Source organism: Bactrocera oleae, chromosome 3 (assembly GCF_042242935.1).
Source record: "Bactrocera oleae isolate idBacOlea1 chromosome 3, idBacOlea1, whole genome shotgun sequence".
NCBI classification, from domain to species: Eukaryota; Metazoa; Arthropoda; class Insecta; order Diptera; family Tephritidae; genus Bactrocera; species Bactrocera oleae.
In genome coordinates this window covers 65,419,215-65,491,303 of record NC_091537.1, presented here as the reverse complement: position 1 = coordinate 65,491,303, position 72,089 = coordinate 65,419,215, and the positions used below count along the sequence as shown (strand labels likewise).

The following is a 72,089-nucleotide window of genomic DNA, read 5'->3' as shown; positions in this document are numbered from 1 at the left end:
ACAAGTCACGAGTCGAAACTCTTGGATTTGCCGATGGAACAGCCGCGATTGTTTCTTGAACACGAACATATCGATCTTGATTGTACGGTCTTCTTGCAATACTTCCAGATTCTGCAAACATGTTTACTATCTTCATAATGGTCCATCTACACGGGGTGTACCGCCAAAATTCCGTCAGTTTTCCTTTTTGACGGAAACGACGGACTGCAAAGCATGGTACCGCTGCACTGTCCATACCCACTTTCCAGTATTATAAGCAAATAATTTTTAAAATCTAAATAACGACCTGCGAAATAAAAAAATGTAAGTCGATTACTTACACAGAAAAAAAATTATTACGGTTTGTTTTTGTATCGTGATTCGTGAGCCACCCTATATGAACCTTAGTTTAATCATCCTATCCGAAAAATTTAACGTCTCTGATTGCTCTATTTAATGAGTTATCAAATGTTTAGCAAGATTAATTAAAACCGTTATATGAGAGTGGGCGGGGTTATCACCCGATTTCACCAATTTTCACACTGCCGATAGGGGGCTAAAAATATTTGCCCTGAATGAATTTCGTTATTATAGATTTAGTTTAGGAGACAATAAACCTATTAGAGTGCGAGACTACGCCCACTTTTACAAGATTTTCAAACTGCAGAGGCTTCTATATAAAACCCTAAATCTAACTCGAATAACTTTAGGTGATACAAACAACCGATAGGTGTACAAAACTATGATACTCTGTACTCTCTGGGAGAGTATAAAAATTTTTCGAAACAATTCAACATTTATTATTCGACGAAATCGTCAATGGCTTACAATCAAATTTGGTATTTTATTAAGTTATACGTGTATTATAGGTCAGACTCGCTTAGTTTTATTACTATATTCTACCTTGCGTCAGCTAAATTTTACTAAAATTATTGTGGGCAGAGAAATGGAAACGGTTGTTGCATTAATATACTTGAGAACTTATTTTTAAATTAAATGAAATTTATAAATATAAAGTTCAAAAGTGTGTAATATAAGTTTCAAAAGTGTGAATATCAGTTATAAGGGGGTTAAGAGATAAGATCGGAATTTTAACACAAAGATACTCTGTTATTAGAAAAGCATGCTCTCAATTTTATTAAATGAACTCGAAAATTGGTCGGTATATGTGGTGTAATGTCAACTGGAAGTTTGAAAATTTATATACATTATTATGTATATGGGGGCTAAGAACAAAAATTGACCCGATTTGCGCATTTTTGGTACAAGAGCGTAATATTATCAAAATAACATTTTTCCCGAATTTCAATAATAATGGGTTATTCATTTCGAGGTTCCTACTTTAAAAACAAGAAAAATATTCAGAAAATTCAAATTTAATCGGGAATGTTCACTATCATTCAAAGGAACATTTTTGGTATTTATTTTTTAAAAATTATATCTTTCAAATGTTGGCCGCGGCTATATCTCTGATGGTTCATCTATTTGGTCCAATTTGGATGACTCTTTCAATAATTTCGACTGACGAGTGGTGAGTAACACGCGTGATGTGTTACTCCATGGCCTGGTGCCGTTTTGTTGCAATTAAATGTCACCGAGATCTCGATCTTCAACTTCAGGCATCAAATAATGGGTTATCATGGCGCGATAATGGTCACCATTGAAAGTTACGTTTCACAAACCACACCAAACCGTTTTTTTTTTTGCTGGATAAAATGTCTCCGCTATATTTTCTTCACTGCGTGCTGGACGTGGTCTATTCGGTCGAATATTATCTAATAATGAATGCTGGGTCTCAAGATGGGGGATGGTGTTGCGAATAGTACGCTCAGTAGGACGATTATGTTGACCATAAGTTGAGCGAGGCGCTCGAAACACATTCATTACAGAACGTGAATTTTTGTAAAATTTCACAATTTGTAAACATTGTTCAGGCATAAGTCTTTCCATCCAGATGTATTGATTGGTTCTTGATTTGCATATTTGAAAGGGAAAGAATCATATGAAATTTAAATTTGTGCTGTATGAGAAATAGACGTGGTTGATGTCCGGTTGCGCCCATTTTCAAATTGTAAAATGGGATCTGTACGTATGGACTTCCCCTAAATGTGGGCGGTGCCACGCTCATCTTCCAAATTTGAAACTGGCTCCTATATGTGTACCAAGTTTACAAACAACCGTTAGATCAACATAGCAATATGTTGCATGGGTATATTAATAATATAGCAACCAGCTCATTGTTTTTTAGCCAACACGAAAGGTTGGCCCAGTGGTCGTAATAAAATACAAGTTTTAGCTGTAATCAAAATTTTGCCTATTTATACTTCTAGTTGTAAAATTAAAAAGATAATAAATCGAAATTGACTCTCAATGCAAGCACATATATCCAGTAGCTGTCAGATAAAGTAGCTCTGCTGTATGTACCAGCGCTTAATTAAGTGACTATTAACACATTCTTATGATAAACAACATTTAAATTGCGATATCCTCACGCAGCACAATTTAGTATTTATCAATAAACCCTATACTTATAGTGTTACACACTCTTACAAAAAAAATTTAAATACATAGAAGTGACATAATTCATACATGTATGAGAGCGGCCAGCATTCTGCATTTTGGTATGTCGATAAAGCACATATATGTAGTGTGGGTCATATAGGTATTTTCATCATCGTAATTTGTGTACGCAAGATTTTTAGTAATATTCTCAGCAATAATATTGTATAATACATATATATATTATATGCACACTGACGTTCAAATTGCTTTTATGAACAGAAAAATTAAAATTTAATGTGTTGGCATAAACACTTATCATACCAGTAATAGGCAGTAACTAGTTATGAAAATTTAAATAAATTTATCGACTTTGTTAAATTTAGATTTTATGAATTCATTTACATCAACTACCAAAAAAATACTCGGGCGTATATGGGACCAAGGTGTGTATATTTTCCTGTATGCATTTTTCCCACGACATACAACCATAAGTAATTTATATTTGGACTATTTATTCTATATATTATTTTACACGCTCTTTTGCGCATATGAAAAAGTTTTTTTAATAAAATTACAGGATTCTTATTAAATATGAAATTTAAAATGGACGTGTTTATTCTACTTTCTCTACTCATATTCACAATATTTTGTTATTTGCCATTTTCAAGTCAACTCATCACTTATTTAGTAGCACAATAGCTTTTATTCTAAACATACGCGGACAAGGATATGGATACAGGTAAATAATTTAAATGCCAGTTTATTGGAATTACATTGTTCTAGAAATATTTTACAGAAATCTAAATTTCTCCTCTTCATTGCTTTTGCTTATTTCGTATTATATGTTTTGCATGGTATGGGCGGTGGTTCCTAAGTAGGTTAATATAACTATTTCCATTCTCTCACTTTCTTCCCCTGGGTAAAACTAAGGTCCGATTTCGAGTAAAATAGATCAATAATTGGAGACTTTACTGTACATTTTGTGGGCATCATCCAAATATAAGTACTTGTTTCAAATCAACTCGTAAGTTCTTCTAAAACTGTATTTTTTAATTATCGATCCATACAATTTAAATATTATCAACTAAGTACAAAACTGAATAATTTAATTCTCTACAAAAGAAATATTGCTTTGGGGCATTGCGGAATGAACAAAAATGTGTAAATACAACAAAACTCAAAAGAAAGTACATATTCATCATACGCCGCGTAGTACTCAACAGGCTGCCGTAATAACAGAAATAGAACAGGTATATCTACGTTGCTCAGATATCTTTATATATTACAAAGTTTCTTTCCAAAGTAAACAGTAAAAAAGTAACAAAGTAAACTCTAGTGGCGCCATCTATATGTCGACTAGTGCGTTAGAATCGGCTTTCCTTTATCGACTTTCAGTAAAAATTTCATGACATTTCATCTATTGGAAGTGAAGTTATTGCGTTTTAAGTGTCAGTACGTTTTTGTCATCGGTGCGAAAATCAGCTTCGAACACAGAGCCAACATTAAATTTTGTTTAAATATTGGAAAAACTTTTACCGAAACGTTTCAATTGATGAAACAAGTTTATGGCGATGATTGCCTATATGATATAGAATTGAACATCTCCAAAACATCGATTTATCGTATTTTGACCGAACATTTGCGCTTACAAAAGGTGTGTGCACGGTTTGTACCGCACAAATTGACTGACAACGAAAAATTGATCAGAATTCAACATTCGAAGGACATCATTAAAGAGGCAAAAAAAGACCGAACTTCCTTTACAAGATTGTGACTGGTGACGAAACGTGGTGTTTTCAATATGATCCCGAAACGAAACGCCAGAGTGCTGAATGGAAAGCTCCGGACGAGCCGAAACCCGTTGATGCGGTATTCTACCTTGGAGTTTGCGTTTGGTGCGCCGTATTCGACGTGTTCGGCCCGAATATCGCGAAGATGGAAGTTGGCGTTTGTTGCACGATTGTTTACTTTGGTACGTTCCTTGTACAAGACGATCTTTACCATATGGGAGCATATTCAACTTTGGAACGAAATTTTAAAACCGAACTAACCGGTTTTATCATCTTGTGTTTCGACTTATTGGGAATGTTTAATAAGGTTTAGTTTTATAGATCCATATGCGTATTGTATAAAAACTTTTTGAAAACAAATTCTGAAAACTTTTTCCCTAACTGACGCTGGACTGATTAAATACTAAAATTTCGCCGTTGCGAGTAAAACGCAAATTTCAACACAGATTGGTTCTCAAAGTAAGAAAAATGGGAAACGAAAGAAAATTAGTAGCTCAAATATATATATATCATTAATGACAGCGATGAGCTCTAACTCCATAGTCCTTAAAAAAATTTCAGAACAATGCAAAATTGTCTAAAAAGATAATTAATATAAATAACCAAATTCCAGAAGAGCAGACGTCTTCCCATTATGAAAAAAATAAGTTTTTCACAAACTAAGTGAAATCACTTCATCTCAATTTTTTTTTTTTTTGTTTTGTGGTGAGTCAAATAAAAATCTATATCAAAAATATCAATTGATTTCACAGTTAAAAAGGAAATTTTTGTGCTTCAGACTTTAAAGGCAGCACAGATAACCAATGAACCGAAAGTACACACAATAAATGCAAACAGCTATACAAACCGCACGGATTTATTGCGGCGACGAACGTCATCAAGATAAGTTACAATTGAGTGGAAAACTCACTACAGCTGCTTGCAGCAATAGGAAGAAAATCCAAGGGCTGTGTGGTAAAAAAGAGGTCAGAAGATTTATTTTATGTGTTAAATGGACGTTTTTCTTCTTTTGATTAGCCCTGACGTAGTAAATATTGCAAATACGAGGGCTGCTATATAGCTGGCTGGACTATTTACACTAAGTGTTGCCAGGTGCAATCTGACATTTCCATTGGAAAGTGTGACATTTTTTACCATAACATCACTCTTAACGTTTTGTCATTTAATCGTGAATTGTTTTATTTACAGGGAATTAAAAAATTCATCTCGGCCAAAAAATGGAATTAACTCGTGAACATTTTCGTGCGATAATTTTTCACAACTTTCGACGTAGATTATCACGACAAGGGTGCATCGATGAACTAAAATCTTTGTATGGTTATGCATCACCATCCTATAGCACTGTGAAAAACTGGTACAACGAATTCAACATTCGATATTGTATGAACACCTGGCCGTAAAAAAGGTTTGTTCTTGTTGGATCCCGCACAATTTGACAATCGCTCAAAAAAAGGCTCGTGTGGATTGGTGTAAAGAAATGCTGAAAAAATACGATCGCGGTGCTTCAAGAGACGTTTATAAGATCGTCACAGGTGACGAATCATGGATCTATGCGAATGAGCCCGAAACAAAACAGCAATCGACCGTGTGGGTCTTCCAAAACGAGCCAAATCCAATAAATATTTTCATTATTAGGCCAGAAATATATATAGCAGCCCTCGTACAGATTTGTCAATAAAAATGTGTGAAATGTATGAAGAAAAGTTGAAGGCGTGCAAGCTACTGGCAACTGCAATGCTTTCTTCCCACTTTATGGGGCCAAAGTAGCAGACCAAAGCAGATATTTTCATACTCACATATGCACAATCATAAACATGCCACCTGAATCAAACAGACAGACAGAAATTGTCGACTTCGTATGGTAATTGTATTTAGATGTATCTTTGTATGTATTTTTATGGGCGAAAGCATGAATAAGCGAATGAAGTGCACAAATTTGACAACCTTTACATATGTACGCGACTATTTTTGAATGGCAATGCCCAAGATTGCTATGTAGAAAAGTTTGCCCATCAATATTAATAGCCTTAAATATTTGCACTGATTTTTCTCTTTACTACGTTTTTTAAGTTTTTCACACAATGCATTGAAACTTCAATTTTTTTTCATGGATAATTTTTCCACAATCTTTTTATTATTAGTATATTAAATCGGTAGTTTCCACCATACGCTTCAAATTAAAAGTTCGTCGACGCATTATTTCCAGCACATGACCCCCTCCCCAGCGAAAGGTGTTACAGAGCCCCTCTATTAGTCATACGAGAAGACCTTTTGACTATCGCGAAAAAAATTAAAAATTCCAAAGTGCCTGGAATAGATGGTGTACAAAATAGAGCCCTAAAAGAAGCCATGACTTTGAGACCCAATTTGTTGTTAAAATGTAAAACGCGTGTATATTGGAAGACGTGTTTCCCGACCCCTGGAAGGTGCAACGTTTGGTTCTACTCCCAAAACCGAAAAAGCCACCTGAATAACCTGGATCATATAGACCTCTGTACATGCTCGACACGATTGGTAAAGTGTCCGAAAGCATAGTAAAAACAGTTTGGAGTTAGCAATCCAAAAAGCCGACGGATTATCAGAGAGACAGAAGAGGTCCACTATTGACGCACTAAGTGAAGTCGTTAATATTGCAAAATCTGCAATAAGTGGCAAAAGATGGAGAGGTGGCACTAAAGAATATTGCGCGTTAATTACCCTTTATTCAAGCATTCAATTCTGTGAAATGGGCAAATATCATCAAAGCTCTGTACGAAATACGCACTCCCAAATACCTCATAAATATTATTATGAGTTATTTTGAGAACAAGACTGCTATTCGACACAGATGAAGATACCAAGAGCTCCTCTATTTCGAGTGAAGTACCGCAAGGTTCGGTTTTAGACCCCCTTCTTTGGAACCTGATGTACGACGGTGTGCTAAGAATACATCAACAACAATCCGTAAAACTGATCGCCTATGCGGACGACCTCATAGTGGTAGCAGTAGCGAAAGATCTAGATGTGCTCCGGGTCAAATGCAATGATGGCATAAATTCTATACGACGGTGGTTCGCTACCATGAGTCTAGAGTTGGCTGAGCAGAAAACAGATATCTTGCTCATTAGCCCCAGGGTAATTGAAGAAAAAAGCTCGCCATAAGAGAATATGAGATAACTTCACAGCCACAACTGAAGTATCTTGGTGTAATATTGGACTCAAGGCTAAAATTTAAAGAGCACTTGGAAAACACGACGGGTAAAGCAAATAAAATTTATAATTTTTTGTCTAGAAGAAAGGCAAATAGAGGCTGTGTGCGTTCGAGCCGACGGTTTTTAATAGTTAAGGCAGTGAGATCAGTTATACTGTATGCGGCTACAATATGGATCCAAGCGCTAGACACAAAATCATATGATAGACTAATACTCACAGTGCATAGGCTTTCTGCAATATGCTTCATAAGTGCTTTCCGATTCGTATCAAACAACGCTGCTGAAGTATTAACCAGTATGGTGTCCATTGACATCCAGGGAAATGAATTTCGCGCTTATACCAGCTATCGGAACCCTCTACAGCATCATACCGTGGATAAATAGACAACATGGGGACCTGGATTTCCACCTGACCTAAATACTAAGTGGACATGGGTGCTTTAGAAGCTACCTTTACAAATTTCGTCATGACTATAGTCCGTACTGTCCGATGTACACAGAGTGTATAGAAGACCCTGAACATGTTTTTTACCATTGCCCTCGGTTCTCAAGTATAAGAGAAAATCTGAAAATTACACTTGGCGGTAGTTTCACAGTGGAAAATTTGAGAGCACTTCTCTGTGAGTCCTCTATTAAATGGAAAGCTGTCAGTGAAGCGTCAGTTCTGATTATGACAAGGCTGAGACACTTATAACAAATTAAGCATCAGTCAGTCCGTACCGTAGAGGAGACTTGAATGTCTTCTTCTCTCCCATGAAGTTATACTTTGTCCACTTTGTCCAGTGATTTCTTGGGAGAAAAATGAGTAGGGGGTAGGTTAGGTTTAGCGAATTCAAGTTCCGCACTTCGACTTTCGATGCTTCCCTCTACTATAAAAAAACCACCCTTACGTAGATTAATCGGTTGTTTCCACGCCTCAAAATAAATGTTCCAAAACTGCAAACAAACTATTCTGCAATTGTTTAAATTCTCTTCAGGGTTATTTGCACCACGCAGTTGTTTATTCTAGTATATACAACGTCGAAATAAGGCAACATTAACAACAAGTCATGTGCATTTTAACAACGAGAACAGCAGCGAAGCACATAGCAGCATACAGCAAATGCCCTTTCCTGGGTGTCACAGTACTAACTCAAATCAATGCGTTTACATGATTTATGTCAGCAATGATTTCTTCGTTGACAGCTACAAAGGAGTGTTGCATTACATGGCACGCATACTTTGATTCGCCAAACGTTACATTTCAGCGAATCGAACAAACTATTATATACTAGATCATCAAACAAACGAGCAGCATATGTAATGCAATCCTGCGCTAACATATTTTCTGACTCGCGTAAATGATTCTTTCTTAGTCAAGAAATTATTATTTTTTTTTTTTAAAACGTTGCCGTAACCCTTTATATTTGTTTTCTATAAATTACTATACTTGATTATAAGTCCTAAGTTTTAAAATGATAAGAAACCAAAAATTGTATTTGCATTTGTCATTTGATTCCTTAACAATAGTAAAGCCGATCCAAAATATTTTAAAACAGACTTGTTAGCACTGAAAATAGTGGTTATACCTCTTTATTGAGGCATACTCTCTTGCACGAATTCAACTAGATATCTTTGTTGTTGCTTTTACATGTAATTTTTTTATAAGAGACACAGCTAAAATAACTATTTTACGCAATTCCCAATCCGGAACTACACTATAGAAATTAATTACCAATTACAGCCAATATCAATATTTTTTCACAAATATTTTTGTTTATATCTATCAACGCTGAATGATAGAAAGAGAGGCACGGAACAGAGAATTTAAATAGTGTAACCCTAAGTGCGTACAAATGTGTTTGGCTGATTATGGAAAATTCGCATAACTAAAGTACTGGTGTGAGATGTAATTGAAAAAAAAAAAAACTAAGGAGCGGAAATCCCCATCATGACACCCAAATGATGGCAGCGACGGTAATTTGTCATATATTTCTCATAACATTCGTTACAACAAATGTAAAGTGACGCTCATACCACAAAGACAAGTGAGCACAATTAATAATAAACAATCAAGTAAAAAAAAAAACTGTTATATATATCTAATATTTACGTAAAACAAGTTGTTGTCTTCCTTTTCCACTCACAAAATACTAATTTTTAAACCTTTACTTGTAATTTTTGGTTTCATATGTGTTAGTGCTGTGCGTCCTCCTGTGATCTAGGAAGAATGACAAATGAATGTTTGATAGGCGGCGTGAAATTTGACACACTACATTGTAAGCATACCATAATAAATATATACATACGTTCGGGCATACACATGTTAGTTGATCATGTGACGTATGCAAACATATTTACATGTCTGTACCTAAACACAAACCGCAGAGTTTTAGCCCTGTAATCATTTGCTGTACTTTTGTAGTTTCTTGTATTTGTTCTATTTTGCTTTAGGTCTTATGCCGATTATAATTAATTTTTAACGATATCTCGTGGTCTTATTTATTTCTTTTAGTATTTTTTACTTGTCAAGGGATCATTTTTGTTCTTTTGATCGATAAAATTTCAACGAAAATCTGAAAATATTTAAATTTATATTAAATTTTGGATTAGAAGGTTTTTGAAAAATACTATTATTATATACAATATTATCTAGCATCAATAATCTTCATGAAAGCTTAAATCTAACGGTCAACGATGTTGGTTAAAGTTGCCGAATAACTTTGAAAAGTATTAATTTCAAAGAATTCGTTAGAAGTTAAAATTATGATTCCCTGTTCTGTTAAATATGTTATTTGGTAACGAGCTCTCTTAATATCAATATGCGGAGCTCCGTGTAATCTTGAGCTCGCAGTACCTACATATATACATATCTTGATGGAAGAAAATATTTTTTGGACTATTGCAAATATCTCTATCCAATATGAGGATATTATCTCAAATATCAAACGTGTAATTGTAAGTAAGTGCTTTTATACAGAACTGAGGGATTGTTCACTTTCAAATTTACTTTTAAATACGAGATTTAATATTTTAGTTCATTGAATGTATTGAAAAAGCGAATATATTTGGGTGCCAGTACCCCTATCTTTATGCAACCAATTTATTTAACAATTGCATAAGGCCCTTCTAACCACAGTTTTCCAACTTAGTATGAAAATTTGAAATCATTTTTGTAATTTATAAAAGTGAAGAAATATTTAGATTTTTTGTTGTTAATGTGGTGAATTGGTATAAAATACAGGCTGTCAATAATGTTAGAAGATACGCTGAGCAATTACGGAAACTTTAGCATAATAAACGAAACCTTTATATGAACTAATTTCATAGGCCTTTCAATACACTCAGAAATTTTACAATTACTATCACCCAAGCCATTTTTTATTTAGTGTGAAGTAGTATCGATACAATTAAGTTTTGAATATAAAATCATTAAAATGGCCTCCGCGACTTCTTTCAATTCCCAATTTTCGAATACTTTTTCCACATAATCAAGTCATGAATAGTTCAATATTGACTTCAAAAGCTTCAAGAGCGTCTGGTTTATTTCTAAGGACCAATGACTTCAAATAATTCAATTGCGGCCATAAAAGGTTAGTTATCATCGATCTAAGTCGCTTTCCGTTGACAGTAATGGTGTCGATATAGGTAAATGTAATGGTTGTTGATTAATAGCTTGGGGATTTTCTTCGCACCATAACCTTAACGACCATAAAATGGCAAAAGCGTACGAAAAGTTACAATCAGAGAAAGATTATTTTAATAATAAATTTGTATAATTTGTAAACGTTGTTCTTGGGTATATCTTTCCATGGTGAAATTCTAAACATTACTGAATACAATGAAAAAAAGTTACGTATTAAAAATGCCCGACATGACACTTAGAAAGCATACAATTCTTATTGGAAAACCCAATATAAAGATAAAGAGTTGTTTTTGATGGAATGAACGTTGAAATGATCGTGTTGGTTTTTCGGCTGCACCGAAGCTTTAACACCCTTCACAGGCGCTTTTTATAGCATCAACATTGTCAGCTCCACAACCAAGTGCGGGACATTGCTTACTGAAATTGAATTCTCAAATAATACTTGCATAAAAGGGTACACAAATATTTGAATCTTGATTTTGATCAGTCAGCCTTTATTGCAGCTATATGTTATAGACGTCCGGTCTCTTCGCACTAAATGAGCAGGTTCTTGATGAGACAAGCAGGTGTGCATACTTTCAGATCGGTATCTCATAAAATGAGGGACTAGTTCGAGTACATAGATAGATAGATAGATTAGTTTTGAGGTATGCACCGCGACCTATGGGCTATTGTACCCTCCCCTAAGTCATGTTGATAAACTCCAATATTCTGCTGGGTGCTAGTGAAGCGATACAATTCCTGCTTGGAACCATGCATCCCAGGGCCTAATTCTGCGTCTGCAGACTGCTGTGCAGTTCATTAGCAGATGTTCTGGGGTTTCCGTCTCCATGTCACAGAAGCAGCAGTTTGCAGAGGAGGCTAAGCCCATGTTGAAGAGATGCTTCTTGAGCCTGCAATGGTCGGTGTAAAACGCGACAAGCAGCCGGAATTTGTTCCTCAGGAGATTGATTACGACTTCAAACCGTTTGTGGTCGTAACCCCCCATTAGCAACCTGCATGGCGCATGCCTTGAAATTGTTGCCAATGTCTCTCCCTGCCTGCTCTTTCTTCCCTACGGAGCAGCTCTTTAAACGCTATGCATGGTTCCGGTTCTACCATTTTTGTGGAGACTGCAGAGCGGGCCAACTCGTCAGCCAGTTCGTTTCGGGCTATACCCCTGTGGCCAGGCACCCAAATAAGGTGCACTCGGTTGTGGTCTGATAGGCTGTTCAGCCGTTCTATACACTCCTGCACTAGAAGCGATCTGACCTCATAGGCAGAGATCGCTTTTAGTGCCGCCTGACTATCGCTGAGCATAGCAATACTTTTATTACCACAGTTGCGTTGGAGGTTTATCTCTACACACCGACTTATAGCATAGACCTCGGCTTAGAAAATGCTTGGAAAACTTCCAATGCGAATGGAGAGTTTGGTGCTTGGCTCAGAGACCCCTGCACCAATCCCCTCCGCCGTTTTCGAGCCATCGGTGTACCACTTGATAGTGATTTCCCTTAGCAGCAGGTCCAGTGATGAATCACTCCATTCCGCCTTGCTGCCAAGGGTAACTTTTAACTTCTTAGTGAAGCTTACTACTTTAGAATTGTTGTCCATTGGGAGAAGGGCCAGTGGCATTTCCTCACTTAGCGCCTTCATCTACTGGGACGATCTTCCCTCTGCCAACTCCCTCTGCTGTTGTTGTTTGGAGCAGAGTCTGTTTGGTTGTCTGTTTGATTACCATATGCAGCGGTGTAAGATTATTATTTAAGGCATATATTATTATTTAATGTAACAATGAAATTTCCAAAGGCAAAATAACAACTAAACGATCGGAGTAAAGTGCTTTTTCATTTGACGAGGGATCTTTAAAAAATTAAGCACGAGTTATTGCCTAAGGAAACAATGTAATCTCGGAAGAAATTGTTCAGATCAGATCACTATAGCATATAGCTGCCATACAAACTGAACTATCGCATTCAAGTGTTTTTATGGAAAGCTCTTTCCTTTTCGAGGTATCTTAATGAAATTTGGCATGAATTATTATTAGGAAATAATGTGACCTCCGAAGTATATAGAAATATTAAGTAGTGCTTAATCAGAAACGATAAAACAAGCAACAAATTCCATTTTGCGTGGAAGTAGCAGTTTCAGTAGGTATCTGTGAGCTGGAGGGTAGATTTTTGCTCATTTGCCATGGTGGCGTGTGAAAATTTTTACATACATGTTTTCTGAAATCAAAAAAACTAAGAAAAGTGCTTTCATATCTGTTGACACCGCAGGCATGGCGAGAGTGTGCTTGATGTTGCTGTTGCATTTGCAGCAACAATCTACGATGGTTTCAATTTCACCTAAAGGTCTGTGGTTACGTTGCAGCAAGGTTGTCGTACAACTATACATATTTGTGCGCGTATGTATGTATTTCAAGTATACACATGTGTATATTTGCATGTGAAAATGCTTCTGGCGAGTGTTTTAATGAGCGCAAAATTAGGTATTTCACGCTCCTTGGTAATTGATTTGCCAAAAGCGAGATGTGTAGATATGTTTCCACAATTGCGCTTGTTTCATTGATGATAACCAAACGCTAGTTCAGGAGTTTAACTCAGATGCTTTAATAAAATTGCGAGTTTCTTAGTTTTGATGGCAACTTTCTAATATGGAATCTATTAATGGGTCACTTTTAGATAAACTCAATGCAAAGTGGCAAGTTAAGCAGTGAAGAAATGTTTTTGAGTTCCAAGTATCTTTTGAAACTAGAAACAAAACCTAATCATATTATTTAATTAAGTGGTATAGTGGTACAATCGCGGTAAGTACTCCGGGAATACTTCAGATATTTAGAATATTTTCCTATCATTTCTAAAATATTTCTTCTGAACTTGTAACATATGGAGATAAATAGGCAACAAATTCAAACAAGTTGTAGCTTATTTTTTGTAAGATCACGTTGTATAAATTAATATAATCAATAAGCCTCATATAGAGTGGTAGACGAGATTATACGAGCTCAATTGTTATGTTCCTACCGAACCGAATCTAAACCTGGAAGAGAATACCATCCCTATTCACCCAACTATCTAAGCAAGTAACATTTATGTTGCATTCATATAGTTACATCAATCAACAGATTCCCTTGTTGCTGCAAACTGACATCTTAATTTTGTCTGTTAGTTTCTCACGACAAATTTTATGCTTCTACTTGATTTTTAATTTAATTTTGACTTTGCTTCTCCTTTTTATCTTTCCATTCGTTTTGCTGGAAAATTCTTTGAAAAGTGCTGCCAGTGGTTTACTTATTTTTTTTCAGTCACACAGAACCGCCAAGCGTAGAATTGTGCACACACGCATGTGTTTATTCTATCTCCCAAGTGTTTTCCACACGTCGTTACAATTTTTAAATTCCACAATTTCAATAATGCGGCTTCTTTGTTATTACTTTATCTTCTTTCTTTTTGCCTCTTGTTTTCACACTTTCCCATTGGATTAATTTCTCACGCAGCTGTGCTTAACTTCTTTAGCTGCCCACAATTCGTCAAGTGAAGTTATGCAACGACAGCGTAGCGTAAAAGCAACAGGTTCCAAAACTGATAAGAATTATCACCACATCTACAACAACAGCCACAGCCGCAACAAGTACAACCGAAAGGTTATATTTTATTCGGTGGTATGGGACCGGCGCTTAGCGGGAACAAATTATATAACCTTGCTTCATGTATGGTCCTTTTTTCCTTGGTTGCTTTTATCATTTTGCATTTGATTGTTGAATTTATATGAACAATGATGTTGGTTTGTTATACTCTCGCAACCTGTTGCTACAGAGTATAATAGTTTTGATCACCGAACGGTTGTTTGTATCACCTAAAACTAATCGAGTTAGAGATAGAGGGTTCGTCGGTCCGAGCAACTTGAGTAAAAATTGAGATATCTTTATGAAACAAAAAAAAAAAATTGCCATAACTAAGCTCCACAATAAGACACAAGACTGTTATTTGGTATCCAAGATCAGATAAGGGAGTGGCGTCAAATGCAAATCAAGCGAAATATATAAAGAAATCTCAAACGAGGATACCGTATGACTTAGCGAGAGTATAAAATGTTCGGTTACATCCAAACTTAGCCCTTTAATATTTACTTAATTAAATTTTTTACTTTAGTTATAAAATCAGTAGAAATGACCAACTTAGGCTATTTGTAGCGTATTCGTAATGGCACCTTATAAATAATTCGTAACAGGGGTATGCGTTTTTGTTTATTTTTGGCTGAAGGCCAACTGCAAAACATATAGATATCCAACTGTGCCGCATTAGAAATGCTTTATTAGCAACGGCCAATGCTCTTGCTCTCTCTCTTTGCTTGCTTTGCTTCTTTTTAAATGCAGAAAATATTAACATCGTAAATTATAAGACCGCAGTAAACATATTCATATATGCAGACATTGATACTAACTGATAAAAGCAATAAATCGAAGCTCTAAACGCTTTTTGAAATTTCGTTTACATGTACATACACATGCGCGTGCTTGTTGAGACTATCCTTCTCTCAAATATTCCTTCTAAATATATTACTTTAGCGAAATCTCGATTTTTTACTCAATTACTCATCTTCATGAAAGTGTTGAGTTGACGTGAACATGTGACTCACAAGAGCTCTCCCCAACTTAGCATTCTGGAAAAAATATCTGATTTTTTACAATCGCACTCTCATTGAGTGTAATTCTCTCACAACGGTAATGACTGGTAAACAAAACTGACCTACATTAAGCTTATTTATTTTTATATAGGTAATTTTATGAGTATATTATATATAAATTCATCAGAGCATTTGTATAAACGGCATATGTATATAAAACTTGTCTTGCTTGATATACTTTCTTATTATCTTTATATTATATATCAGTGGAAGATATGACGTCTATAAACTTAACAGTATAGTATTGAATTCAAAAGTCCAGTTAGAACAGAAATATATTAGTATTAATAGAGCTATTATGATAATTAGAGCATAACTGTAGCGATAGATGCTAGTTTCATCTACTATATCGAGCTATCCATAAGCAGTGAAAACTTTTCATTATCCAATAGAACTGTTAAGAGTAACTCAATTGCAGGAAATTTTTACAGGCTAAAATGTTATGCGTTCCATCTAAGGATTAGGAAGAATTACTTATCTGATGAGGTGAATTATTCACTGCAATTCAATTGTCTTAAAAAGTAAAAATATTATTAACTCAAATATTATATGTAAAAGTTAAATTAAACAAAGCCTCTTGCTGTGTAAATACGGGAGGCCGTAAGATTAGGAATGATTTATTTACTTAAAGTGAAAGAAATCTCCATCTGTTGAGCAATATTAATATAGAGAAAGGAAAAAAAGTTAGGCGATGCATATGTTCATGCATATTTCTTACCCGAAATCACTCTGCATACATTTATTAATTGCTTGCAACCTTTACTCCTATACAAAATTGGTTAAATTTTATACTCACTTATAAATTTCTGCAGGCTAAGAGCACGAGCCTGGCCTTTAATATTTCAGGACGTTTCGAAATAATTCTACATACATTTATTCTTTGTTAGTAACCTTTACTTTTATACAAAATTAAGATTTAAATTTAACTTACTACTGTTAAAATAATCTATATACACTCTTTATGCTCACTCTGTTAAAATTAAAAAAATTTTGCATTTTTTGAAAATACTCTCCATACTCTCATACAAAATCGGCTTAGTTTGACTCACTAATGTTAAAAATCTGTACAAACACTCTGCACGCTCATGTTGTTAAAATATTAGCAAAGTTCAAAGCTACTTTCCATACAGTTAGATACTGCAAGTAATCATAATCCTTAGCTCTCTGCAAGCTCATGCTGTTAACCTTTATTTTAGAAATTTTCGAAACTACTTTCCATATATGTATCTAGTGGTTGCTAGTAAGCTTTACTCTTACATAAAATCGGCTTAAGTTTAACTTACTACTGTTGATAATATCCACTTGTTCATGGTCCAAGCTTTCAACATTTAAGCAATTGACGAAGTTAATCTTGTTAAATTTATTTATTGCTGTAAGCTTTATTCTAATACAAAATCGGCTTTAGTTCATACTTATGTTAAAAATCGCTGAAAACTCTCTTCTCTCAAATCGGCTTAAGTTTGTACTCACTTAGGTTGAAATTTCTGTACGCTCTCCATTTTTTCGAACACCTTATATAATCTCAAAAAGTAATTTTTACTGTACCGATCATTAATACCCCAGATAACCAAAATATTATTGTTCCAAGTAAATGAATCTGACGAGAAGGTGAGAACGCGTCGGTTTACAAAGCGCCGCTTCGTGATTTGTAAACGCTTTTCGACAAATTTCATTCGCCGTTGGTTAGCCAACGAAGCAGCATTTCTCCTGCACACATACACATACACTGTTGTAAATACCATACATTCTAGACTTCGTATGCCCAAATTGATGCTTCGTTTATGATTTCGAAGTTTTGTTCAGCAGTGCTATCACTAGAAGCTTTCGTACTTCGTTGGTTGGCCGATAGGACGACTTCGAAAATGCAATTTTCTCGTATCATCAGTGTGTGTCGTTTACAATTTAGTTTAGTTTTACTTTCGACTTCGTCGTTAATGGTTGTGTAGTTGGAGTAGTATTTTGTCGAACGCGCGCTTAACTTAAGCTTAGTGTACATATATGTACATGGCTATTCTTGAGAATACAAGCACAAAACCGGTAAAAATTCCGTAGTCCAAAAAAGATGAAAATATAATATATGTGTGGTGCTATATAAAGTTGAATCCGACATTATTTCGCGCATATGCTTGAGCAGCTGTATTTCGACGTGTTAGTTTTTTATTGCTAAGTTATGTGAAGAAAGAAAGTAATTTAAATAATCGTTGTGTTAATATAAATATGTAAAGTTAAGATGTATGAACAAATTGATATTAAATATATTAGTAATTAAAAACTCGAATTATATGAGGAAAAACAATAAAATTAAAAATATATTAAAACAAAATAATATAACAAATGCGAAAAAATACGATAAAAAAGTAGAATAGTGTGAATTTATGTGCAAATATAGTAATTACGAGACAAAAAGTTGAACAGGAAAACAGTGAAATAAAAATCGTTGATACAGTAGTGCATAAAAATATTTATACAATAAAATAATTAAAATTACAAAAAAAAGAAAAAAGTAAGCATATTTATATGCTATATTTAAGATAATAACATATTTAAAATCAGTTGTCACGATCCTCCAGACAAAAGAGAACTTTAAGGGCCACGGTTTTACAAGCTAAATGCTATCCCAAAAATAGAGTTCGAAAAGTGTTTCGGGGATAGGAAGAAGGGCTGACCTGGCGATGGGAACTATCTTGAAGACGACAAATTAGTGTAGCCGAATGAATATTTGTTTCTTCAAAAAACGAAATTTCCCCTTTTTTGGAACACACGTAACGTAACATTAATATTTTAAATATTAGATGACAAAAAAACAAAATTGCCAAAATCAAAACTACTTTTGTACTTATTTGAAATTAATACTACGAAATAAATATTTGAATTACTGATATACAATTTTATTTATAAGTGTGAACATAAAATGTAATCGAACATTTTATACCCTCGCGAAGTCAAATGGTATCCTCGTTTGAGATTTCTTTATATAAGGTTGTCATATATCTCCCTTCCGCTTTTTTGTCTTTTGAATTTCGCGGCTATGTACAAAGCGCTACAGAGCTCGTATCTGGCAACACTATACATAATTTGAAAGGTCTTGACATAACCTACAAAACAACGCTATGCATGATTAGTTTTGATATTGCGTTCAACAGTTATAGACGTGTAAACATGGAGTTCACTAACGCCGAAATTCGCGCCATTTTAAAGTTTTCCTTCGTTAAATGCAAATCCGCTAGAGAAACCTTCCGAGAGATAAATGGTGATTAAAGTGAAAACGACACCATGGATAAGCCAGCCGGCGGAAGACCTGTGACGACAAATACCGATCAAATCATGGAATACATCGAGTTAGACCGGCATATGGCATCTCGTGACATCGCCCAGGAGATGGGAGTTAGTCACCAAACCATTTTGAACCACCTGCAGAAGGCTGGATAAAATAAAAGTTTGATGTTTGGGTGTCGCATAATTTGACGCAAAAAAACCTTCTGGACCGAATCAACGCCTGCGATATGCTGCTGAAACGGAACGAACTCGTCCCATTCTTGAAGCGGATGGTGACTGGCGACGAAAAATGGATCACATACGACAATATTAAGCGAAAACGGTCGTGGTCAAAGGCCGGTGAATCGTCCCAAACAGTGGCCAAGCCGGGATTGACGACCAGGTAGGTTTTGCTGTGTGTTTGGTGGGATTGGAAGGGAATCATCCACTATGAGCTGCTCCCATATGGCCAGACGCTTAATTCTACCATCTACTGCGAACAATTGGACCGCTTGAAGCAGGCGATCGACCAGAAGCGTCCAGAATTGGCCAACAGGAAGGGTGTAGTGTTCCACCAGGACAACGCCAGACCACACACTTCGTTGATGACTCGTCAGAAGCTACGAGAGCTCGGATGGGAGGTTTTATCGCATCCACCATATATCCCGGACGTAGCGCCAAGTGATTACCACCTGTTCCTGTCCATGGCGAATGCCCTTGGTGGTGTGAAGTTGAACTCAAAAGAGGTTTGTGAAAAGTGGCTGTCCGAATTCTTCGCAAATAAGGAGGGGGCTTCTACGAGGAAGGTATTATGAAGTTGTCGTCTAGATGGAAACAGATCATCGAACAAAACGGCGCATATTTTAACTAAATCCGATCACTGTAACACTTTTTATAAAGCATTGAATGAAGAGCAAAAAAGCGGTATATGACAACCTTATATATTTCGCTTGATTTGCATTTGACGCCACTCCCTTATCTGATCTTGGATACCAAATAACAGTCTTGTGTCTTATTGTGGAGCTTAGTTATGGCAATTTATTTTTTTTTTTTTGATTATTGGCGCCCATCTGCAATACCAACCGTCTTACGGTACCAAAAAATATGTCTACCAAGTTTCATAAAGATATCCCAATTTTTACTCAAGTTAGAGCTTGCACGGACGGACGGACGGACAGACAGACAGTCACTCGAATTTCAACTCGTCTCTTCATCCTGATGATTTATATATATATAACCATATATATAACTCGATTAGTTTTAGGTGTTCCAAACAACTGTTAGGTGAACAAAACTATTATACTCTTTAGCAACAGGTTGCGAGAAGGTGTGCGAATATGTGTTGGATGATTGATTCATCCATATAGTATAAAACATAATCATAAAGGTAGGACTAGTGTAAGAGTTAGTGTGAGGTGGCTTGTTCTAGTGAAAATGTAGGGGAATAATCCTATAAAATTATTAAATAAAATTAGTGAAAATAAAAATTCTTTCTTGGTTTAATTAAAATTTTCTCATCGACTTATCTGAAATAAATACTATAATTTAATGACCCAAATTCCAAGAAAATTGTGTTGTGAATACAAATACCGTCGCATAAGCACGAGAGAACACACTGATTGTTTTATTATTCAGTGTTCATTCAATCTAGTTAATTTTATTATGGTTGGCAAGTTTTTGTTCATAACTAAAATAATGATTCCTGGGAAGTGAAGAATTGCCAAAAGCAACAGTAATAGAAATACAACGTTTAATTGTGTATAAAAGGGAAGAACAAACAGCAGTTAGTGTATTGGCAGATAGTGTTTAAGCATAGTTTGTTTACTAGTACAGTATTTTTGTGCAGCATAGTAGCCATTGGAACTTGTGGAAAGACCATGGCGTATACGTAACCAACTGCATTCCTATGTTTTTCCACTGTATTCTAAGAGTGTTTAAGTAACGCATGGCCTAAGCTGAGAATGTGTAGAAACAAATCCCATTGCTGCACATGCTGTGCTATCTATATTTTATGTTTTATTCACTTGTGCTATTCATTAAGAGAAAGAAAGCCTTGAGCGCCGAAAAATTCAATCTAGTATCCGCTCCGTTTTCATATATTTTGCACGCTTGGCATTTGGCGAACGCTGGCACTAGTTAGTTAAGCGCACTTCCTTTGCAAACTTACGTACTTAGAAAATACTGTCTATAAAGAGTAGTGTTTGCTGTTTTCTTGTTTTGCTACCTGCTGCCACGTGTTTATTTCCTTGTGTTTGCGTCTGTGTTTAAATTTCTAATGCTTTAACTACAAAGTTCTACGACTTCAATATCCGTTATCTGCTATCGTAGGAACGTGCGTCTCTAATACAGCCGAAATATATGGTAGAGTGTTTTAAATCGAAAAGTGAGCAAAACTATTTTTAGATTAGCAGGCATGACTGCGAAATATATGGTAGAGTGTTTTTAAATCGAAAAGTGAGCAAAACTATTTTTAGATTAGCAGGCATGACTGCTTAAGTAATTACTAATGAACTCTCATACGACGGGGACAATTCGACTATGCTTGCTAACATTTCGACAAAATTGCCATACCAGCACTGGAATCCGATCGTTCAGTTTGAATGACAGTTATACTCGTCTGCTTTAGTGGCCTCATATCTTATAATGCTGATCATTTATATATATATATTTTCATAGGGTCTGTGACGTTTCCTTCTTGGTATTACAAATTTCGTGGCAAACTGTGTATATTCTGTTCAAGGTATAATAAAAACTAACTATAAATACATTATTGGCATTTAAAATTTTTGTCGCTACCAACTGCCTGGAGTTAGCAACCGTTGTGCGTGGGTAACCTACTTCCAATCGCCTTATCTCAGTTAATTTCTTTAAAAATATTTGAGATGTTTTTAATTTTGATTCACATAAACTTTTGCAACTCCAGCCCTCGTATTGAAGATACCAATAGCCAATACTGTCAAACAGCTAACAAACTGATTGTCGCTCTTGGGTTTGCTTGTCGCCACAAAAGATCTGCTTTATACTAGAGTCTCGTCTGATAAAATGTGTGGCGAAGCTTAGCTGATATACGAGCGAAATACCAAAGGTTGTGCATGTATTGTTGTTGTTTTATGCAATATTTTGTTCAGGTATTCATATTATTGGTATTCAGGCAATTCACTTATTCTATCAGTGCCTTGTTTACCAAAAAAAATACATACAACCACTCGTGTTTGTGGTTGTATGTTTGAGCATTTTCTCAATAACGCAAAAATATGTTTATAAGAGTGAAATTCAATTTATATAAAATATTCGACTATCGCGCTAATATATTATATATTGTGACTGCAATTTAATTTTATTAATTTGAGGTAAAACTTGATTGATTTATTGATCAAGAATTAATTAACTGCAATGTAAGGAATTTGTCAGGACCTGAAACAAAAATTAGTTCCTATAATGTCCACTTGAAGTATCTTACTATTCAGATTAAAATCAGAATATTGCTTATGCGTTTGGTTTCCCTGGTCTTACTGGGTATTTAAACATGGGTGATCCATTTCGAGGTTTCCTACATTTTTACAAAAATATTAATATCACAAAAATGATTGTCCGCATAGACTTGAGACTTTATTCCCACAGAAAAAAGTCTAACGGTGTGATATCACACAATTCGCAGCAACTTGGACTGACGTATGGAACGTCGAGATCTAAAATTGAAAGCGTACAAAATATAGCTTGTTTACGAACTGAAGCCGCTCAACCTTCCCAAGCGACATCGCTTCGCTCTATGGGCTCTTCCACAAAGATCCGACGTTTTCGAGCCATATTTAGTTCAGTGATGAGGCACATTTCTGGCTCAATGGGTATGTAAACAAACAAAATTGCCGCATTTGTGACGAAGAGCAACCTAAAGAGATTCAAGAGCTGCCATTCCATCCTGAAAAAAAACCCGTTTGGTGTGTTATATGGGCCGGTGGAATCATTGGTCCATATTTCTTCAAAAATGATGCCGGTGAGAACGTAACCGTCAATGGCGACCGTTATCGCGCCATGATAACCGACTATTTGATGCCTGAAATTGAAGCTCGTGATCTCGGCGACATTTGATGTCAACAAAACGGCACCATTTCCCACACATCACATCAATCAATGGATTTATTGAGAATAAACTTCGGTGAGCAGATAATTTCACGTATTGGGACAGTCGATTGGCCACCAATATCGTGTGATATCACACCGTTAGACTTTTTCCTGTAGGGAAACGTAAATTCTAAAGTCTATGCGGACAATCCCGCTTCTATTTAGGCCCTGGAGCAAAACAACATGCGTGTCATTCGCAAGTTACCGGTCAAAACGCTCGAACGAGTCTTCGAAAATTGAACTCGAGGGATGAATCATCTGAGACGTAGCCGTAGCCAACATTTGAAAGCGACAATCTTAAAAAAATAGGAGAAAAAGAATGTTCTGTTAAATGATAATATACATTTCTTATCAGATTTGAATTGTCAGTGTTTTTTTTTTTTTTAATTTAGGGAACCTCGAAATGGATCACCCTTTAGATGCAAGTTGGAAAAGAGAATATTCAGTAGCGAAATGCTAATTTGATTAGAAATGTACGCGAGCGTATTTCGACCGCTACCGCTAATAGATATCGCAAATGAATACGCATTGATATAAGCAAATGATAATGGGGGGTAACACTCACATAGACACTCTAACAACAATATATGCACATATTTATATGCAGAAAATCAATTTCGGAATAGTGAGCGTATAACCTACTACCACCAGTGCGTATGGGTAACATTGGCCATGAAATTTATTAGGCATGAGAGCGTCTATGCTAAGTTGTCCCTATGTTATGCATTTGCAAAAAAATACTTATTAAAAAATTGAAGATAATATTAGAAACGTAATGTGCTCAATGTTTGGTATACATGTATTTCATTATTATGCAACGAAATATATATAAATAAAACAATATTACGACCCATGTAGCATTCAATAAGCAAATTTGTATACCATGACCCGTGTATTTTATGTTTACATACATAAATAACTCGCATCATAAATTTATAAACCAAACTACTTAAGTTATTATAAACCTTATCTGAGTTTTAACCGTTATTTCACTTTTGTTAAGCCATTAATTTCCTTATCTAGTTTTTTAGTTAATAATGAGACAATACCATTCCATAGCTCTTCACTTTCATCTCAAGAATCGCATATGCAAAGCTAATGTTCAAAAATCCAATCTAATAAATTTTGCCATCATTTATTACAAACACCGCACCCGTACAACTTAAAAGTCTCACAAGCAAAACATTTACCATACAGAATACCATCTCAATGTTTAAAATATGAATGGATTGTTATAGAAACGGATCTTCGATTACAACTTTAATGTACACAACTAATAAAGTAGCGGATAAATCGAAGAACTATTCGCTAATTAATTTTAGTTGAAAATGGGATAAACTTTTTACTGGATCAAAATAGATTTTACTGAACTCAAATTAGGAGTTTTATTCAGGCATACAGAAGAGCCACCTACATTATATGGTGGTAAACATAAGTAGGGTCGTGGCTTAACAAAAACTAATATAATAATTTATTTCATATATTTGGATACATTAATTTATCTTTCAAAATTAAGTTTCTTATATATCTTCAAGACTGTGACTTTAGAGATGCAAGGTCAGCCTATCACTAAAGAGGTATTGACCACACATACTTAAAGATCGGAATCAAGTGCTTGTATGGAAACATTTTTAATTTGACGAGATATCTTTACAAAATTTTGCATACATTTTTGCACAAGACTACGCTAAAATTTTTGAATAATTCGTTCAGATCGGCCCACTAAAGCATGTAGTAGCCATACAACCTCACTGAGTAAAGTCAAGGTCTTATCGGGTGTTTTTTTCGAGGTATACCAGAGAACTTTAAGTTGGCATTACTGTTCAAGATGGGGACCGATTTAATAGCTGTCAAGTTATTTTTTCTCAGTTTGGTTTGGCAATTCATCATGAACAGGCTCATGCCTGAACAATGCTAGATGTGGTTCTAACAAGACGGCGCAACATGTCACACAGCTCGTGCCACAATCGATTAATTGAAAGACACGTTTGGTGACCGCCTAATTTCACGTTGTGGACCTGTGAATTGTGGGGTTTTGTAAAGTCATTGGTCTATGCGCATAAGTCACAAACGCTTAACCATTTGGAAGACAACATTCGCCATGTTATTGTCGATATACAGCCACAAATGTTGGAAAAAGTCATCGAAAATTGATTCGTTCAGATTGGACTACATCCGAGCCAGCCGTGGCGGTCATATGCCAGAAATCATATATAAAATGTAATGCCACAAGATTATCTTTCGAATTAGTAAAACTCGTGTCAATCGAATAATCCATCGTTGTTTTATTGCAATTTAAAGTTCTCTCTAAAAAACCGGTATAAAAATTATTTATTTGTGAAGGATTTTATAGGTTCAATGCAGTCGTAGTTTATATTTTTCTTGTTTTTATGGTCAGTTTCGGAAGGTCAATACGTATTCGTTTAAGAAGATATAAAAATTCCAAAGAAGAAATAATATAATACAAGATATTACGCAAACTACTAAAAAAAAGTCTTAAACGATTCGAAATGCGCCCACTACTACAACCATCACAGAACATAAAAATGTTACACCAAACTTACTACTAATGATGTCTCACCAGGCAATAAACTACGTAGTCGATATGCAAGTCCTTCCAACTTGCCCCATTATTTATATAAGCTGTCGACTAGTTTGAACAACTTACTTTTTAAAACAACATTTAAGCTTAAAATTTAGATTCATTATTGGCCAAAAAGTAAAAGTGTGAAATGTCAACATGCTGTTACACCCACTCACTTCGCTTGATTGAAAGCATCAATCGTCTTACCAAAGTGCGTCCAGAGGGTGATCAAATGAAAGCAGACATTTTTGTACCTATGCTTTCGTATTGTTTTGTTAGTAAATTAATTAGATTGCGCTACATAGACATGGTTAGAGTTTTGTAAGCTGTTCGGTTCACCTGAACTTACCGTTACCAACATACTTAAAACTACCACTGTTGTTAAATCTTTGCAAATAGTATATAAAGCCCATTCTAACGCCTATCAGATCTATTACCCAAAAACGTATATTGCACTAGAACAAAAAAATTGTACAGCCAGATGTTTTGCCTTGAAGTAAAAGGCCTAAATTGTTTAATTGTTTGAATTGCATCCAAAAGCGAAAGTAAGGCCATTTTATTAATTTTCAGAATGAAATCGTCAACATTTTTAAAAATCTAGTATTCTCCAAAAATCTCCAAATCCAAAATAACTTCATTTTTGATTGCATGAATTGACATAAAAACTCTATTCTCATTTTCTGAAAAAATAAAAAAGATTTTCCAAATTACGTGAAAAAATGGCATAGAAACAAATAAGAAACGCAACTAAAGCTTTTTATAGAATAAATTATAATAGCAAATTTATTATATATTGAAAATTATGAAATAAGTTGCTTATTTTTTTGCAATAGTATATATTTATTTTATGTATACCGTTAGATGAAGATATAGAAAAGTGGTTGAAGATGATAAAAGACTAAAGACTAAGGGCCGCTTATCCGAGCTTTGACCACGACCGTTTGCACTCGATGTTGTTGTAAGTGACCTATTTTTCATCGCCAGTCACAATCCGCTTCAAAAACGGGTCGATTTTGTTGCGATTCAGCAGCGATTCGTAGATGGAAATTCGGTCCATCATGTTTTTTTGCGTTACTTCGTGAGGCACCCAAACATCGAGCTTCTTTTTGAATCAAAGGTTATCCAAACGGTTTTCTGGCTTATCTTTATTTCCTCAGCAATTAAATAAGTGCTCACGTGACGGTCTGTTTCCACTATTTCCATGATTTTATCGCAATTTTCGACGACAGGCCTCCTAACGCGTGGTGCATCTTTGACATCGAAATTACCGGAACGGAACCTAGCAAACCACTTTTGTGCTACACGTTCGTTTACAGTATCGGGCCCATAAACTAAATTAATTTTTTCAGCCGTTTTGGCTGCTTTTTCGCCTTAATCGAAGAAAAATTGTAAAATATAGCGAATTTTCTCTTTGCTGGTGTCCATCTTTGACGAGCGCTCACAACGTACTGAGTCAATCAATCGAAAAACTGTCAAAGACAAACTTTTAGCGCGAATAAACAGGTTTTCCGCGCCGTATAGTATGACATGATGCGACTCGTAACACTAGTACTATGAACAATAACGCCATCTCTTAGATACAAACCGAACGAACTCTTTACTTGACCTAATATAATATATACATATATATATTTATATATATATATATATATATTATATATCAGAACTGAAAGAGATAATCCGTTGTACAAATCCATAACAAATTGTTATAATCCATTTATTGACGGTATTTCGAAAATACAGCTCTAAAATAGCTCTAGCTCAGCGAACCATATCATTTTCGCCTACAGCGAAGCAGCAAACTAGTGAATTACACTCAGTGGATGTAAATAAATGCAAATAATTGTAACGGTTATGGCAAATGGCCAAATATCGTCTAAATATTGTGACTTCAGCAAATACACAGCGTATGAAACGTTAAAATGGTCCGAAAAAAACTGTTTGCGACAAGAACAATTAACTCGACGAGCACGGCTGCTTTTGCGCAGCGCAAAATGCGAACGATTCGCGCCAAGGTGGCGAGATCGATAGCGAAAATAGCGAGAAGAGCAAGAGTAACACTAATGATAAATACTACCAAGATTGTAGCGCCGCCGACACACACACTGAAAATGAAACGGAAATGTAAAATACCAAAAAATTTGTTATTAATTATCGCAATTTGTGTTACCAACTTTTGGGCGTGGCTTGGCGAGGGCGGAGATGTTGGTGGTCGTTTACTGCCGCTTGCCTACTGCTCGCATATGACCGTCTCAGCTGGTGACGCCATCGGACGTACGTTCACTATCGAAATGCGTGGCAAACATCACTATCACGATGGTATTGGGGGCGGCAGTGGCAGTAGTAGCAGTTTGGAGAATGTGGATACGGAGAATATGAATATGGATCTACATGGCTTTGATCAGGAAGGTGACGCTAGTGGTATGCCAGTGGAATCAAAAGAGCGCGATCATATCGCCCATCATTTTGGTAAGTAAGTTTCCACACAACATAAATTTTAAATGTTTCCTAAACACTAATAACAAGGCAATTAAAACGGTGGTGCTTGCATTCTGATTAACCAGATTTCCCATAGCTTTATACCGCCTGGAAGCAATCTAACTTTATCGGGAGAATTTTTAACTATACACTAGGGTTAGGTTAAGTTTGATGGCTGATCCTCAAGACGGTGATCGCACTTGTACCGCTATAAATATTCCTTTTTGAAGCTCCAATAAATAACTCCTTTATCCGACATATAATTCGACAAAAAGAATTGAGTGCAATATAAATCTGCAAGACAGTTAATTCCTATTCCCACCAGTGGGATATTTGAAAGAGTGAACTACTAAATGTTATAAGACTTCATCTCACAAAGACTGGGCTGTTTCTCCCTCGTTTTCAAACAGTTTCTACAGTTAACATCATGCAATTAAAGATAATTAATTATATACTAACTAATACTTAATTCCACAGCAGAACAGCCTTCAAACCGATCTATATTGCTATTCAAAAAACCTCATATTAACATCGTACGTCAAGAGAATTTTTGTTGAAGAAACGAAATTATTTCATTCACAGTACACAAGCTCTTTTATCCATACAGACGGACAAGCTTAATGAACCAAAGCCAAGCTTTACAGATATTCATAAACTGTTAACAGCTTGAAATTGCTAAGAGGATACGACTCACAGTTGTCGCCGAACTGACCAAAATAGCATCGCGTTGACTGAAATAAACTCTCTTGCCTGGGTAAGGCTCAAACAACTATATGAACTGTGCAATGCGTCATTACATGTCAAAAGTTTACTCAGCGCACAAAAAACAAATTTACTTCAGTTGCACCATAGCTATAATACCCTTCCCAACTACAAAAGATTCCATACAAGAACTTGCCTCGACCGATCAGTTTGTAGTTTTAGTTGTAGTCAAATGAAAAAGTTCTCCATACGAGCACTTGACTTAACGATGGATTATTCGATTGACATGAGTTTTATTTATCCGAAAGATAATAGTGTGGTATTACATTTTAAATATGATTGAGCCACGGCTGGCTCGGATGTAGTCCAATCTGGACGTCCTGTTTTCAATGACTTTTTCCAACATTTGTGGCCGTATATTGTGGCAATAACACGGCGAATGTTATCTTCCAAATAATTAAGTATTTGTGGCTTATGCGCATAGACCAATGACTTTACATAACCCCACAGAAAGTAGTCTAGCGGTGTTAAATCACAAGATCTTGGAGGCCAATTCACAGGTCCAAAACGTGAAATTAGGCGGTCACCAAACGTGTCTTTCAATTAATCCATTGTGGCACGAGCTGTGTGACATGTTGCGCCGTCTTGTTGGAACCACAGCTCCTGGATATCATGGCTGTTCAATTCAGTAATGAAAAGGTTAGTAATCATGGCTCTATACTGATCACCATTGACTGTAACGTTCTGGCCATCATCGTTTTTAAAGAAGTACGGACCAATGATGCAACCAGCCCATAAAGCGCACAAAACAGTCAGTCATTCTGGATGTAACGGTGTTTCGCTATACACTTAAGGATTAGCTTTACTCCAAATGCGGCAGTTTTGTTTGTTGACGTAGCCATTCAACCAGAAGTGCTCTTTAATGCATCATACGATAAAATGAACGTAGTGCGCGATACGTATTCCGCACAGAACCATTATACATAGAATTACAGCACTAATACATCACTTCTGTTTATCGGTAATACGGGCATTCGTATAACAAATTTTTTTAACTAACGGTACCATAATAATATAGTGGACTATATTAGTATTAGTAGTAAAATTTTTTGCTGTTATTATGAAAATATTATTGAACACATTACCTTTACAAACATCAAAACCCAGAATAACTATCATTAACCGTATTATTATAAATTTAACTAAAAAATGGAATTACAAAGCACAAATATTTATTTATTACTAGCTGACCCGGCGAACTTCGTACCGTCATATCGTCTTTGATGCACTACTATATTTTGTATAGCTGACAGTATATATTAATATATTTTTTCATAAGAGTGTTTATTCCATAGGGTTTCATAATTCCTCTTACATTTTTACAAATCGTTACCGAACAACTTGGCATTTTGAAGCTCACTAAGCTCAACACCACGCGCGCTTTAGAAAGCAACTAATAGCAAATTTAAGTAACCATATTTCCGAACAAACGATGCTATTTCAATATAGTCCATGGCTCTGAATGACGATGACATTTGTTACGCGCGTTTTTTAAAATATGCAAAATTAAATGTATTTTTTCAATCTTTCTGAGAGGGTCCGTAATAACCTTTTCCAGAGTACTAGAAAACTTCAAAAAAAAAATCACCAAATCGGTCTAGCCGTTCTCAAGTTATGGCGTGACGACGATAAACGGGTTTCATTTTTATATATAATATAAAGAAGATTTATGATGACTTAAAGAGACATAGAGGTACCATATGTGTTAGTAAAAGTGTTGATGTAACTTTATGTAGTAAATACCTCCCATCATTATGCTATAGGTTAAAAAATATAGTTTAAATAATTTAAGTCTGCAATTGGAATTTAACTCTTTAAGCTTTAGGCTACTTAAATTAACTCACTTGTAAAATTTGAGAAACCCAAGAAATTTTGTAAATATTTTATCTACGCAATACACACTTGCACATTGAAAGAGTAAATATTTATTTGTTTATGCATGAATTGCCTTTAACCGACTATAATATGAATAGAGAAGAACACATATTTTTGGTATATAAATGTACGTACTTTATGGTACATATATAAATATATGTATAGGGTATATATGTACCCAAAACTTTTTCAGCTGTGACTGTCATATGAACGGTCAAATGACTGTCACTGTTCTTGTAGGGAAGTTATTATATAGATGGAGACAGAAGAAAGTGTCAGTATTTACAAACAATCTACAACTCTCGTATAAGTATACCAGTATTTATATTAGTATTCCTATATAAATAAATTTGTGCTTTAGCTAGAGTAAATTTCGGGAATATTTAAGCGCACAGTATATTTTTCATCGCATATGAATGTCGAGAGGACAGATGCAGATAGTATTCCCACTAGAAGCGAAATTTTATTAAAACTCAGTATTCGAAACTACTAAAATGGAAGATGCTAATAGCGATGAATTGCATTTTTAAGAGTATTATATGAAAACAGAAAATATACTTCTACATGCAAAATATTTATGCACGGACATAAACACACATTTATTGCAATACATAATTTGGAGTCACTTGACATAAGCATATTGCACAAGCTTTAGAAACATCTATAAATATATATTCGTAAATACTCGTATTTCGGCTGTATGTTCTATAAATTCCTTTGACTCAAGCCCAGCGTATATATGGTATGGATATATAGATTTGTGTATATTAGTTTTGAATATTGCGACCTTTAATAAGTAGTGTAAAGATAATCCTCTCAGAAACCTACTTCTCGGTAAACTCAAAATCCCTCAAATTTGTTTCTACATTCTAATCCATAAAATCTAGAAACTTTAGTACTGGCGACGATTTTATTTAAAGAAATTACTTAGGACAGTTAATAGCTGGATAATTTCGTGTACAAAAGTCATCTCTACTACTTAAAATATCAATTGTTTAAGTCAATCTGTAGATATAAATCTACTTAAATATTTTATGAGAGATACTTCAAAGGGCAACAATAACAAAGTTTTCTTAAATTTTTTTTAGCTGCAACCAGCTTTTTTGGCATGATTCATTTTAAGTAAAATTTTCCTACAATTTTCACTTAGTGTTGTCATTTCATGTACCAGTACGTCTTAATGTATAGAAGCATATGCATTCAACCTCAGTGCACATATTTGCTTTGCTGCTCTGTTCTTGCTTGATATTGCACAATATTTGACTGCAGAAGAAGGATCTACTATTATGGTGAAAAGGAGTGTGTTTAGACACTTTAGGGTATGCAATGCCTTATTTGCATTAATCTTTGTGTATGCAAATCAACTTTATCGCCTGCCTCAAATGCCAAAACAACAACAGCAGTGAATGTAAGAAGAGCAACGAGGATACTATCGAGATACAATCGAACCTACCTTCATTTATGTCACAATTGTGTTCTCTTAACTTCAACTTGCCATACTAAAAGATACCTTTTAAGAAATTTTACAGTTAAATCGTAAGGCAATTTGTATTTTCTATTTTTTAAAAACTTAACCTAATCTAGATTATTTCTTTGATCAGAGTATTAAAGTGGAATCTTAAGAACCTAGTGTGAAATTCGAAAAAAAAAACTTTTTTTATTTTGTGCATATTTCAGATTATCGACTTTAAAAAATATGATATTATAATTTTAAATATTTTTTACGTTCCGACCTTCTAATATATAGACAATCAGCTTAGGTACGTTTTTCTGTAAACAGTATTTTTCGAAGTGATTATTCGGACACAAAATTTTGTCAATTTTCGGAGATATCGTGAAACTCTAAAAATAATAAATGTTTTTCATTAAAAAATGTTACTGAGTGTTCTTAAAATATATATTAATATACTCCTAAAACTTAAAAATAAATAATTCAGTAGTTTTTTATCCTAATTCGCATAAGTAGCCTGTTCTAGGCTGTCACACACGGTATGTCGTTTAACTCTAACAAATGAAGTAGTCAAATGAGTAATTTTTTAATAACGGGACAAATTTCTAAACAGAATTGAATAAACAAGCGTTATAAAAACTTTAATACCAAAATATTTAATATTATATACATCGCTTAAATATTCTGAATAATATGTTATAAGTTAATCAAAATTTTATTCTTAATTTATTATTGTTCTTAACCATATCAATTTATATGTATAGATTATGTACATATACAGGTAGTCCTTTGCTCGTATTCTCAATAGTTCAACACAATCCTGCCGTAAATTCTATCTCATTAAAGGTGAAAGTTAAGGTCAAACTATGTTTTTATATAACCACTTGTTGCACGTTGGCATTTCATGGGCAGTGATAGTAATAGTAAATGAGTGGATATACTACAAGTATACTACATTAGGGTGTCCGTTATTTGCCAAGTTGATTTATTTTACAAACCCCACCTGAGTTTTCAGTTTTGGTCCTAAATTATACGCTTTATAATAAATGTATATTTTTTTCCCAAAATATTCCTTTAAAAGTTATGCATCAAATGCACGAAATATCCATACATGTGATTTTTGGATTCTGTGTTTCTCATACGGCTTTTATGTAAAAAATCATTGTGTCACTTGGCAAATAAGAGAGACCTCAATATGCATTTATATATTCGTTACTAAATTGTTTATTTATGTATATATGTGCTTATTACAACCAGAATACATGACAATTTCATTTGCTTCATAAAATTACAGGGTGGCTCACTAATCGTGATACAAAAACAAACCGTAGTAACTTTTGTTTTTTGTGTGAGTAATCGACTTCCTTGTTTTTTATTTTGCCAGGTTCTTGTTTAAGTTTTTAAAAGTGAATGCTTGGGATACCGAAAAGAGGGTTTGGATAGTGCAGGGTTACCATGCTTTGCAGTCCGTCAATTCCATACAAAGGGAACTCAGACGGAATTTTGGCGGCACTCCCCTGAGTAGATAGAACATTATGAGGTTGGTAAACATGTTTGCCGAATCTTTAAGTATCGTAAGAAGACGATACCAGCGAAATCCGTATGTTCGTGTTCAAGAAACAATCGCGGCTGTTGCATCTTCAATTCAGGCAAATCAAAGATTTTCGACTCGCAACTTATCGGAGCAACTTGGAGTTAGCAGACGGTTAGATTTTCCTATTCGCCTGGAATTTTGCCAAAAATTATTAAAATGGCCGAAGAAGGCAATAACTTTGAACCCATTTTGGTCTAAACGGAAAAGTGAACAAGCAAAATTGACGTGCAAATCCAGAAATAACCCACGAGATGGGACTTCACCCAGAACGAGTCTCTGTGTTGTGCGCAGTTTCATCAAGTTGTATTGTCGGGCCATATTTCTATGAAGAAAACGGCGTAACAGTAACTGTCAATGGGCACCGTTATTTAAAGATGTCATTTACGGTCCATAATTTTTAAAAGTAATTAATTAAGTAATAAAATATGGGGAAAAAAATAAATAAATGTAATGCATTGATTAAACGTTAATTTGGTTTGTTTTTGTATCACAATTCGATTGCACCCTGCATATACAAACGAATGAACATGAATATGCAATGTCATGACATGACACAAATGTTAATGCACCCAAACATATTTACTTACGCAGACATATAGACATGAGTCAGACTCTCTTTGGAAATGTGTTGATACTTGTTAAATAGACTTGCCGACTGACCAGCTTTTCCTGAACGAAAGGCTTCGCTTAGTTGTTTTTAAACTGATGTTTACATTTATGGAAAACCTGTTGTCACTAAATCTTTTAAGTACCATATACACAATACACACTTGGCAAATCCTTTGTTTTGTTAATATTGTGTGATTTTGCACATGTTTCTTTGGTAGATTTTTGATGGGATTTTAGAACATTTTTATAACATATGTGTTTTTTGTTTGGGATGACTTTTTGATACATGAATTAAAAATATCCGAGACATGAAATATGTGTTCGCTTAAACTCAAGACAATTTTATTTCGCTGAAGTATATAATTTTGAGAAAAATATGAGAGCGGCTGTTATACACATGAAAAAATATTTACTTGTTATAGACTTGATAGTAGATAAATTTAATAATTTCTTAAATAGAGAAAATATTGTCATTAGGAAGGAAATATCCACTTCAGTATGTCTAAACATCTTTATTCCTAGCCTCTAGAAATCATACCCTATTAGCTTGCACAAACGTTACATCTACTTGTACCAACATACATGTTTACTGTTTTCACTAATTTATATTCCCTTCTATGTGCTTTATTTTCATTCACTGCTCGAACAATAATCTGATAACCATGTGCTTGTGACAACTAAACATATATATTGCACCTGAACTACTCTGCTACCAACTTCGACTCATCTTCTATTACTAATGATGTCAATTTATTGGTGTCAATTTATCGCTATTTTCTTGCCATCATGAAGAGTTCCTCGGAGATATTCGGGTTAATGTTCAGTCAATGTTCTTAAAAAAAACACATATAAGAGCGGGATTAATTAGGGTACTTGCAAAGCCACTTCCCACGAGAAAAGACATCCAGTGAGGCGGCAAATAATATTATTCATCAGATTGTTTATAGAATTCGTTTGGCGCATATAATGTGGTACTTAACTTGTATATATGTACATATACCTAGAGCTTATTTTGGAGGTTCCATTTAATAAAAACATTTGAATTTCCCTAACAATTAGTGTTTTTTTATTTGAAAAAAAATCATATCACACTTATTGGAAAACCCTGTATTACTTTTATGTTTTTCTTTTTTTTTAATTTAATATACTTCAACGATAATACTAAAATTTTATTTTTAAAATATTTCAAGGTTTACATAAAGGTTTCGAAATTCTAAATTGCGAGTTCTGAATCTTGGCGACATGTTCATTTTGAAATTATCTACATACAGTAATTAATCATTAAATTATGCTGCCCAGATTCACAAAAGGCTTTTCTATGCGGCTGTCAATCAGCATTTCTATTTCAGTATTTCTATAGTAAAGTTTTTTGACAATCTATCGATTGAAGTGACAAAAAATTAAATACACCGGAAATGGAGCGAAAACAGCAACAATACAAACTTCCATAGAAAAAAGGATAACACAATGTTTATTAATATTTACCCGCCGCCTGACAATTGGCTAAGCAAATAAAATTTTATAATAATCATCCATATATGCATACATGCTGAGGCAGTTAGGCAATGCCTACAGAGCCACATAAATAAAAAAAAAATGTGTGTACAAGATCAAGGCGAATCACTTTAAATATGCACATTATGATAAATAAGAACTTTTATGACTTAATATACCCATACATTAATTTCCGAATATATCCATTAACTTTGCACGTATTAACGGTTGTTAGCTTGACGTCATACCAATAACAACAAAACAGAAAAATCTGATAAGGTATGTCAACTTGTCGCGGGAAGGTCTAGTAGCTCATTTTTATGTTGTTAGTAATTCTCTTGATAACGATAAAAACAGCAACCCGTATTAAGGTTGAAAAGCCTCATGAGTTTGAGCTCATGATAACTCAAGCAAAAGGTACCAACACATGAGTAAACAAGTACGTTCAGGATATTTTAGCTTTGGAAGGTTTCTTAGATATGAGTACTTTTTAGCAATTTAATATAATTTTACTGACATATGAATATGTAAATAGAAAATCTATGGTTAAGCCATTTAAAAATCGAATAATAGGCATTGGTTAGATTTTTTTACATATATATTATGTATTTATATTATATACTATACGTTACAGTTAAATACTCTAATGTTATTTAAAATAAATTTATAAAAATATAAAAATAGCACAAGTGGTCTTAGTTTGCTTAACTATGTTAGGATTTTGTGAAAGAAAACGTTTGTACCAAAATTGGTATAAAGTAGTCATTTAGTTTCCACGAAGAAAATTGCGCCTAATGAAGGTTGGTGTTAAGCCCATACTCAATCTCCCGAAGACAATTATGTGTGTCTTATGTATGGCTATTTCCCTAAACACCGTTTCTAGGGATAAATCTGAAAGGTTTACCGCACATTTTATGTTTTTATACGACACTTGTTGTAGAAGGCGCTAACTTAACCTAAATATAAATATACCCCATATACTTGTACATTACTTATATTCCGTGATACTAATATAACATTCACTTGTTTTGTAATTCTGATAATAAATTCACTTGTCCCTCAAATGCTAATGAAACGTTTGAACTATATCTCTATTTTGTTACTGTATGTATTATTTCTTATAAATTTAATACACCACGGCAATTTTCATACTCTAATAAATCATTTATCATAATTTCATTTTTGTTATCGTATTTTGTTCAAATTAAGGATACCTTTTGTAACTCTTATGTTAGTTTCAGACAAAAAGTTTTTTGTACGTGCAAAATATTGTATTCAGAATCATAAATACATCATGTTGAACTTGTACCATTAAAGTAAGAAAAAACTACATCTGCCACGAAGCTATAATACCCTTCACAAGTGCATTTCTTACTGCAACTGTACGTATAACGAAATCTGAACATGTAACCGGCCAATGGTTTGCATCCGAGGAAACACATTTTGCTACCTTTAAGACAAATTAAGGTTACATAATAAGGAAGAAGGATATGTTGTAAAGATCTTAATTTTTTCTATTGATAAGTTTATATGGCAACTATATGATATAATAGTCTGTGTATAGTGGATAAACGTATAAAAATTAATGCCTTGCACTAGGTTTACTAGAAGATGAGCATCAATATGTTTGCTAAAGTAGCATTAAACCGCCCAGGAACACAAATTCGTCAACTATTTGCTATAGTACTGAGGGCATGTTTCTCGTCCTAATAATAATGTTGTGAGATAATCAAAAAGATTCGATGACTCATGATATATTGTATCGACATCGTACAAGGTGCAACGATCTAACGATATCATTCAGTCACGCAATGTATAATAAAGCATTGATTGCTATTGAGGATCTTTGCATTGTCATTGCGAATTTAGCAATCAGTCATTTCGGTATGAGTTCACCAAATCGAAGTGCAGCTGATTTAATCAACACAGACATAAATCGTGTACTGCAGCATGATACTGTTCCTTTACTAAATGATGAATAAAAAACAAAACGTTTCGGCAGGACAAGGGCCTTTATTTCGTATGCTCCAGGTAGAACTGGTTCATTCTTACGCTTCTGTTTGTTATTATTTGGGATGATTGCACTATTTCACATGAACATTCACTTGAGGCGTTGGAAAGGATATCGGAAGATATAAAAACAACCACAAACTATTTGTCGGCACTCTGTAATACCTTTCAAGTGATTTCAGAAAAACATATTCCATTACTCAACGTTCACGCTTGCTTAAAATCATCGCGACTGTGACGTAATGTTGAAAAAGTACAACTGACAAGATCCATTCGCCAAAACTTTCTCAAAACTACTTTTGAGTATTGGCAATGGAAAAGTCGCTAAATTCAAAGATACCGCAGTTGTTGCCAGGGGACTTGGTATCAGGCAAAGCTATCGATGTTTTTTGTGACGCCAATTAATTTTTTGTATACATTGGATATGCCGGGCATGCACCACTAACAAGTGAAGTTGTCTCCGGTTATTTTGCTTCATATTTAAACCCAGCATGGTCTGGCAATAGCACAATATTAGTAATTAAAAAATTTATAAAAAGCATTATTGTAGCCACCGTTTTGAATGGGACGTTCTGAGACGAAGTACTTAAGTATATTGGTTACCTTAATAAAAAATAACATATTCGGCAAAACAAAGTTTGCTGGGCAAGCTAGTAAGCTTATTTATTTTGAAGGTGAAACAATATGTGAAAATATATTTTAAAATGTGTATCGAAATATATTCCTTGAATCCTAAATATAAGTGTATCAAATATTAATATGTCTATTGAATTTTAGAATATGCAGTTCTTCTAGTTCTTCGAGTTTTATATTTAAATAAAACTTTCAAGAAAGTTAATATCATTTTCCAAAACTATCATTACTATAGCAGTAACAGTTTCTTTAAGGTATATAATTAGTTCAATATTAACAGTAACCAAACAGAAAACAGCTCTTTTAGAATCTCCGCTAAAAAATCGTATACAACTTTTTTAAAACTTTTTATTTTGCTTTAGCGTGTGTAAGTGTACATTTAACTAAGAAAATATTTTTTTTTTTTCATATCTTGACAGATTTACCAAAATTTGGTGAGCCATTACAAAATGTTACAGTACCAATCAATAATCTGCAGACCTACAAAGTAAGTCGTTAAGAATATAAACTTACAAAACAAATACATATAAATATTAAGATGAGTGCATCCACAGGTAAATGTGTGAACTAATTGAAAAAACATATATTTTTTCAATGAAAATTGACATTTAAGGATTTCATTTTGTTAAAGAAAGCGGTGCATGTAAACAAATATTAAAGTACCCATTATATTTGTTAATTTTTCATTGTTTCATGAGAAATCTCCGTTGCCACGGACAACCAATGGCCGAAGCTCACGTTTTTTCTTTTCTTGTCAAAGAGTCACTGTGTCGATGGACTGACGCGACGACAATGCGTCACAACATTGTGTTGTTGGTAAAAAATCCAAGCTGTGCCGAAAAAATAATTAAGGAACGGCCGCCAGGTGTCTCCGCTTTCCTTGCCGCTCTAACAGCTTTGCCTACAAACTATCGTAAATATGTATGTTTGTGTATGAGCATGCATACATATTGACGGAGATTTTTGTCATGGAAAAATATTTTAAAATTGAAAAATGTTTTAAAATTGAAATTGATAAAATTATGATTTGAATTTCTGAATGCGTACATTCAAATGCGCATGTTCAGATATCTATTATATAAAAATAAGTCGGGTTTTCCTTCCTGACGCTATAACTCCAGAACGCACGAACCGATTTCCACGGTTTTGTATTCGTTGGAAAGGTCTCGGGCACCGTGAGGTTTATAGCAAAGAAAATTCAGGAAATATTTTAACAGAAAGGCGGGAAAATCTTTTTTCACATACAGCGCCATCTCTGATACATAGCATGTACTACAAACCAATATTTTAAGTAGATGGCGCCGGTGCGTGATACATTGTTTGACAGCTACTCATTGTTCTCTGCGCAATTAATTTCATGTGACAAACCGGTATTGTGTTCACTGTGAAATTGTGAAAAATAAGTTATTCGTTCATTACAATTGGAACTAACATTTCAATTGGAAACCATCAAATCAATCACGTGTATTGTGCAAATTTTTATTCAATTTCAACAACAGGCATTTGTCTTTAAGGTGGTAAGTTGAACAGTATAAATTATGTGGAGCGTGCATTTGAGGTTAAATTCACCACTCTATCCATAGTCCAAAATGCCTAGAGGACGACGTGCCAACATCGGCCGCCGCACAAGCATGCAAGCCAGCAACACGTGTGATTGAGACAACGCGTGAGCACACGAAGATCATTGGCATCATACAATCGCTTGGCATTCCAATCTGATCCCACTGCGAACTACAGTGATGATGCAAACTTAGATGTTGGACCAATGACGACTATATGCCGATATTGCAATGCGTTAAAGTTCAAAAGGGAAACGGCTGGATTGTGCTGCGCAAGTGGAAAAGTCAAACTGGATCCATTACTTACACCACCACAGCCACTAAAACCATTGTTCGATGGAAGTGATCCCGATTCCAGCCATTTTCTTCAACACATCCTTGAATACAATAACTGCTTTCGCATGACAAAAAAAACACCATCACACGATCATAAGTTACACCGTATTCTTCAACAAATGATTGTTTGCAATTACAGATACAAGGACAAATATATCATTTGCATGGTTCAATGGTGCCAACACCAGATGAACCGCATAAATTTCTGCAAATATATTTCATTTCGTCGATGGTCGATCAGCTGAATGAGCGGTGCAATATACAGGGAACACAACAGTTAAAGAGACGAATTATTGAACAGTTGCAAGCATTTTTTCACGCTAATAATGCTGTGGTTAATATGTTCAAAACAGCATTGGAACGAATGCCATCGGATACGCACAAATTTGTCAAAATGCTGATTGTACCCCAACAGGTAAACATGTGCGAAGATTCAATGCACCCACCGTTAATGATGTTGCTGCAATTATTGTTGACAGGCAGACGTTGCCAGTAATTCCCCGTGGAACGGCTGCAGATGAATTGAATGCTTGCCTGAAGGCATCACCTTTATGGACCACTAATATGAGAGTTCAACTTCAAAATGATCGAATTGCTGCACAATTTTCCAAACAATTGTTAGCTGTTGGAAATGGAAAAGTCAGAGTTGATGCGACATCTGGATTAATTACTCTTACCAACGACTTGCCGATTTGTAGACTCTCAATTAGCTATTTTTGAAAATGTTTTCCAAACCATTAGTGCGAATTATCAGAATTATGCTTGGTTAAGTCAACGAGCAATTCTTGCCGCAAAGAATAATGATGCACAGGCACTGAGTTTCACCCTTCAATCAAAAATTGCTGGCGATTTGGTGACATACAATTCCGTTGATTCCATAACAAATCCCGATGATGTAGTAAATTATCCAACGGAGTTTTTGAACTCTCTGGAGTTACCAGGATTTCCACCACATAACTTGCAACTCACAGTTGGTACAGTTATTATGATATTGCGTAATTTGAATCCGCCGCGACTTTGCAACGGTACTCGATTTTCGGTAAAAAGACTTATGCCGAATTTGATTGAAGCAACCATTATTAACGGAAAGTACGCAGGTGAAAATGTATATATTTCGACTGATCTTCCGTTTGACTTCAAACGATTGCAATTTCCAGTTCGCCTTGCGTTCGCAATGACAATTAACAAGTCGCATGGCCAATCGCTTAGTGTTTGCGGGATAAATTTAGAAAATCATTGTTTTTCACATGGGCAGTTATACGTTGCGTGTTTACGAGTTGGGAAACCATCCGCTTTGTTTGTGTTAACGTCAGACCAAAAAACAAAAAATGTGGTTTTCCAAAGAGCACTTCAATGAAACGGATAATTTGCGGACACGTATAACGCTTCGATTCAGTATTTACTTTGGATCCACTTTCATTTACTTAGAGAAGTTCAACTAAATAACACTTCATTTTTCATTTCAAATGAAATAAAATTTTTCCTTTCCAAATATAAAACAAAAAAAAAATGTTCTTCATCTTTTAATCACCAAACGAAATATTACATAAAACAAAGCCATCTGGTGGCGAAACGGGGTTCGCCAGGTTTGCTAGTATGTACATATAACTATATAAGATTAATATGATAAAAGGTAAATACTTATATACGTTTTAATAAATTTAATCACTATTAGTAACAATTATCAAACAAAATATTTATTAGGAATGCATATTATGTAAAAACTTTATAATATTATTAAATGCCCAAACTGACTATAAATATTCTTTTGAAAATTATATAATTTAATAGTGTTATCAATTTTGCATGCATTCATACAAATTGGCAAAATGATATTAATTTCAATAAATATGATTGCATATACGCGTATAAAAATATAATATAAGCCAAAAGAGTAACTGCGGCTGTAATATCTATGCAAACTTCTGAGCATAATTTTCATACAATGCTCAGCTCTGTTCACGCGCCACTGTTAAAATTTCTCCTTCCGAGCTAGCACGTTCATCGTATTTTTTTAGGTTTTGACAATTCACACGCTGGTCCGTAGTTAGACCTTCTCTATAATCTACATTCTCTGGTATATACATATGTGCACATAGGTATGTCTACCTACAAATTCGACTACTGAAATTAACCCATTGATCATAATGAACTTACTTACCCCGTTACTGGCTTTTACCTTTTCAATATTTCATTGAGAGCAATCAGGCGGATATTAAGATTTATAAATACACTTTTAAATTCATCAACATATGTCCTTAATTATACACATATACCATATTTATAAATATGAACAAATAAACAAACCGATAAAACGCACGCACCAATATAAATGGAATTGCACAAATACAAATAAACAAAAACAAACCAATGAATGTCATTCCTCTCTGTTACATTATTATTTCGTCAACCGCTTAGATTGCGTGGCTGCGCGTTGACACACAAACAATACTGACGATACAAAATCACGTAATAACGAAAAACCATCGAATGAGCATATCCCACGCAGAGAAATGTGCTTCGATATTTAGAATTCGTGATGTCAAGGAAGCGGACAAAGGCTGGTATATGGTCAGGTCAATACGGATCCGATGAAGAGTCAAGTTGGTTACCTGGATGTTGTGGGTGAGTACGCATCGCATATCGACAATCACTTCACCTTCCTTCATGCAGCTTTGAAAATTTGCTACCCTCACATGGACAGTAGTAAATTCGGTTTTTTACGGTACCCAAAACCGATCGATTTACCGATCGACGAAGCTTATTAAGCTTACCACAGATTTTTTCAGGCGGTTAATATCAATCACAGCTACTCTGCTAGGTCGCCGAAGGGAAAATAAAAAAGTATCAATAAACGTATAAAAAAATGTTTCGGTTACTTTTAATAAGGATTTACATTAAAACGATTAAAAAGCTATGTTTTTAAACAAAAAAGAAATTTCTATTTGACTCCAAGATATTGGATATTGGGTATTTTAATACAGATCGGGCAGAAATGGGTTAAATATTTTCTGGTAAAATCCAGTAGTACTTAGCTTATAATTATTATGATTTTGTTTTTAGACATGCGGGGTTCAAGAAGAAATAAAACGCATAGGATTCAATGTTATGGCCAAGAATTTAGTTTTATTATAAAGATAAGGGCCTATTATGTTCTAAATATTATTTCGGACAAGTGACCACCGCGGCTGGCACGAATGAATTTCAGCCGAGAGGAGCAATTTTCGACCACTTTTTTCTTTCTCTATTGAACTTTTTAAAATTTTCTTTTGCAAAGTTAAACCGAGTTCAGATGCTAAGCTTTGATTTCGACAGATAGTTGGAAAGCCGGGTGATACGAATCCTCTGGTAGAACAATTTATTCGGAATCAATATAATTTGGTGCAGGCCCAACTCGGACATTTTTTCCAAAAACACATTAAAGTATAACCGATTGCAAATCGATACGATATAGTCATCGAAAGTTTTCCAAGAGGCACACGGTGAATCGAAATCACTTTAAAATATTAATGAATCTGCATTATTTGCCATCGAGGTAGCACTATTTATTAAAGAAGCATGCTGCATATATACAGACAAGTCCGAATGGTCTGGTATATACTGGTTGGTTGAAAAGTTGGTTGGTCTCATCAAGAAATAGCACTAGCACTTTCAAGGTGGTACATCCGTCGCGTGAGCACATGCAAAGTTGCAAGTCATTCTGTCAATTAATTCTCTGTTTACAAGCCATTTAAAGTTTACATGTCAGAGCTTTTTTTAATATGGAAAAAATTTAATATTGAGCAGTGAATAGATTCTTTGTTTTGATAAGTTTAAAAGCAAAGAAAATTTATGAACAATTGTTGAAAGTGTATAAGGAGTCCTGACTTTCAAAACGCACCGTTGAATTTTGGGCAGGTGAATTTAAACGTTGTCGTACTAGGCTTGAAAACAATCCACATGAAGGACGTTCAAAAACCGCAACCACACCATAAATCATTGGGCAAGTTCATAATATTGTAATTGAAGATCCAAATTTGACTAAGCTAATGAAATTGAAATTGCTAATGCCATAATCATATCAGATAAATGAGTACTTTATATCTTACATGAAGAATTACAAACGAAAAAGCTGTTTGGTTTAAAGTCTATACGGACAATCCCGCTTCGACTCAGGCCTTGGAGCAAAACATCATGCGTGTTATTCGCAGTTTATCTGAAACGTAGCCGCGGTCAAAATTAAATTTGTAAGAGATAATCTTCAGAAAATAAATGCCAAAGAATGTTCTTTCGAATGATAATATACATTCCCCATTAAATTTGAATTTTCTGTGTTTTTTTCTTGAAAGTTGAAGAAATCTTGAAATGGATCACCCTATAAAAATACCGGAATGTTACTCATAATAGATTTATATAATGCATGTAAAATTTACAACTTGTTAGGCGATGTCGTTTTATTACGGTGGTGGCAAGTTTAGCTAGGATAAGTAAGTTTAGGTAAATGGACTGATTACTTGTAATGCCGCAAATAGTCCCACTTGGATTGCTATAGACGCATGTCTGTGGTGATACCCAGAAATGCCAGATATGGATCAAAATGACCGTCGCATATCGACAAAACGTCTAGAGGCTGCCACAAATTTAATGAGGCGGCTAATATCTATTCCACCAATTCGCCGGGTTCGTAAAAAGTATGGCAACCAGTATGTTTCAGCCTTAGTCTGGCGAAGGCTGGACAGTGGAGGAGAAAGTGTCTAAATATTTCCACCTCAGCTTTCTCATATCTTTTGACAAGTTGCGTCCTTCAAATCTTTAGCGTCACCGCATAGTACCAATGGGTCAGTGTCCGGTTAGGGCGCCTATCATTGCGGCGATGTGAGCTTTGCTAAGAGCTAGCAGTTCAGTGGACCTTTTATGCTTCACTCTGGACTATAAGGCTTTCGCAACCCCACAAGTGCTGGTTGCTGACCAACGCTTGCTGAGCTCGAGCGAAGCCCATAGATCAAGCGCCGGATTGCACGAAGACTAATAAAGCAATCAATTTGGACAGAATATGTAGAGAAAGTATATATATTGTGACGAACACGGATGATAGAACAAAATCGAATCGACAATAAATTGCCAGAAGCAACTAGACAGCGAATTCGTAGTGGCCAGAATGCTCTAGAAGCAATGTTTTGTTACAGATTTACTATATAAGGGCTGCCGGACTGTGCAGCAAACACAGTTCTACTTAAAGTGTTGTCGTGATAAGAGCAATTAAGCTATAAGTAAGAAGTTGTAAGCTCGAATAACGAGCAATAAGTGTTAAGTTGTTGGAATTAGAAATAAAGATAAGTGTTTAGCCATTAAATTGGGACTTTTATTTAACAGTGATCGAACTCAAGAGTGAGTTAGAGGTAGACGATTTATCGAGAAATCCGTTACAGTATATAATATCCCAGATGGCCTATTGACTTTGGTTGGTTTGCACTTTTTAAAACTTTTATACACTTGCAACATGTCGCTACAGAGTATAATACTTTTATTCACCTTACGTTTTTTAGTTTCTACCATCTTAAAATAATCGAGTTAGATATGGAGTTTTGTATGCATATATGATATGAATTACGAGACGAGATGAATTTCGAGTGACTGTCTCTCTGTCCCCTCGTGCATTTGTCTATCTGTCTGTCCGTTCAAGCGATAACTTGAGCAAAGATTGAAATATCTTGATGAAACTCGGTACACATGTTCCTTGGCAACTAGGGCGGGTTGGTATCGCAGATAGGCGTAGTCGGGCCATTGTCATGCCCACAAAATGCCATTAATAGAAAACCTATAAAGTGCTATAACTAAGATACAAGGCTGTAACTTTTTCAACGAATTGCATTAGGGAGGCACATCTGTGCTTAAAAAAAAATTTTAAGATAACTTACATACTAACCATTATACCATATATGGCGTCAAGTGCTATCGGAAGTGAAGGTGAATATACTTGTATATGTGTATTTTAGGGGGTAGAAAGAAAAACAAGGTTTTAACGTAAATAAAGAAAACTTAGTTTCATATCTCCTAAGATCTCTCAAAGTGGTCAGTTGAACCTGTTGTTGGCGACTTGTCGTTTTAGTTACTCATACGCCCTGTTAGGCCCAAGTATCATATAATTTCAAATTAAACGAAATAAAAAAAGTTCGGAAAGGCTAAATTCAAGTGAAACCAATCACTTCATACTCTTGCAATTTTTTATCATAGACGGGCAAATAACTTTAGGTGTTGGCAAAACTTTATTTTATGAATGGATTTCAATAAAATTTTTAGATGTTTGAAAATCCTGATATTAATTATATAGAGTATATTTCTTTCTCCCGATTTGATCAATTTTAGGCACAACGATGCACTGTTAAAAGAAAAACACACTCTTTCAGTTTATTTTATATATCCCACTTATTTGTCGATACATGCGAAATAAATTCAAAAGGAATACGACTTTCTATAATATGATATATCTCACAGATTAGCCACTATTTGTGATAAGAAGTTCGCAATATGAACTGGGTTCATAGATTCGTCTACTTTAAGAGCATTATTCGGGGAAGGTTGTATCCGGTTACAGTGATTGGTTGTATACTGGAAAGTGAAAGAATCATAGAAAATTTAAAATTGTGTTGATGGGAGGTAGGAGTTGACTGAAATTGGTCTAATAGGTCCTGAGATATAGGTTTTTGCCTAAATGTGACCGGTGCTACTCCCATTGTTCAAATTAAACACTGACTCCTATATCCTTTCGTTCCACTTCGGGTGTAAAATTTAATGTCTCTGGCTCATTTATTTATAGATTTATCACACTTTTAGTTTTAAAAATAATCCAGTGGTGTTAAATCTCACCATCTTGGTTATAAAGCATGTATCTTGTTGGAACCAAAGGTCGTCCACAGCAACATCCTTCAACTCAGACACGAAAAAGTCCTTAATAACGGCTCTATAGCGTTCCCCATTAACCAGTTTCATTTTTCAAGAAATATGGACCAATGTTTCCTCATAGAGTACACCAAACAGTGAGTTTTTGAGAATATATTGGAATCTCAACAATGACTTGTGAATTATTATTACACCAAACGTGACAATTTGGCTTATTGACGTACCCATTCAAGCTTCCATCGCTTTTACTTGCGAATCGGAAACGGTGGCCATCTCGTTTTGAACCCATTCATTGAACGTGCGACGCGCTTGATGGACATTCGGCTACAATTCTTGCACGTGTTTGATTTTACAAGTCCGGAAACCGAAATTCTTCCGCAAAGTCTTCAATAAAGTCCATAGGCACAGCTCCAATTGTTGCGGGCGATGGCTGATGGACTAATATGGGTTTTCTTCGTCTGCTGCGTTTTTGGTACGCACTGTACGGCGTTTCTGAGGATACACATTATCCACTAGAATAAACATAGTGCAGAGTTGACCAATGGTTGCACGAATTAAGATGAAACTGAACCATTATTTTGGTTATAAATTTACACGACTTCCAAACTTTGTTCCAAAGCAAAATTGTTTGCTTTTAAATGGCAGAGTAGTATACATCAATTAACGGCTGTTAGAAAGACCAACTCTGAGAAAAGTATTGCTTCATTGAAAATCACACGTCTAAAGAAACATCCGTTATTTACAATATTCTTATAATATTAAAAATATATTTTTTTAAGCAAATAACAAATAACAACAAAATAAATAAAAAATAACACTAATGCTAGTGGAAATTAAAGTGCTTTTTTATTTTACTTGCTAGTCTAATTGTAAAATTCGTAATTTTATGATATAATGAAATTACCTAAAACTCTGCATTTTGATATCACTTCTTTGTTCATATTTCAAAATTACACAAAATAACTTTCAGAACAAAAATAAACAAGGAAGGAAGGGCTAAGCTCGGAAGTAACCGAATATTTTCTACAATTCGCGAAGTCAAATGGTATACTCGTTTGAGAAAAAAAATATTAATACCCACGGACCGCGTAGTATATGGAAGTTGAGGGCAGAATTAACCCGATTTTATCAATTTTTGTCAATACCACTACTAACATGCCACAGCCTAACAAAATGCTCCCATTGTTTCATTAAGGTACCTCACATACCATCACAAATCATATGGAGTAAAGTCAGAGGAATGTTCGAAAATGCTGATATTTGTTACATGGGGGCTAGGAAAACTTTTCACCCTATTTCATCCATTTTAGGCACAAAGATACCTTATTATGAGTAAAACACGCTCTCTCATTTTCATTGAGATAACACACATATTGGCCGATGCATGCCAATATAAAGTCACCCGGAAGTTCAAAAATATTTATATAAGGTATATGAGGGCTATAAGAAGTATTGATCCGATTCAACCCATTTTTTGACATAAATCCATACTATTATCAAGAGTTTAATTTATTTATTTTATTTATATACCTTACACATTGACCGATATTTTCGGTAAAAATTCTACTATAGGCACTGGGGTCCACATATTCAGTACGTAGGGGCTTGAACAGTTTTGGTTCGATTTCAACAATTTTTGGTCACAAGGTGGCATACTTTAAACACATTATTCACGCTAAGTGTTACTCCGATACAATCATTGTTGCTTGATTTGTATAGTCGAAAGTGAAAGAATCAGATGGAAATTTAAAATAGTGTTATAAATAAAATAGACGTGGTTGTAATATAGAAATGTGAGAAAAATGTTATGTAACGAAATTGGTTAAAATCAGTTAAGCAGATCCCAAGATATGGGTTGTGGGATATGGCTAAAAGTGAGCGGTGCCCGCCCACTGTCTAATTTTGAACGCGGTTCCTATAAAGTCATCTCATGCCATCCCACAGTGGGCCAGATTTTCAAAAAAGCTGGCCAAAACTCAAAAAAATAAAAGTGAACAAAAATGGTTTAAACAAGTTATTTTCTAATCTTTGATGCATTGACTTTAAGCATGTAAAAGCATTTTGATGTATCTTGTTTAGTTTCTTAGTAATGTGATATTATTTATTTCGTAATTTTATTAATTTACATGTAAATTAAATGGGAACAATAAACGGCATTTTTCCTTTTCTATAACAAGTGTTCCGTGCATTTCTGCGCAGTACCACGGTCAGGAACTTCTTAAGGGCACTTAAGAGTGTGACCTCAAATCAAAAAATCTTGCGACAACTTGCGACTTCGTGATTTTTCAACCATCCAGTAAAAATCCGTTATAGTATTATGGGCTAAATATTGACTTCCTTATGTTATACGAGTAACCCGCCTCCCTTTACGATACTAGTTCACGCGCGGCCGCTAGGTGGCGTCGGTCAAACTGCATGTAAGGTTGTGCAGTTCCGTGCTTATATAAGCGAGAGTTTTTCGGGTATTCCGAATTCGAGTTCGCTTTCCGCTCTCGTTGGAGATTCAATCTCACGGGTCAGATAGTTGAAATCGAGAAGTTTGCAGCCGAAGTCACTCTCCGCTACACCTCCAGCCTGCACTGTCTCACACCCTTGAGGCTGATCACTTGTTTATCCAAAAACAACTAATTGAGCTTTACTTAACGGCAACAATAGTTGCTTCCGACTTGAAGTCGGTCAAACTCGTAGAGAGTTTGAAGATCCGGGGGTCAGTGCTGTGTCCTCCCCGGGTCAAATCGGGAGAGCCGCCCTAAGCCAGCCTAACTTGGTTGTTTAAAATGAGTTTCATGGGGACAAGAAAAGAGTTTTATGAAGTTTTGAGAGAGAAAAAGAGCCATTCACGATATTTGCAAAAGAATCACTTGACTGATCATTTTTGTAGTAAGTTAGGTATCTTGGAAGCTAAAGGAGAAATAAGAGATGCAGTTTTCAAAATTGCTGATAGATTTTGTGTGGGACTATTCAGTAGACTTGATAAAGTTTTTCGTAATCACAATAAATTTCAACGAAAATACGATTGGCTTCAAGTAAAAATATTAGTTAAGAAACCTGCAATCCAAAGTCAAGGAGAAAAAGGCGGACGACCTACTCGAAATTTTCAAGACTCATCTGAAAGATCAAAGCGCAGAAAAACTGATGATTTGAAAAGCAGCACTGGAACAGATGAGCTGCTTTATGCAGCGCAAATGAAGCTTAGAAGTGAAGGTCAAAACGCAGCTGCTAAAATAGTGAAACAAATCAATGAGTTATCATCAGAAACCAGCAAGGTTGTTATTAAAGTTCTACAGCAACCAGCGAGTCAACAAAATACATTTACTTTTACACATTCAATCGCAATTTAAAACTCAAATGGGTCTACTGGTAGATATACCAAAAACCGGCGGAAGTGGCACAACAAACGACGGTAACACTGCACGTAGATTTTTCGAAGATACATTAAAATCGTCTGAAATAACCGGGATTGATGAGAATTTAATTAGAAGATTGAAAGTTATTCTTCAGACTCTGGCTTGTGGATTCGCTATAAATGCAAATGCATAGCAACAATATGCTCTTGAAATTGCTAGACTTTTTATTGAAAAATATGGTTGGTATAAAATGCCCGCGTCTGTTCACAAAATCGTTCTACACGGTGCAGTCATAATTTCAAACTCAATTTTGCCAATCGGGCAGTTATCAGAAGAAGCACAGGAGTCAGGTAACAAAAATTATAAAATGTACAGGCTAAGTCACACAAGGAAGTTTTCACGAACTCATACAAACCAAGATTTATTAAATATTCTTCTCGTCTCATCAGATCCTTTAATTTCGAGCTTACAAAAAACTCCAAGAAAAAAATCTAAATAATTTTCAGCTGATTTCATTGCTCTTTTGAAAATGCCTGATATTCCACAAACTATCACACAAAACGAAGAATCGGAAAACGATGAAACCTCAGATGAGGAATAAAACAAAGTTTATTAAAATTTAAAAAATTTTAAAAATTTAGAAAATTAAAAAAATCAAAAAAAAAATAAAAATATTTAAAAAATACCAAAAAAAATATAAAATATAAAAAGTAAAAAAAAAAAACTAAAAATAAAAAAAAAATAAAAAAAATGAAATGCGTTTAAAAGTCCCACCCCATACCTTCTCGTGGTAAAGCGCGTAAGTAAATTTATAAAATTGAAACTAATTGGGCGAGGGCAAGTTTCCAATTTAAGTATAAAGGTAGCCTATATATATGTTTCTTTACTGTGGCTATCAAAGTCTTAAGTACACAAATTTTCAGTGTTGAATCTTAATTTTTCAGTCGTTTAACCTCAGAAGAACTTTAGAAAATTGTTGAATTATCTTAAAACCATGTTTTTCAAATTCAGCGCATCAAAAAACATAGGTATACTAATTTTTAGTTCGAAATTCGAATTTTTTTAATGTTTTACCTTAAAATGACCTTGAAGAACTCTTTCAATCATCTTAAAACTATGTTTTTCGAAGTCAGCGCATCAAAAAACATGGGTATACTAATTTTTGTACCGTTATCTTATTAATTAGAGTTTTGGCCAGCTTTTTTGAAAATGGCCCACTGTGTATCCCAGAGATAAAATTTAATGTCTCTGACGTGTTTAGTGATTGATTTATCTAGCTTTTAGTAGTTTTTAACAACGGGGTTGTCACCGATTTCACCCATTTTCACACTGTCGATAGAGGTGCTAAAAAGACTTGTTTTCAGTGAATTTTGTTATTATAGCTGTAGCATATTAAACCTATTAGTGGATGGGACAACGCCCACTTCTAAACAAAAATTATAACTGCAGATGTCCCTCCCTATTGTGATCCTGTATACAAAATAACAGTATTTTATCTTTTTGTGGAGCTTAGTTATGGAAATTTATTTATGTTTTATTAATATTTATCTGCAATACCAACCTTCTTACGTTACCAAGAAATATGTGTACCAAGTTTCATATATATATCTCAATTTTTACTCAAGTTACAACTTGCACGGACGAACGGACAGACAGTCACCCGGATTTCAACTCGTCTCTTCATCCTGATCATTTATATATACATAACTCTATATCTAACTCGATTAGTTTTAGGTGATACTAACCACCGTTAGGTGAACAAAACTATTATACTCTCTAGCAACATGTTGCGAGAGTGTAAAAATAAATTCTCATTAAGCGGTCATTTCAGAAATAAAGCAATGGCGGATTATCGATTTGTACAAGTGTTATTATTGTATTAGCCAAAAAGAGCTACTTTAATAGAAAGATAATTGTTCAGTTAGTTGTAACGTTTTCGAAACTTTTAAAAATATTATAAACTCATAAACTTCATCTAAGAAGTTTTTGCCGCAACACTAAAGCAGCTTTGGCTTAAAAGGGCTTTGATAATAATTCAAAATTTGAAATTTTTTAAGGACATATTTTTGAGTCATTAGACTGAACAAAATTATTAGAACAGAATTAAAGTATGCTTAGATATATATTGCAGCTAACTAGTAGCTAGTAGAGATATATATTAACAATATAATTAATTAAAAATATGTTTTCACTTTTCTTCTCGTACCCTATTGCAATTTTCTTGTTTTTGCTATTTGCAAAAAACAATACTAAACATCAACTGATGGATCTCTTTTATAATCCGAATGCTATTAACATTTTAATGAAATGGAAATCTATTCAACTTTTACTGCCGTCTGGCATATTTTAACATTTTAATGATGCTGCTGCTGGTGCTACTCGCAAATCATGTGCCACGCCATAATCATTTGTTGAATCATGGTTATGTCAACGATGATGACTTTGCTGGACAACATAACAATGACTATAAACATTATGTCACCACCATGCAACGCCATACAATGCAATATCAACACTACAATTCTGACTGTTTGGTCCCGCACTATTTTACTTGTTTCGTTGTTGTTACGTCATTCGCTCTTGCGGATTCTCCTCGATTATCCCACCAGCACAGATATGATATATACGAGAGGGCTCCAATGTAACACTGAAATGTGCAGCAGTTGGCTCACCAACACCAACCAAACCGTGGCGACGTGAAGGTGGCGAACACATACCGCTGCCCAACAATACAGAAGGTGAGAAATATTTTAACTACTTATTTAAAGAAAATAAAATACATTATCATCATTTATATTACATATAAGGCGATTAGTCAAATTATGGAATTATTGGAATTTAATATCATTTTAGCTGAATGTGTTGAATCGTGTATTGAAATTCGAACTAGCAAATACTATTTATTTAACAGTAACGATATGATCTTTATGTTTTGAAAATGTCTCATCTGCTTGTGATCTTTTTTATCATTTAAATTTCATTCGCACAAAGTTGGTGGGTAATGAAAATAAACCGATCACTGCTATATGACTCTTCATTGTATAGAGAATAAACCGATACAATTGCATTGCAATTAGTCTTCATATATTGCAAGTGCAAACGAAATGAATTTGTAATCTTAGTTGAAAAAGTTCTATGAACATATTGTTGAAAATGCTTACTGTACTGCAATTAGTCGGAATAAAAGTAGGAAGTTTAATAAAACAGTTTATTAAAAACTAAAAACATGAATTCCAGATTTTTGTTACAAAGTTCAAATTTGTATGTAACTGAAAAACGTTGTTGTTGTAAAAGGGAATAATCATAAAATACGTATATTAATTAAATATCAATAGTTTAACCTGACATTGAATTTAAAATGCGCCTTGTGAGTATTTTTAAACTTAATTATATGTTCAACAAATTTATTTCATACCTCTAAGAAATAAGTTAATATGTTTATTTTTATTTTAATCAAATCTCTGATCAGAAAGAAATATATAACTAAACTGGAACATAGCTAACCTGCACTTGCATCTACAAGTATGTTAATATTTATATTAAAACTTTGAGGATATATTTATGCGTATTTAATGGACGCACACAACAAATTTCTTCGAAAAGTTATTTTTAGTGTGTTATTCGCTGATTTCCTCATATATTATATTTCGTTATTGCAGTGATTGTGGCATTAGCCGTGTCACAAAACAAACCATACAAAAAATTATAATAAATAAGTAAGGTTTTCCAGTTTAATGACAGACTTTGGAAAATGTTCGAATTTTGCTCCAAAATAGGATTTTTGCCCCACCAAAACTGTATTATTTCGCACCCCTCAAATATTCTGAAGTTACTCATAAGTTGTGCAGAGTGAGAAAGTTCTTCAAACAAATTAAACTATAGCAAAATCAATTTAGTTGAATGGAGGAATTGCTAAACATAAACTTAGGAATACATGCAAATGTATATATGTACATATTTTTAAAACTTAAAATAATAAACAAATAGACATTAAGTGACTTAATGCTTTTTTAAATTCAAATAATCTCTCTACCATGCATAAAATATTATCAATACTAGTTCCTGACTTTGTTAGTATCCTCCTTTGTTAGTATGGCTCCTTCCTGACGATCACTAAGGTACAACGCCTCAATATGGGAGCATATTTAAAAACAACCAAGAGTTCATTACTGTATTACAATCATTATTTTATTATACATTTTGCCGCTAACTAACACTACAATGTCTTTCATCGTCGTTTTTCTCAAGCAGTTCCAATGACTTATAAAAACAAGAAAAAACATTAACTTCTTTTGCACCGAAGCTATAATATCCTTCACAAGTACAAGGTTCCTTACAAGAACTTGATTCCGATCGTTCAATTTGTATGACAGCTATATGATATGGTGATCTGATCTGAACAATTTCTTCGAAGAATACATTGTTGCCTTAAATAATAACTCGTGACTAATTTCGTGGAGAGACCTCGTCAAATAAAAAAGTTTTCCGTGCAAGTACTTTACTCCGAACGTTCGGTTAATATGGTAGCTATATGCGTTCCGACAAATCAGCAGCTTTTTAGTGAAGAAAGGACAGGTGGAAAATTTCAGATTAATAGCTTAAAAACTGAGGGACTAGTTTGTATAGAAGTATATACCGACAGACGAACATTGCTAAATCAACTCAGCTCATCATGCTGATCACTTATGTATATAAATTTTTTTCCGTCTACAACGTTTCATTCTGGGTGTTACTTCGTTGCAAACTTAAAATACTCTGTTCAGGATATAAATCTTCAATAATTTTGGGTTAGTTCTAAATTCATGATTTTTGAGTTACATTGAAATGTTTTTTTTTTTTTTAGTTTAAAATGAAATAGTCTCAGAAGTCAAGATCTTTAGGTAATTAAGTGGGACGAGGTTAGTACTAAATTCTTAGTGTTCAAGTGAGGCCCTATAGTCTACCTAGTCTTCGGTATTTTGTATATACTTGAACTAGTGCCTTAGTTTTTGAGATATCGAACTACAAAAGTCCTTTTCTTTTCTAAAAAGTGCTCATTTGTCGGAACCGTCGATATCGGACAAAAACTGATTGATCAAAATCAGGAAAGAAAGAAGATCTTATTCCTTATTAAGTAACCTTTCTATATATGAAAATTCGTGGCAAGAAAGAACTAGCATAATGTTTTCTGTGAGATGCCAACAGTTGACCAGTTTCAGTTTCACGCCGGCAAAAAGCAAAATTTCATAGAAACCACTTCTTAATTTTGTTGACGAGAAGTTGTTGCACAAATGAAATAGAAATAATAAAGATGTGACAACTTGCTGCCAACAAACGGCGCCTTGTTGCAAGTTTTATTAATGCATTTAAATTGACTTGGTCTGTTGAACTCTCCTTTGAAAGTGAGTGCAATAGTTTCACAACTCATTGACTGAGGAATATGCCACAAACCCTTGCTAATAGAATATTGCAGCCACAATTATCACTTAGTAAGTTGTTAATGAAGGAACTAAACGTATACTCCCAAACATAGAAATATAGCTTAAAAATATTTTTAAATGTGAAGTTTCCAGTGGGAGCGAAACCCAGGTTAAACTCTTGCTAATTGACTCAATTTTTTCTTAGAAAGGAGTTTCAGAAGTTTAGGTTAGGTTCAATGGCTGAAACTCAAGAAGGGACTTGGACTACATGGACTGTACCTTTGTGAATCCAAAAAATAGAACTCCTGTAATTAGATTTTATAAATTCACAGAGCACCATGAGGCCAATACAAATTTGTGTGATATTTTAATATAGACTGGTTCAGATGGACGTCTGAAAGTATGAGCTGCCAAGAGCCTAAGCCTTGATCTCGCGCAGGCTGGACGATCAAGAAAAAAGTGTTAAGATGTTTTTACTTTCCCTTCTTCCTAACAGCTTCTGCAACTGGCATACTTCTTATACGCAACCATACCGTTTGGACAGCTAGTAGGCAATGACTATTTAGAACCTCTACAACTAGTAAAAGGATAGCCTTACTAAGAATAAAGAGCTCACAGCGCAAAAACTAATGGTAGCCCGCTGATCAAGCTTCCGCGAAGTCCAGATATCCAGTAATAGAATGTTCTCTTGTATTGATAGCGTGGCAAACGCTTTTTCATTCCCATTAGCTTTACAGTTTCCTGTCTTATTTAGTTCGATACAAAATTTTTTGTGAAGATGAATTTGAAAAATGCCGTTGGTTAAAAATTACCCCTTGACAGTTTTATTTTCGTTATATTGATATATAACTGATGTTTTTTTATCTCGGTTGTTCCTTCTTACAGTTCCTCCAATTATTTGGATACAAAATCAGCTTGTTGGTGCTACCACCGGCCAAAATATATCACTTGAATGCCAGTCGAAGGCGTATCCGAAGTCTATCAATTATTGCACGAAAAATTACACGATAATTGTGCCGGGTAAGAAAAAAAAAGATTATTGTATGTTATTATTATGCACTCTTAGAACTTTAAGGCACTGGTTTAATCCCATTTGATTCTCAACTAACGTATGTAGGTATTTTGAGCCAGAAGTTCGAGTACACATAACAGAATTGCTTACAACAGATTGTTTAAAATAATATGCTCAAATAGTAAAAGCAACAGGTCTTAATGACTGCACCTTGCATTGCCACCGCCTAGTTTTCACATATCAAAAAGTAAAGTCAGAAATATATATTCGTATACATACCTAGCTACGAATGTACGTATATTCGACAGTGGTTAAACGAAAAAAAAATTTTGGTCATGGAGTTAACTACTCGCCTATTTAAAAAAAAAAATATTTTTTAAAGAAATGTTAACTATCCTATATAGTTTCCATACAGGATAACACATTTTATACTGCAATCTATCAACTTTTCGATAAAAATCATACAATAAACGGTATAAATTTTGATTGATAATACGTCTCAGTTTATGCTCGGGATGAGTAAGCAATTCGAAAGTCAGTTCAACTTTCAGATAAAATTCTGATATTTACTTACCGTCCATAACATCTTTTTTTCATACAAAACAAACATTCATGTAATTCTAAAATCACCTCTGTTAAAAAAAATACGAATCCTATTTTGTACACTCCGTAAAAATTGTAAAGCAAACCATAAACACGATTTGTAGGAGCGACTTTCAATTAATAAGTATAAAGTATGTGTGAATAATGCTAATATAGATATGAACATAATTGAATTAGATTAACTTGAAATTTAAGGAATGCACTGTCGCCTGTGGTCTATTGTGTTCTCCCCTATCATCACAACACTTCGTTTAACCCAGTCAAATCAAAGAGGCTTAATAAAATTCTGGGTTATTGGTTTTAATATATTCTCTCGCTGGATCTAACTGCCCGATAGCTTAACTTGTGTGCTCTGATATTCATGCTCTTTGGTCACAAAAGCGACACAGATCCGTGGAACAGTACCCTAACCTGTGCAGATGATCACCGCAGCCTGCAGTGACCTGTATAAAATCCTACAAGCTGCCTTAATTTGTTTCTGGAATAGAGCTTGCATAGTTTAGGTTTGCACTTCGCTAACAATAGCAGTAAATATGCTCTTAAATATGCATATGGGTATGTATGTACTATATTAAGATTCGCACTTACTAATGCAAATAGATCCTGTCACACGGCTGCCAACTTCCTGTTATACTACAGTATTAACCAAACAAAAAGTAAATATGTATGTTCGTTAGGCGAAAAGGCGACGGTGAACATTATAATTTTACAACAACTAATATCGTTTTTATTAAAAATAATAACATTTGAACTGTTAAAAATAAAATCTTGGCTTGGCTTCTTTTCAATTCAAAAATTTGTAAAATTCGTTTTTGAAAAATAAAAAAATCGAAATATACAGACTATACAAATAAATACAGGTTGATGGGTCTAACCAAGAAACAGCACTACTAGCTCCAATTTTTTTTAAAGTTGGTTCATCTGTTGTGATAACACACGCAAAGTTACAAGTTTTTCTGTGATTAGATTCTTTGTTTTGAAAGTTTTAAAAGCAGAGGAAATTAATGAACAGTTGTTAGAAATCAAAACACACCATAAATCCATATGTATCTCAGACGAACGAGTATGTACTTCATATTTTACATGGAGAATTATATATAAAAAAGCTGTTTGGAAAGCTAGTGCTGCACACGTTAACAGTTTAACAAAAACTGGATCGAAAGCAAATTTTTCAGCATAACTTGGAGCGTCTTAAGCAGAACCAAACCGATTTATTGCGTCTTTTTATAACTATGGATGAGGCTTGAATCTACCACCATGATTGTAAATTGAAACAAGGACGTTTACAGTGGACTCAAGCTGGTTGTTCAGCTCCAAAGCAAGTGAAGTCAGGACGATTAGCAATGAAGGTTATGGCAGCAGTTTTTTTGCAGTACTCGTTTTGTAGACGGTTATTTTGCAGAGCTTCCGGAAAGTCATTATAGGGACGGAACAAAATTATTGGAGGATCATTGGAATTAGTGTATTGAAGTAAGGGGAGATTGCACTGAATAAGAAAATATATTTTTTACCTAAAACCTAGCTATTTATTATATTTCCGTAGGCGGGTGCTATTTTCCTGTTTGCCATATATATGCTTATGTACCTTTTTGCAGAAAAATCAATATGTTTCTTTGACTAATGTAGTACCCAGCACAGAGTCGAGTCTTACGTAGTTCTTTGCGAAATTTCAGTATTCTTAATTATACAAGGCATAATTTGAAACACACTTAGCTATAGAAAAATATCATACTAACACATCATATTTTGATATTTTTTTGCAGGTGAACACTTTTCATCCGAAACATTTGAGAGTGGCTACAAAATAACGATGCGATTAACCATAAAATATGTTGACACAGCGGATTTTGGCTCTTACCGTTGTGTGGCGAAAAATTCTCTTGGCTATACAGATGACACAATTAAAATATATCGTAAGTGAACGATGAATATGGAAAACAAACATGTGTTAAAAAGACTAGAGAGTGTTAGCCATGCTAACGGTTACTACAATTTTGCTTACATTTGTTATAAGTCTCGTTCTGTGCATTCAGAAAAATTTTTGTTTTTTTTTGTTTCCGCCCATTTTTGGAGCGCTATTCTCTAGATTGTTGTTTTAACTTTTTCTATGTTATCGTCATTAGCAGAAGATGGACAACTCGGATGAGATAACTCGGACGTCTTCACGCCTTTCCCTGAACGCTTTGTACCACTCAAGTACTTGTGTGCGGTGCTTCCCGAAAAACACTCCTGCAACATTTTCACCGACAATGCCATTGCCAACACAAAATTTCAAGAAAATTCTTTATGAAATTTTTTCCATGGCAAACATCGCTAGACAAACCTTTCGCGTCGTAAACAAACAGCTGCCAAACACACAGGTTGTACAAATCTAGATTATTAACCGATTTAATATCTTTGGTCAAGTTTTATTTCATCTTTATTATGTAAGACTATTCACAAGGTGAACGAAAATTAAAAAAAATTTTGTGGAAAAGAGTATGTTAGACCAGAGAAAAGTCAAGACATCACATTCATTGTTCATTATACGAAACAAATGGAATACTGTCGAGAAATAGTTGAAATTATTAGATCGAAAAATATATATTTGATGTGTGTGAATAATACAGATTATTTTTAACTGCTGAAATACATTGACATCGGATTCAGTCCATTAAATTTACTGAATAACATACTCATACTGCAATAAATGTTTGAGAGTTGTAGAAAATTCGGAATAATTCATGGACACCTCACATATGTATATACACCTACAGTTATTATAGAGGGCGATCCAAATAGAGGTATTCTTTTCAAAAACCGTTTTTTTGACAAATTGCGCGTGAGCCTCGTCAAACTGTTATTTTTGTTCAGTGTTGTTTGGCATTTTATCACGAAAAGACGCCTCAACAACGTTTACAAATTGTTCAACTTCATTACGAAAATTCACGTTTTGTAAAGAATGTATTTCGCGCGCTTCGATCAACTTATGGTCAACATAATCATCAAGCCGCTCGACCTTCCCAAGCAACATTGCTTCGCTTAATGGGCTCTTGAAAACTTCCAAGAAGATTCAACGTTTTCGAGCCAACTTTTTTTCAGCGATGAGGTCCATTTCTGGCTCAACGGGTATGTAAACAAGCTAAATTGCCGCATTTGGATAGAGAGCAACTTGTAGAGATTCAAGAGCTGCTATTTTATTTAGAAAAAAAAACGGTTTGGTGTGGAATCACCGGTCCATATTTCCTCAAAAATGAAGCCAATGAGAACGTAACCGTCAATGGCGACCGTTATCGCGCCAAGATAACCGACTTTTTGATGCCTAAGTCTAAGCTCATAATCTCGGCGACATTTGGTCCAATCAAGACGGTACAACTTTCCACACGTTGCACCTATCAATGGATTTATTAAAATAACACTTTGTAGAGCAGATAAATTTACGTTTTGGGCTGACGATTGGTCACCAACATCGAGTGATATCACACCGTTAGACTCTTTCCCGCTTCGATTCAGGCCTTAGATCAAAACACCACGCGTGTCATTCGCCAGTTACCAGTCGAAATGTTCGATCGAGTCATCGAAAATTGGACACAACGGATGGAACATCTAAGACCAATATTAAAGAGAGAAAATCTTCTAAAAATAAATGCCAAAAAATGATTTTTCGAATCAAAATAAAGAAGTATAGAAACTCGAAATGTATAACACTTTAATTATTCCTTTAGAAATTAACAATTACTGAATAGAAATGAGGTGTTTGTAAATATATCCCAAGTATGCAAACATTTTTAATATTGTTACAGTATTCTAAACTATGAAATTTTTTAAATACAAACAAATATTTCTGAAGTAATAAATAAATATGGTAGAACAATGTGAATGCAGTGTGAATGCTTAACAATAGTTTCTTACGTACTTACAAACGTAGTTGTGATTTTTGGTGAATTTTTTATTTCCCTCATCTCTAGACTAAATTGACTGTGCCTTAGCTGGCAGCAACCTATTAGTATTGCATAGTTAATGTGGCACTAATTGTAATGAAGTTGAGCAGGAATATACATATGCCACACATACACTCACAATCAAAGCATACGCTTAGGTGTTCAAATGCTACTTTAAACTTATGTACCAGATATATTGGCCAGGACCCATAGCCAATTAATTCAACAGTCAAGTTGCTGTGTGGCTAACTAATTTGAGAATTGACAGCACGTGTTAATTATTAAGTTCGGTGTTACTGGATGTTAAATCGAAAAGTTTCGGTTCGAAAATAATTAAATATACAAGGTGCGTTCCAAAGTAAAGAGGACTTTAAAAAAAGGCAGAACAAATGGTTTTATCGGCAAAAATCAATTAATTTTATTCAAAATAGCAGCCGCCTGCTTTAATACACCTTTTGGAATGGTCCAAAAGCATGTCGAACGAGTGTTTTATGCGTTGCCCTGTATGGCCGCCAGTATGCAAGCCTTTGAATGGCCTCCACGTCTGCATACGCTTTAATTTCATCGGCAAATGCATGTTTCCGAAAAGGTAGAATTCGCACGGTGCCATATCAAGTGAATAAGGGGAGTGGTTGATTGTTAAAATGTGATTTTTGGTCAAATAATCGACCACAAGCTTCGATCGATGAGACGGCGCACTATCGTGCAACAAACGTCAACTTCCATCTTCACGATATTCGGGCCGAACACGTCGAATACGGCGCACCAAACGCTTCAAAACTCCAAGGTAGAATACCGCATTAATGTTTTGGCCGGGTGGAACAAATTCTTTGTGGACAATACCCTTGGAATCATAAAAACAAATCAGCATTGTCTTCACTTTTGACTTCTCCAGGCGCGATTTTTTGGGTTTCGGCTCATTTCTCATTTATGTCCTCACGAGCACTTTGGAAACGTTGAAACCACTCGTGCACTCTGCTACGGGATAGGCAATCATCGCCATGAACTTGTTTCATCAATTGAAACGTTTCGGTAAAAGTTTTACCAATTTTAAAACAAAATTTAATGTTGGCTCATCTTCGCACCGATGACATAAAAATATTGACACTTAAAACGCTATAGCTTCACCTCCAATAGATGAAATGTCATGGAATTTTTACTGGAAGTCGATAAAGGATAGCAGAGTCTAACGCACTAGTCGACATATAGATGGCGCCACTAGATTTTACTTTGTTACTTTTTTTACTGTTTACTTTGGAACGCACCTTGTATTTATAAATAACTTAGCATTTTCTGTTGTATTATGTTTGAAACCGTGAAGGTGTAACTTATTTGCTTAAATAATAGTAAAAAGGTAGTAGTAGTAATTTTAATTAATCAAGCAACAATAGAAAGAAACCACATTAAAAAGAAACCTTTCAAAATTTAATTGTAATAGTGTTGCATAGCGAATACATATTATATAATGTCTAGTAAAAAGAAATTCATTCTTTTATTAATATATGGTATTAGTAGTCTACATTTTTATCAGGTTACAGAGGATGTTGGCCAAGCCAGGATTGACTGTCAGGAAGACTTCTATGTCTTTGATGAGATAAGCGAGAAGTCATGAAGTGCTTCCCGGAACTTGCGCTGACAACAATTGGACAGTCAGAAGGAAGCACCCGAAAGCACCAAGCTTTAGCTAATACTAGTTGAATTGTGTTTCATCAGGATACATCAAGCCATTCACATCGAATGTCACTCGCTAGAAAATTCAGATGCTTTGTTAGGAGTTATTACTACCTGCCTTTGTCTAAGGCGAATAATTCTACTGACGAAATTGAAAAAATCGCCTTAAGAGGATTTTATGGAGATCGGCGGTCTCAGCTTTTTGCCAGTATGGACAAGGGTTTAGAGTGGAATTAAGAAATCTGTTTAAACACAGCAACAAATTATCGAACAAAACAGTGCATATTTCACCTAAATCGGATCAGTTTAACTATGCTAAATAAAATATTTCATTCGAAAGGAATGGATTTATTTTTACTAGAAACTTAAAGTTTTTAATTAAAAAGAATTATTTTCATTAATACTTTATACATTTTTTTTTATTTTACATCCGTCTGTTTTTATATGTTTGCTTCCACTTAAATTTATATAACAAATTTTTTCATTCTATTCACTTTACATCTTTTTCTCTTTACTTGTCTATCTTCTATATTTTCCTATGTTTCATTGCAGACATTCCACAAACAACGACAGTAACCACAATAGCACCGACGGTGGCTCCAACAACCGTGCCAGTGGTGATTGCGAAAAACAACAGCAAAGGTGTGTTTTAATGGAAAATACCGAACAATTATAAATTTACTTAAATAAATACTAAAACATAATTATTTCTCACATTTAAGTTGATTTTGTTGCTCCAAAACACCTAGCATGTTCTCCTTCTCACAACAAGTTACATATTTAGATACCGTTATGTCCATAAAATCCAATTCAGTTCAGTTCAATTCAATTCAAAAGTCCTCATGCTTCATTTAAATCGTCCACTCTGCTTGTCTTTATAAGATAAATAGGGTTTTAGAGGGATGCGCCGTAGATGTACCTACTTTATCCCTTGTTTGTACTTATGAATGTACATATTCGTATGCCCCTGAACCAATATATGAGTATGCTTATGATGCGTTTTTAAACAATGTGGACTTATTGCATATATGTAAGATTTTTTTTTATTTACAAAATGGCAACTACTACTCTTATGGATATTTGCGTTGACAAAATAGTTAAACAATTCAGTAAAAAAGTGCATCGCACAAAATCGAACCCAGCACATATTTTATTGTCATCATCATTAAATAATGTTTATATTGGGGCCACATTGAGCTTATGGAATTCACACGATAACAGCACGGGGAGAGAGCATAATCAATGTGAGCATATAAAAGAGAGGTTGCTGTATATTCCTATGGAAAGCTTTAATGACCTTAATTTGCTATCAGGAAACGATATCAGCACCATTGTTAAGATCTCTAGGGTATGTTCAGACTTTGCCCATTCCCTACCTAATAGTTAGACTTTTTTTTTTCTTCGCAGACTGCTAGAGGGGAAACAACTCGAATCACTAGGTTCATTGTATAATTGAGCAATGGCACGGTATAGAACACTTTATGATTAATGCAATGAAAAATTTCAAATACTATTCTGCAATTTTCTTTGATGTCCGTCTGGCATTTGAAAAGATCTGGCACCTAGATCTAAGCTTTCAAATCTTACTTGCATAATCAATCATTTTATGTCAAGTGCCACGATCCGGAGTTCGATCTGAGACCCCTATATGCTGGTGTACCCCAAGGCAGCGATCTCGTCCATTTGTTATACATTTTCTACACAGCAGACCTTCCAGTGATTAACTCTGAATCCACACTTATCGCAACCTAAGCGAATGACACAGCATTAATAGGACCGAGCGACAACCTACTGCCGCCTCCAGGAAAATGCAGACGTTATTTGACCGCCACTATTCTAGTCTCACCAAGATGAATATTGTCATCACTATCTTTACTCCCTTAAAGTAAAATAGAAGAAGAAGAACAAGAGAAAGAACGGGAAGAAGAACGAGAGGAAGAAGAAGGAGAGGAAGCAGAAAGCTTTAAAAACTATGAATCCGACGAATAAATTTAGCTATTTTCTTTTTTATTACACCGTTTTAACTTTTACCAACCTTTAGGAATGATATTGTTTTACAATAGTTTTAAAACAAATACACAGCAGACCCGTAGAACAGACCTACTGGGAAAACCACGTTAAAAAACGCGCTAAGTGCACTACCTCATATGTGGCGTGGAAACGTGTGCAAAATATGGGGAATACAAATTTTCCAACTTTTTAAAGCAATATTTCTCCAAACTCTTCAGAGAGTAGAGTATTTTATGACTAACAATTTTGTCTTAGGTGATTTTACGAAAAAACTCACGGTTTTGCTGATAATCGCGAAAAACTAATTTTTTGACTTGACCTCGGCCAATTTTTTGCACACACCGACACGATGAGAACTTTTGAGATTACTTTTTTAATTATGTTTTGAGCAATTTTGCCGAGCTTCAGTTTCTTATGAATTTTTGTAACCTTGAATGTGTAAATCTCCCATCCCTTTCCCTGTCTCCAATACAGTCTGTATAACAATTTCCGACTTTCCATTAAAATTAAATGAAGAAGTTTTTTTTTTTAAATTGTGTGGAAATATGAATAAAATTAGTCTACACTTTTGTTCAAACCTTGTATCCCTAAAATAAAGAATTGCGATCCACTGGCTGACGTTTTGGCATCAACTCATTATATAAAACTTAGCTTCTTCAGTTGAGTTTATATCCCATATATCTCGTTTGAAGATAATTTTAATACAACTTTAGCTGACGCGAAGTAAAATATAGTAAGAAACCTAGAAAAAGTAAGTATGTAGCCTATAATACAACTTATTAAAATACAGATTTTATTGTAATACAATTACGATTCCGTCGAATAATGAATGTTCAATTGTTTCGCAAATATTTTTAATATAAAGTAATTTCTAAAACCTAAGGGTATTTTCTTTGCTTCGATCCTTGCACGTTGCAAGAGTATAAAATGTTCGGTTTCATCCGTACTTAGTCCTTCCTTATTTGTTATTAAACAAGGTTAATTTTGGTAACTGTTGCACTTCTTTCCGGATTAGATTGCAATTCGGTGACACGCTTTGACTATTGCAGCATAACGGCATTTCCTGACCAATGAAGCAGGCGATGAACCGCTAAAGCGCTTAGCCCCACTTAAAGACTATGGTCGTCGATTGGGTTTTAGCGTATGTACATGCTTTGTTATTAGATTTTTTTGTTGGTACTCTCTAACATTTATTTCCGTTTTTTCACTTTATTGGCAACAAGTTTTTGATTTGAGTCTTTGATATGAAGAAAGAAAATTTCGGTTGCTTATTCATTCTGCATAAGAATATGGATGATTTTCATACTCTCGCAACTTGTTGCTACAGAGTATAATAGTTTAGTTGACCTAACGGTTGCTTGTATCACCTAAAACTAATCGAGTTAGTTAAAGAGTTATATATACATAAATGATCAGGATGAAGAGACGATTTGAAATCCGGGTGACTGTCTGTCCGTCCGTCCGTCTGTATGTCCATCGGTGCAAGCTGTAACTTGAGTAAAAATTGAGGTATCTTTTTGAAACTTGGTACACATGTTCCTTGGTACCGTGAGACGGTTGGTATTGCAGATGGGCGTAATCGGACAAAGCGCGATAAATCAAGCACTAAACAAGCCAGAGACATTAAATTTTATCTCTGAGATGGCATAAGGTGATTTGATAGGAACCACGTTCAAAATTAGATAGTGGGCGTGGCACCGCCCACTTTTAGGTGAAACCCCAAATTCGGTACATAACGTTCTTTTCATATTTCTATGTTATAGTGCGAAAATGGGCGAAATCGGACTACAACCACGCCTATTTCCCATATAATATCATTTTCAATTCCATCTGATTCTTTCACTTTCCACTATGCATATCAAGCAACAATGATGATATCGGGGTAAAAGTTTGCGTGAATAATACTTTTAAAGTATGCCACCTTGTGACCAAAAATTATCTTAATTGAACCAAAACTGTTCAAGCCCCTAGGTACTGAATATGTGGCCCCCGGTGCATGCTATTGTTGACTTTTTACCGAAAATATGGGTCAACATAGAACAAGGCGGCAAGATCCACAAAGAAATCTGAAACGAGTATACCATTTGAGTTTGCGAGAGTATAAAATGTTCGGTTACATAAGAACTTAGCCCTTCCTTACATGTTATACATAAATAGTTTTGTTATTATTAATATAATATTATAAGCTCAAGAGTACAATACTTCCATTATATGTTTAAGAAACTAACGGAATTTTTTTTATTGAAAAATATTGGAATTTGGAAATAGAAAAAAGTCACACACATCCATGTTCGACGAATATGGAGGATGAGGTATCGTTACAATAGTGTTTTTGCCAAGAATTGTCCAAAAAGTAACGATATATGGGCTTTTAACAAACTTGCTAAGCATAGTAAGCACTGAATACAGCTGAAAATTTTTACGTACTTCATAGGCATATGTACATCAACATCATAAGAAGAATTTGGACATTCGGACTCTCCCAACCATCGATATCTTAAAACTCCCGTTATTTTCTAAACACACCTCGTTTATAATGAATTAACTTTTTCTTGTCAAGTCTTTGAAAAACAAAATATTTTATCGTTTTAGCTTTACCTTGTAAGTCCGACCTGACTTCCAATGTACTCTGCATTAAAAAGTCAGCTGGGCAACTGGTTTCAACTGCAGTAAATTTTTCAAGCGCATTTTCGTCAAATCATAATTCCCGTCTTTATGCGGGTTGCTTGGTATATCTCATACAAGGATTGCACATATTGTTCAGGAGGCACAAAAGTTGGCGGGTGATTCGCTATTTAATATAGTGTAGCAACCAAAGTAGTTCCACATTGCAACAGCAACATTTCAAACGGGGGCAACTTCCGATTATTTATCACTTCAACTACATATCTATTTTACGAACAATTGGTGCTCAATATTTGAAAAACTTGAGAGATGAAGTAAAAGAAGGTGATTCTGCAATCAAGATCACGTCGTTGTCCAGCTCGGAAAGTATTTTGTGCAGTTTAAACAGACGTAACAAAGGAAGAGTACCTCTAACTGAAGAAAGACATACTTTCCATTCGTGGTCACCATATGATTTCTAGACACAACTATCATTCTGAAACGAGTTTGTCTAAATCTAATTACAAGAAGATGAAGATAAAAATTTCAGAGTTGAAAACCAGTAGGGCCATTATTAGAAAAAATTCATTTTAAGAGGATTTCAAAGATATGGCAGTGAGGTATTATCTCTTCATTTCTAAGAATAAGTTTCGAAACGGAATATTTCTTTCATTTATCTTCTACATGATTACGATAAATGTTTGATTTCAGGAATCATACAAAATGAGTTGTATAGCCAGAGCTCAGATATTTATACGAAACTAATTAGAGATGTTGAAAGTGATAGTTAGTTAAGAATGCTTATTTAGAATACAATGACTTCATTAGTTTATTTTAAATCCAGACATGCATTTTGTATAAAAAGTATGTATTTATTTTTGTACTGAATTGTTATTAAGAATAATAATTAAAATAAATAAGTTTTTTAAATATTTGAGTTTTAATTGAAAGCCATGAGAGGTAAGTACGATTTTCATTGTTGAACTAACTTGTTTGAAGAAATAAACAAAAATACACAGCTTTGCACCAACTGTGCTGATTTTGTTTTGAATCTTCTCTTTAAACTCTGCAGTACCTTCCGAAAATATAACGTCTGCTGACTTTAAAATATTATTTCCGAGGATCGCTTCATATCTCAAGTCGTTACTTGTGGTAACATGGAAAAAGACTGGTGCTGTAAGCCTGTCTAATTCTATATTTTCTGTAATATCGCCTATAGTATTCAGCTCACTTTCTTTGATGCTGACTAACCGTCGTTTCTCGAAACTTGATAGAGAGCAATTGAATTTTTGAAAAAATCGTATCTAAGTAAGCTTAGATCAGACCCGGTGTCAACCATGGCATCAACATATACGTCCCTCTTCTTGAGCTTTTTAAAAATTAGTAAACTACATTTACTGTATGGACAATCAAGCATCGCATTAGCTGTACCCCTCTCGGTTTTTATCTGCATAACTACGTTGCTGCCACACTCGAAACTGCGACGTCCCATTTGACCACACTTAAAACATTTATATTGTTTGTTATTTACACCACAATCGTTCGCTAGATGTAAGATAATTCCACACTTGTAACATTTTCTTATTGCTTCACTAGTTCCTTGCTCAGCAGATACCTTTCCCGCAGTATAGTTTTATTAGACTTAGAGTCAGGAATACCTTCCACAAAATACCCTATTATACACATTTCGTCTAGATTTATTGGCTTGGCTGTACCCACCAAAACGAATAAATATTTCCTACATTCTCTATAAATCTCTAATGCATATAATTTGGTGCCTAACTCATCAACAATAGCAGTTTTTAACGAAGACCAATTTTTTATGCCCACCTGACTACGCAAGAGCCACTTAGCATCTTTTTTAAGCAGTTGCTTCGCATACACATATTTTTGAATTTCATTCCAACCTAAAGTAACAGCATTATCAACGAACTCTTTTAATCATTAACTAACTTCAAGGGAATCAATTCCATTGAATGAGGGTAAACTTCCTTCTATATCCTATAAGGTAAAGTTGGATTTGACTACTATGGTAGCCATTGAAGGAATAACTATATCTTCATAAGTACTTTCGTTTTCACTCTCCTCATCGTCACTTTGTATGACTTCGTAATGTCACAAAATCCTATCTCTCAGCTCACTCTTTCGTCCTGTCTGCGCTAGTTCAACTCGTTTTAATTCTTCTCTCAAAGCCGTTACCGTCATATCTAAAATCGTCTGACTGTCCATGTCTTACTTGGACATACGAATAGACGTGCATGCGCATCGTTGCGATTACCTTTACTCGACCGGCGGTTGTCCCAGTGTTGGAGATAGTGTATCCTGTGCAGAAAAACGGTCGTAGTAGTATGCGTTTAACCCACGGATCGATTCGGTTCACTGCCATATCGACTCGCAACCGTTACGGGAACTTTTGTTCCGTCCGGCGGTCATTTGAGTGACCTCTGTCCAGACCATTTGGCTAGAGTTGTGGGCTTTGTGGGTTGTAACCTTGCGAGAATGCCTTAATTGTCCGCTTGGGTCGTCGCTGCTATAGAGCGGGTCTGCGCTTGTGACACTTTCTGGTAGGCTGATTGTAGCTAGATCCCCTAGAGCCCTACCTAGACTAAATAAATAAGCTACTACTACTTGCGAGTAGTAGACCATTTACCCTAGGGCTGGATGTGAATACCTCGTCTTCGATGTGGTTTAGTAAGATATCCAGGCATACGTCTGGATATTAAAGCCACAGTCGAGGCGAGGCATTAAGTGAATTGGTGGTGGCTTAGAACCTCCACATTGTGAATGAGCCGAGTGAATGGTACACGTTTGATAGGCCTAGGGGCCTGAGTGACATTGACGTGACGCTTATGAATCAGGCGGCAGATAGGGCGTTCGTAGCTAGATGGGAGGTTAAGGGAGGGTGGAGATTGAGTGATCATAATTTGATCCAAACTATTGTTACTCCCAAACTCCCACTCTCGCTGTATGAGAGTCTATTGCGGCGATGGCGTACAGCTGGTATCGACTGGAACCAATATAGACGATCAGAGACGCGGTATTAGGTATACCGCTTAGTGTGTTTGAGGATTTGGGGGTTGACGAGCAGATTTCTCGTCTTTATGAGGTAGTGTTGCGGGTGATCCATAGGTTACTTAAGAAGTGTGAAAAAAATATTAACGGAAATCAAATAAAGCAATCGGTTGTATGGGAGATATATCTTATAGTTGCCCGAGAACAGTTTATAAAATACGAGCGCTTAGCTTTATAATTAAAGGCAGGATACCGGAAAATAAAAAATCTAAGTAATCGGTAGAATGGGAATTAAGCGATTTAGGTGTCCGATCTGACCATTTCCGACAAATGATCGATATAATATCAAAACGCGCCTATGAATTAAATTAAATTCAAATAAATTAAAAAACAATATTTCAAAAACTGACGAAACAATTTTTATGAACTCTGAAAGATAAACTTGGCATTAAAATTCGCTGGCTCCAAACCGGTTTTATACCCATAGTCGCTTAGGTAAAGTTGTTCAGAATGATCCGTAGAATATTTCCCGCAGATGCGATATTTCCGTTTTGGCTACCTGTAAAACAACCCGCTCTAACTCACATACGCGTATAAGGAAAGCTAGTTTAGCTCTGCAATTACAATAAGCAGCATGTCTGTGTACCAAAAAATTAAAAAGTTTTTTTTCGACCGGAGTCAAATGATTTGATTTGCTGGTGGATGTTGTTTATTTCTCCTCCGTGTATCATTTTAGACTTCATCGACAACTATTTTTATTTTGTCAATTTAATCGATAATTTTTAATAATTACCTATTTCAGTTATTGTCAGTTTAATAAAATGATGGGGCTAATTAAATTGAATACTAAACAAGTAAGGAAGGGCTAAGTTCGGATGTAACCGAACATTTTATACTCTCGCAAAGTCAAATGGTATACTCGTTTGAGATTTCTTTGTGGATTGACTCATATTTTCGGTAGAAGGTCAACTATAGGCACTGGGGTCCACATATTTAGTACTTAGGGGTTTGAACAGTTTTGGTTCGATTTAGACAATTTTTGGCCGCAAGGTGGCATACTTTAATCGCATTATTCACGCAAAGTTTTACCCCGATTTAATCATAGTTACCTGATTT

At 34.8% G+C, this 72,089-nt stretch overlaps 1 protein-coding gene and 1 long non-coding RNA gene across 2 annotated transcripts; both read left to right on the top strand.

Annotated features, from left to right (window-relative positions):
* The first annotated feature begins 27,456 nt into the window (after positions 1-27,456).
* LOC106619125 (uncharacterized) lies at positions 27,457-68,801 on the top strand. Its single transcript, XM_070106532.1, is given in 9 exon segments — positions 27,457-28,185; positions 39,041-39,115; positions 41,215-41,605; positions 53,352-53,364; positions 53,366-53,480; positions 57,027-57,161; positions 59,520-59,669; positions 63,900-63,989; positions 67,950-68,801. Coding segments are annotated over 9 exon segments (1,728 nt in total). The 5' UTR covers positions 27,457-27,638; the 3' UTR covers positions 68,162-68,801.
* Positions 39,851-41,079, top strand: LOC138856272 (uncharacterized). Its single transcript, XR_011395431.1, has 2 exons — positions 39,851-40,138; positions 40,205-41,079. It is a non-coding gene; the product is annotated as an uncharacterized lncRNA (long non-coding RNA).
* Positions 68,802-72,089: the final 3,288 nt, after the last annotated feature.